This window comes from Zingiber officinale, chromosome 5B, assembly GCF_018446385.1.
Source record: "Zingiber officinale cultivar Zhangliang chromosome 5B, Zo_v1.1, whole genome shotgun sequence".
NCBI classification, from domain to species: Eukaryota; Viridiplantae; Streptophyta; class Magnoliopsida; order Zingiberales; family Zingiberaceae; genus Zingiber; species Zingiber officinale.
Genome location: NC_055995.1, coordinates 60,219,403 through 60,291,491, shown reverse-complemented (window position 1 = coordinate 60,291,491; position 72,089 = coordinate 60,219,403). Strand labels below are relative to the sequence as shown.

At 40.2% G+C, this 72,089-nt stretch overlaps 1 protein-coding gene, 1 long non-coding RNA gene and 1 other non-coding gene across 3 annotated transcripts; all 3 read right to left on the bottom strand.

Moving 5' to 3' along the window:
• Window positions 1–23,654: 23,654 nt before the first annotated feature.
• LOC121986661 lies at window positions 23,655–28,039 on the bottom strand. The gene is made up of 9 exons (XM_042540614.1): window positions 27,963–28,039; window positions 27,782–27,854; window positions 26,618–27,694; window positions 26,331–26,561; window positions 26,030–26,279; window positions 25,883–25,966; window positions 25,587–25,693; window positions 24,949–25,469; window positions 23,655–24,396 (listed from the first exon to the last, which is right to left on the bottom strand). Exons 1-9 carry the CDS (start codon window positions 28,037–28,039, stop codon window positions 23,655–23,657), a joined length of 3,162 nt encoding a protein of 1,053 aa, XP_042396548.1.
• A 6,118-nt stretch (window positions 28,040–34,157) lies between these two features.
• Window positions 34,158–35,134, bottom strand: LOC121987436. Its single transcript, XR_006113589.1, has 4 exons — window positions 34,844–35,134; window positions 34,717–34,766; window positions 34,457–34,637; window positions 34,158–34,369 (listed from the first exon to the last, which is right to left on the bottom strand). It is a non-coding gene; the product is annotated as an uncharacterized LOC121987436 (long non-coding RNA).
• A 25,889-nt stretch (window positions 35,135–61,023) lies between these two features.
• Window positions 61,024–61,129, bottom strand: LOC121988053. Its single transcript, XR_006113815.1, has one exon. It is a non-coding gene; the product is annotated as a small nucleolar RNA R71 (small nucleolar RNA).
• Between the last annotated feature and the right edge of the window lie 10,960 nt (window positions 61,130–72,089).

Sequence of the window (72,089 nt, the reverse complement as noted above, 5' to 3'; positions counted from 1 at the left end):
CCAGAAGGGTTCATTGCAAAGGGCAAAGAGCATCTTGAGTGCAAGCTCAAACAGTCTATGGACTGAGGCAAAGCTTCAAGGTCTTGGAACATCCGGTTTATCAAAGTAATCCAGACCTATGGATTTATTTAGTAATCGGATAAGTTTTGTGTATACAAAAGGTGTGATGGAAACGTGGTGGTATTTCTTGTACTATACATAGATAACATTTTTGGTAGTTGGAAATAATATCAAAGTGTTGTCAGAAGTAAGGGTATGGTTGTCCAAACAATTCGATATGAAGGACTTGGGAGAATGTATAGTAATAAGGGATCGCAAGAAAAGCATATTTTACTTATCCGAAGCTTCATATATCAAAAAAATCCTTGCTCGTTTTAAGCATGCATAATTCCAAGAAAGGTTTCTTACCTTTTTAGCATGGAGTAACTTTATCTAAAGAGATGTCTCCGTAGACATCAAAGGAGATAGAGGAAATGAAGGCAGTTCTTTATGCTTCGGTTGTCGAAAGCCTAATGTATGCTATGCACGAGATCAGAAATCTGTTTCGCCAAGGGCATAGTTAGCAGATATCAAAGTAACCCTGGACAAGGACATTGGACTACAGTAAAGCATATATTGAAGTACCTTAGAGGCACTAGAGATTATATGCTAGCTTACAAGGCAGTTAATTTGGTCCCTGTGGGTTGCACAGATTTTGACTGCCAATCGGATAGGGACAATAGTAAGTCAACCTCGGGGTTTTGTGTTTACTTTAAGAGGTAAAGTCATAACTATGGAAGCGTGATAAGCATAGGTATTTTTCTGGACTCCACCATAGAAGCTGAGTATATGGCAAGCCTCTGAGGTAGTCATAAAAGCTGAATGACTCAATAACCTCAAGATAGACTTAGATATAATTTCTGTTTTGTCCAAAGATTATTACAATTTATTGTAATAATAGTGGTGCAGTAGCAAACTCGAAGAAACCATGAGTCTATAAGGCAAGTAAACACAATAGAGTGCAAGTACCACCCAATACGAGAAATCGTATAAACGAGGAGAAGTTGTTACTACCTAAATTGCATCAGATGATGACCTATAGATCTTTTCACTAAGGCCCTTAAGGCAAGAGCTTTTGATGGGCATATTGAAGGGTTGGGATTCAGATGTATGGCAGCAAATATGGCAGCTTAGTCTTTTAGTATAAGTGGGAGATTGTTAGGATGTATACTAAAAGTCTAGCTTTCGGTATAAACATTTATCTAGAAATAAAGAATCACATTGGTCAAATGTCTACATTTATGATAAATGTAGTTGTTCAATTAATTTATATTGTAGATAACATGGTGTGTGGTGTCACACACAGAGGATCATATTATCAATACCTTATAAATTATAAACAGTAGCTCACGACCAAGATGGAAAGGAACAAACCATTGGAAGGTCGTAGTGCAATTAGGTATTAGTTTATCTTAACTATATAATTACACTAGTACACTTATAGTGTATTGAGTAGGACCATTAGAGGTCGTTTCTTTTATACTGACTTTATAAAGGAATAAAGACCTCAGTTATTATGAAAGTGTGTGCTCTTAATCCTAATATAATAACAAGCACATATATTTTATATTTATTTCTTTAATTTATCAATGGGTGAGATTTAGTTCGATAAATCAATAAGCCCGATAAGTTGAGAAATGATATCACTTATAGTGTGTGTTATTGATTATAGAAGGAAACTGTGTCCGAGTGATCTAGGTTGAGAATGTCCCCAAGAGGAGCTAATAAGGATTATCATGTTAAACCCTGCAGGTGGACTTAGTCCGACATGATGATAAGGTTGAGTGGTATTACTCTTGGACTAAGATATTAATTAAATGAGTTGTCAGTAACTCACTTAATTAGTGGACATTCGACATCTTAAACACAAGGAGACTAACACACTCATAATAAGAAGGAGCCCAAAATGTAATTTGGGATTGGTGCGGTAGTTCAATAATAGTTCTTTAGTGGAATGAATTATTATTGATGAAATTAAGTTGTGTGTTCGGGGCAAACACGGGAATCTTAATTTCATCAGGTGACCAAAACCAATTCCTCCTCTCGGTCCCTATCGTAGCCTCTTGTATATAGAGATTTATACCCACCACATACCTACCTTCTTACCCATCCAATGGGGCCGGCCAAGCTAGCTTGGAACCCAAGCTAGGGATGGCCAAGACCAAGTGGATGAGCCAAGTTGGTGGCCGGCCAAAGCTTGGGTCCCAAAATTAGGTGGCCGGGCACTAGAATATTAAAAAGGATTTTTATTAAAATTATTTCTTATGTGGATATCATGGTTTTAAAAGAGAGTTTAAAAAATTAAAAATTTCCTTTTATAGCTTTCTACAAAAGATTAAGAGAAGAGATTAATCTCTTTCCTTATTTGTAGATTAAAAGGATGGTTTTAATTTTTGGTAAAAACTTTCCTTATTTGTAAATCATCCACATGTTTAAAAGAGAGTTTAAAATATGAAATATTTCCTTATTTGTTGATTAAAAGGTGGATTTTAAATTTTAAGAAAACTTTCCTTTTTAACCATGTTCATGATTTAAAAGAGAGTTTAAAAATTAAATATTCTCTTTTATAAGTTTCTACAAAAGATTAAGAAAAGATTTGATATCTTTCCTTATTTGTAGATTAAAAGAGATTTTAATTTTTATAGATAATTTTCTTTTTATCCACATGTTTAAAAGAAAGATTTTAATTTATAAAATTTCATTTTTACTAACCATGAAGGGATTAAAATTATTGGAGAAATTTTTATAAATTTCTGGAGACAAATTAGGAAGTTTTAATTAATTAAAACTCTCCTTGTTTATAGCTTGTGGTGGCCGCCCATATGAATTGAGAAAATAAAATTGATTTTTAATTAATTAAATTTTCCTTTTAATGGCAAAAGAATTAAGGAAGTTTTTATTAAAATTTCCTTATTTGCCAAGACCAAGGATTATAAAAGAGGGGGTAGAGGTGCCTTCATGGGTGAACGACTCTATTCTATTTTCTCCCTCTTTTCATCCTTGGTGTGGCCGGCCCTTCTCCTTTTCTCTCTTCCTCTTGTGTGGCCGAAATCCTTTATCTCTTGGAGCTTGGAGGAGGTGGCCGGATCTAGCTTGAGGAAGAAGGAGAGAAAGCTTGCATCCCTTGAAGCTTGGTTGGTGAAAAAAGTTCTTCATCCTTTAGAAGATGTGCTTGGCCGAAACTTGAAGGAAGGTAGAAGAAGGTGCCTTGGTGATTCTCATCTCGGAAGATCATTGCCCACACAATGTCCGAGGTTAGAAGAGGAATACGGTAGAAGACCTAGAGGTTTTTGCTTGCAAAAGAAAAGGTACACTAGTATTTAATTTCTGCATCATACTAGCTTTATTTCTTTGTAAAAATACCAAATACAAGAGGCGTGCGATTCTAGTATTTCGAATTAGTTTTCGATGTTGTGATCTTTTGTTTTCTTTTCGAACTTGTGCTTCGATTTTTCTTTTTGGTTAACCTAGAGTTATTTAAGGAAATTAAATATTTGCTTTCCTTAAAAGGCTTTGTCTAGGCGGTGGTGGTTGCTCCGATATCCAAGAAGGCCATGCGCCTCGCCATGCAGTCCTGGAAGTCAATTTTGGAAATTAATATTTAATGGAATTAATAACCTAGGTGATTTGGATCAAACGTGTTAAGTTCCGCAGGAGATCCAAGTCTAAACCTAAAAGAACAAATAAGTTAAACATAGGATCAAACGTGTAAAGTTCCGCAGGCGATCCAAGTTTAATTTAAAAGAACACTTGGTAGCTAGGAAAAGGTTCAGACCTTTGTACAAAATTTTTGTACAGTGGAACCGTTAAGCTTTTTGAGTAGCAACCAACACCAAGGCCGTGATAAAGACACCATATAGGATATGGACTGGGAGAGATGCCCAGGTGTCTTTTATGAGGATTTGGGGTTATGAGGCTTACGTTGGACGTCAAGTCTTAGACAAATTAGGACCCAAATCCGACAAGTGGTATTTCATTGGATATCCCCAAGGAAACGAAGGGATATTACTTCTACATTCCCGGTCAACACAAGATAGTTGTGGCTAAGACTGGGGTATTTCTAGAAAGGGTTTTTGTTTCTAGAAAGGCTAGTGGGAGTACGTTCAATCTTAAAGAAATTCAAGATGTGAACAATAGCACTGAAGCCTCGATGGAAGTTGAACTGGAACCACAAAGTGTTGTGGATGATGTTGTTCCACAAGGGGTTGAGGAACCACAACCAGTTCAAGTAGACATACCTCTTGCAGGTCTGATAGGGTACGTCGTCAGCCTGAGAGATACTCATTTCTCTTGTCTGACCATGATGACGTTGTGCTCATAGAGGATGAGCCCACCTCCTATTAGGAAGTAGTGATGAGACCAGATTTCGAGAAATGGCTAGAGGCCATGAGATCCGAAATGGAATCCATGTACACCAACCAAGTATGGACTTTGGTTGATCCACCTGAAGGTGTAAAACCCATTGGGTGTAAGTGGATCTTTAAGAGAAAGACTGACATGGATGGACTTATCTATAAGGGTCGCTTGGTAGCTAAAGGTTTCAAGAAGATTCATGGTATTGACTATGATGAAACCTTTTCTCCAATAGCGATGTTTCTCAATTGCAGCATACCATGACTATGAGATATGGCAGATGGATGTCAAAACAACGTTTCTGAATGGAAACCTGCTCGAGGATGTGTACATGACACAACCTGAGGGTTTTGTAGATCCATAGCACACTAGCAGAGTATGCAAGCTGCATAGGTCCATTTATGGACTAAAGCAAGCTTCTTGGAGCTGGAATCTTCGATTCGATGATGCAATCAAACAGTTTGGTTTCATCAAGAATGAAGATGAGCCTTGTGTCTACAAAAAGATTGTAGGGAACACAGTTATCTTCCTTATATTGTATGTGGATGACATACTACTCATTAGGGGTGACATCCCTTTGCTTCAGTCTGTCAAGACCTGGCTAGGGAGTTGTTTCTCAATGAAGGGCTTAGGTGAAGCATCTCGCATTCTAGTCATACAGATCTATAGAGATAGATTTAAGAGATTACTTGGCCTAAGTCAGAGTACATATATTGACAAGGTACTCCTACGGTTTGCCATGCAGAACTCCAAGAAAGGTTTTCTGCCAATGTCACATGGTGTTAGTCTTTCGAAGACTCAAGGCCCCTCTTCTAGAGAGGAGAGGGAACGCATGGATCAGATCCCTTATGCCTCAGCTATAGGATCTATCATGTACGCCATGCTATGTACTCGTCCTGATGTCTCGTATGCTTTGAGCATGACGAGCAGATACTAGTCAGATCCAGGTGAAAGTCATTGGATAGCGGTCAAAAATATTCTTAAGTACTTAAGAAGGACTAGACAATATTTCTTGATATATGGAGGCGATGACGAGCTAGCTGTAAAGGGTTACAGTGATGCTAGCTTCAAGACCGACCAGGATGATTATCGATCATAGTCAGGGTTCGTGTTTTGCATAAATGGTGGTGCTGTGAGCTGGAAGAGTTTGAAGCAGGACATAGTAGCTGATTCTATGACAGAGGCCGAGTACATTGCTACATCAGAGGCAGCAAAATAGGCAGTTTGGATCCGCAAGTTCATTACTAAACTTGGGGTGGTTCCCAGTATCGCTGACCCTATTGAACTCTATTGTGACAACAATGGAGCTATAGCACAGGCTAAGGAACCTCGCTCACACCAGCGGACCAAACACATACTACGGCGCTTCCATCTCATTCAAGAGATTATCGATAGAGGAGATGTGAAGATTTACAGAGTACCTACAGAGGCTAACATCGCAGATCCCTTGACCAAGGCTTTGGCACAAAGAAAGCATGATGGTCACACTAGGTCATTAGGCCTTAGAGCCTACACTGATTGGCACTAGAGCTAGTGGGAGATTGTTAGTTAGAGCCCAAGAGCCAATCATTTGATGATTATTGTATGGACTCATTGTATCATATTCTTATATATAAAGGCATTTGGTTTATTGGTTATTATGGTTACTTGTATTGGTGTCAAATAAACTAAGTATAATAGCGTCCTTGAGTAGAAGGGTCTTACCTATATCAATCGATTGGTTGAATCGATAGTGAGATGATATAGGGAACACTACTATTAATCATTCCTAGTCGAGTATTAACATTCAGGGACAATGTTAATGCAATAAGACTAGCATGTAGGTCAACTCGATGACTTGATCTCACAAGTCATGGATATAGAGATATCAGGTTGACACATGGGTATGCATTGGAGAATGTATACTGAATGACCCACCATGAGAAAGTATCATGGATCGTTATATGAGTTTCATATACTTTCTCATGTCGCTATTAGTATGACTACTAGTCCTTAGACCTGAAGTCACCATGGTTCCCTTAATAAGGAGTTATGTACTTTGGTTTCGTCAAACGTCACCCGTAACTGGGTGGACTATAAAGGCGATTACTGGGTATGTAACAAATTATGCGGAGGGATGTGAGTGATGTAGATGGGATCTATCCCTCCTATATGACGGGAGTGACATCGATATTCTTGATAGAGTGAGACCACTAAGTGCATGGTCATGCCCAAATGAGTCAATATGAGATGTTGAGCTCATTTGATTGAGTGAGACTACTTGGAGTTCAAGATTTAGATTGATTAGAGGATGACATGGTCTATGCCTCACATTAATCAATCTAGATGTCAAGGATAGAAAGACACTTGTCATATTTTTGTGAGGAGTCACAATTAGTAGTCACAAGGTGATGTTGGATCTCAACATTCTTGTAACTTGGGTAGTAATGATTGTTGCTAGATACCGCTCATTACTTATGCTTCTAAATGGGTTTAGAAGCATTGCAACGTTAAAAGAACCTATAGGGTCACACACAAAGGACAATTAGATGGAGATTAGGTTCATATGATGAACCAAGAGCATTAGATTCATGTGATGAATCAAATTGGATTAAGAGTAATCGTAATTGAACTAATTGAGTTGGACTCAATTTGATTCATGTGTTCAATGAGTCTAATTTAGATTATGACTCATTGAATCAATTTAATTAAATGAATTAGATTCATTATATTAAATTGGCTTGAATCAAATGGTTGGATTTGATCAACCATGGGAGTTATAATGTCAAGTTTGACTTGACTTGAGAGGAAGATGAAAAGTCAAGTTTGACTTGACTATTTGCCACCTCATTTGTGAGTTGGCATTAGGAGGACCAATGATGATGTGCCACATCATCAAGGCTAGCACATGTGTGTACCATCTCATGGAGGTTACAAATCTCCTCTTTAATGGCGTCCACATTAAATGAGAAGGGGGTTACAAGCCATTAAGTGTCCGGCCACATTTGAATTGCAAGTGAATGCAATTCAAGCCAATTCATTCCATCTTCTTCCTTCCTCTCTTCTTGCTCTCCCTCTTCTCCTCCTTGGCCGAACCATCTAAGGTGCTAGCACACCTTTGTTTGGTCTTCTCCACCTACTTTTTTCGTGTGGATACTTCTAGAGGATCGTACACTTGACGATCTCGAGATTTGGCGAACCGTTGGACGAGCAGGATTGCGAAGGGCATCGCATCGAGGGTAAATTCCTTCTCCTTGTAGATCTAGTTTAGAACTAGCATAAGAAACTCATACTCTTAATGTTTTTCGAAAATTTTACTTCGCACGGATCCGGTGGCATGGGAATCGGGGTTTCCGCAACGTGAAAAAAGCAGTTTTTACAGCCCGAAATTCCCAACACATGTTGTGTGCAGGCCCATGTAGCCGGCCGACGAGCTCAACAATAAAGGAGTCGTCAATCGCCCAGCATGAAATCTTGTGAGATGGTGCATGATGCTACAATATGTTATACCTGAACATTTCCTCCATATATATGTGGTAGAAGATAAACGCATATATAACAATGACATAAGCAACATAAATCCAAGATCACTTATCCAATATGTCTAGCAATTAATCCAATATACAGAAGCACAACATATCATCACCTCTAAGAGAATCGGTACACATAACAATAACTAAGAGCATATAAGTCTAATGTATAATAGCTAACAGTAGAAGCATGTAGCAGGTATCAAATAAACTATAACCAGGGAAGTGATAAATCTACCGATCACTAGTAATTATATATATACTACACATATCATAAGACACTATCAAGGGATAAGTCAAAGGGTACCCGCCTCAAATATAAGGTCCAATCAAGCAATCCAAAGTCGAGACACCCGTCTCAAATCAGAGTCATGCGCCAAACAATATATAAATATTTTATTTAGCTAAATCCATATGAATAGCTAAATAAAATCTCCAAAACTAAATTAGGGTAAAACCCTAATCAAACACAATCACAACCTACCTAATTAAATCTAATGGTCAATTAGGATTAGTTACCTAATCCCTAATCACCCGTTAGATTAGAAATCCAACGGTTGACTAGAGTTAATTACCTTAACCCTAATCATTCCATTAGATTAATTCTAAACTAAATAATTTTATACATAAACAACTAAACATAAGCCTAATTCAAAACTACACATGATCATGTAATCAAATCATACGTAAATTCAACTAACCATCCAGTAATACAATTATCCCTAATTCCTACACCTTACCTCAAATCACAGTTATTGTGGATGCTTGATGGGTTTGCTCCCAGAACTAGAAAGTCCACAGAATAGCAAGGTGCTGGATTCCACTCCACAATTCAGATCAAGAATGAATCAATCAGTGGAGATCACGTATCACACAACAATCCTTCTAGGATCTGCTCGACAGCTCAAGAACACCTCACTGATCCCAACTTCTTCAACCGAATCTCCCAATCAGCCATAAGAAAAGGAGGACCAAATCTGATCAGGAGAAAAATCCAGCACAAGAAGAGTCAATGTCGAAAGAAGAACCCTAATCTAGCTAAAACCCTTGAATCAACACAGATCCGACGATGCCTTACCTCCATGATCGCTGCTAGGTGGCATCGCTCGGTCCAATACGACTAGCGAAGAGGGGAATCGCACTGTGAATTGAGCGAGGAGAGGAAATGTGGAGGTAGATTGGCGGGGAGACGACGCAATCTTGCTCCTCACCATGCCCTAGCCACAACACCTTTGGCGATCAGCCGCAAAACCTGCCGAACAGCAACTCCTCTGCCGACGACAGTCTAGAGAGGAGAAACACCGGCCGGATCTAAGCTTAGGATGTCGATGCTGGCAGAGGAAGATCGCCGGAGGTCGAAGCTCTGTTCCCGTCGCCGTCATCCGCTAGAGAGAACAGAGAAGGAAGAAAGTTCGCGATCGGGAAAGAGGAGGAGGAGAAAAGGGTTCGGTGATAGGTTTGGGTAAAGAAAAGGAAAGAATTTATAATTAAAATTTTTCCTCACTTAAACGGGTATCCCAAATAGGCTTTATCCGGACCCATAAATCCGTTCCCTCAAAACCCGTCATACTATCTCCGAAAATTCTCAGAAAATTTCTAAAATTCTGAAAAAATTCTATAAGGCTATTTCCAAAATAACCTTATTAATTAAATTTTTTGATATCTTACAACTTTTGTCCCTTTTTAATCTAATCCTAATGACTCTGCCTGGTAACTTATTATTTTAGAGGTGCCAATTAATTTGGAGTCTCTCCTTGAATTATTGAATTTTTAGATTTATATCGATTACTTTTTTAGTTATAATAGTGTCACGCCCCAGGTAGTCCCTGTCCGAAGAAATTTCGGCAGCATCTCCCCTGTACGGCGGACAATATGAATCTCAGTATACATATATCTATACCTCGGCCACACTCGGCCGGGACAATACAATACAAATAAGAAGCAAACCACGCAGTTTATATCAATATTCCACACAGCTCAACATATAATCAATCCACGCAGTTTAATAAGGAAGAACGATATAAAACCAACAAAGATATACGTACACATCCTACTCCACTACAACGAAGAAAACAAATCCACGAAGTAGTGTGAAAATCTGCAGCGGAAAACAAAAGCAGCAAACCCAAAGGTTCGACATAAAGTCCACAATACAAACCCACATCACAAGTATACATATAAAAGCGAATACAGAAAATGATATCTAGAAATCCTCGCGACCAAGGGGCTAGTGACGGGAATCTCTCCTGACGGCCTCAACCTAAAAAATAGTAACAACGGGGTTAGTTCAAGAACTCAGCAGGTAAACCAATAGACATGTACAGCAATATATATCCACCAGTAAAAACCTAAGGTACAGTCTCCTAAACCATAGGATCAATAGTACAGTTCTCTAACCATACAACATATAGTACAGTTTCCTAACAGTACAACCTACGGTACAGTCTCCTAACAATATAACAGATATGCATAGCTGAAATAAACTGTAATAACCAGCAATAGGCATAAAGTACAGTCTATAGCAAGAAAAATAAGAAAATGCATAACTGAAATAAACTGTACTCACCTGCGAGGCTTGTGCAACTGACTGTAAACATACACAGATAAAGATAGTCAGAGCAAAAGCATATAACCTGTATGCATGTCAATCATATGCAATCACCAAAATGCATCAATCATAATTAATGCAATCTGTGCACATGATGCAAATGGCATGGTCACCCCTGACGCCAGTCAGAATCTCACACACAATGGTGAGACCGCGTGGGTAGGGCTGTGACACCGTGCACTCTGTCGTCACTACCCCTGAAGAGTGACCGAGTGGACGGGATGCACCGGAGTACACCTATCCTCCAACCTCACTATAGGAGGGAGCGCCATGCTCTCATCTCCCGGTACGCAATAAATTGTCACGCCCCAGGTAGTTCCTGTCCGAAGAAATTTCGGCAGCATCTCCCCTGTACGGCAGACAATATGAATCCAGAATACATATATCTCCATACCTCGGCCACACACGGCCGGAATAATACAATATCAATAAGAACAAACCACGCAGTTTATATCAATATTCCACATAATTCAACATATAGTCAATCCACGCAGTTTAATAAGGAAAGACGATATAGAATCTCGAAGATATATGTAAACATCCTACTCCACTACATCGAAGAAAATCAAATCCACGAAGTAATGAAAATATCTGCAGCGGAAAACAATAGTAGTAAACCCGAATGTTCAATGTCCACAATACAACCCACAATACAAGTATATAAGATGCAAAAGAAGAATAAATCCGACAAAGAAAATCCTCGCGCTAATGGGGCTAGCGACTGGAATATCTCCCGACGGCCTCAACCTGAAAAATAGTAACAACGGGGTGAGTCCAAAGAACTCAGCAGGTAATCCAATAGATATGTACAGCAACATATATCTACCAGCAACCATCCTACGGTACAGCATCCTAACAGTATACCTATATAGTACAGTCTCCTAAGTATAACAGGTATGCATAACTAAATAAACTGCAATAAACCACAATAAGCATGAAATACAATCTACTGCAAGAATATAAGAAGTGCATAACTGAAATAAACTGTACTCACCTGCGAGGCTCGGGCGAATGACTGTGGACATACACAGATAAAGATAGTCAGAGCAAATACGCATGTATCCTGTATGCATGTCAATCATATGCAGTCACCCAAGTGCACCATCCAATATGCAACAATCACAATAAATGCAATCTGTGCATATGATGCAATATGACATGGTCACCCCTGATGCCAGTCAGCATCTCACACACAATGGTGAGACCGCGTGGGTAGGGCTGTGACACCGTGCACTCTGTCGTCACTACCCCTGAAGAGTGACCGAGTGGACGGGATGCACCGGAGTACACCTATCCTCCAACCTCACTATAGGAGGGAGCGCCATGCTCTCATCTCCCGGTACACAATGACGGGGAGGGACCCCGGTGTGCTACCACGCTGCCTATCACACTACCCATGAGTGGAGCCTCCAGCGGAGCACCACCGGGCAACCTACACACCCTGTGTGCTGTGCCACTACCCATGCAGTGGTCACGTGGTGCGCAGGTCAATGTAGCCGGCCGACGAGCTCAACAATAATGGAGTCGTCAATCGCCCAGCATGCAATCATGCGATATGGTGCATGCGGCTACAATATGTCATACCTGAACATATCCTCCATATGTGTAGATGCCAAACAGACAAACACATATATAACGATGATAATAAACAGCATAAATCCAAAGACATCGCATATAACAATGATGTAAGTATCATGAATCCAAGAGCATGTATCACACATGTAAAGCAACTAATCCAGTAGAGTAGAGCACTATAGATATGCATCTCTATGAACATATATACACATGGCAAGAGATATAATATCCAATCCTGAAGTAAAGCAACTAGCAGATGAAGCATGTGATAGGTATCAACTAGCTAAAACCAGGGAAGAAATAATCTACTATCTACCACTAGTAAATATATATAAGCTACACATATCATAAGACATTATCAAAAGATAAGTCAAAGGGTACCCGCCTCAAATAGGAGGTACTATCACGCCAAATCCAACGTCGAGACGCCCGTCTCGAATCAGAGTCCTGTGTCAAACAAATAGTTTTATTTAGCTAAATCAAATGAATAGCTAAATAAAATCCCTAAAACTAAATTAGGGTAAAACCCTAATCAAGTCAATCGCATCCTACCTAAATAAAATCTAACGGTCAATTAGGATTAGTTACCTAATCCCTAATCACCAGTTAGATTTGAAACATAAACTTAAATTAAATCTAATAATTGACTAGGGTTAATTGTCTTAACCCTAATCATTCCATTAGATTAATTTAAGTAATTAAATCTAATCACACTAATCATGTAATCAAAATTCACTATGATCTACAACTAAGATCATTTATCCTAACTAATCATAATCCAAAACATACCTAATTCTACACACTGCTCTTGATAGCTGGAACCAGAAGAGCTACTGGATGAGGTGGCTGTTGTAACCAATGGAAACCCCACAGAAACAGGACCTCAATTCACTGCCCTGATTGTAGATCTACAGCAGGGATTGTTGCTGCCAGTAACAGGATGAATTGCTGGATCAAGAACTCACAGCATTCAAATTGAAATCCACAAAACAGATCCTCCCTGGAATCAATCGATCAGGCAATGAATCAAACCGGAATTCATTAATCAATTAGGATTGAAGATCATAGATCAAAGAGGAGATCAAACCATGGAACCATAGATCAAACAACACCGAAATCTTACCTCAACCGAGTGTCTCCAGAAGGTATCACCCCATCCGACCCAACTTGAGGATACACGGTTCACTCTGTGAACAACTCAAGAATGAGGAAACGAAGGTCAATCGGCCGGAGATAACCAAAATCAAGCCCTAATCTAGTGAAATCCGGCGATGTAGAAAGAAAGGAATTGGAATCACCGACTGCTAGGGCACGAGTTGAAGGAAATCTAGAGAAAAAGGAGGGAAGAAGGACCAAGAATGTCGCTTACCCTCGAAGCCCTAAGGCATCATCCACGCCAGCGATCGATGAATCTGGATCGATCCAGCGGCATCGACAGTTGGCTCAAGGAGACGAGATCCTACCGCTTGCTAATCGATGGGGAGAAAGAAACCAGCTAGCTCCTATCCTCCAAGCTCCGAGACCCGATCTGCGCCGGCGACACCGAGAAGATGAGGGAAGAGTCGCCGATCACCCGGAACAGACCGCTCGAGGAATAGAGAAGAAGAGTCGGGAAGAAGAGGAGCTCGGGTTCGGCGATAGGTTTAGGGAAAAGAAATAAGAAAAGAAAAGTATTTATATTAAAACTTTTCCTCACTTAAACGGGTATTCCAAACAGGCTTTATCCGTGTCCGAAATTGATCCCCTCATAACCCGTCGTACGAACTCCGAAAAATTCCCAGAAAATTTCTAAAAATTCCGGAAAAATTTTATAAGGCTATTTCCAAATAACCCTATTTATTTAAATTTTCCGAGATCTCACATCCTCACCTACTAATAAAAATTTGGTCCCCAAATTTCGCTATAACCAACAGCCAACACTATGACATAACCAAACAGTATAAATGCTGAAAGAAACTCTAACCCACATACCTCAAGTAAAAAGATGGGGGTATCGAGCTCGGATCGTATCCTCCAGCTCCCACGTAGCCTCCTCGTCAGAATGATGCTGTCATCCGACTTTAACTAGTCGGACCGTCTTGTTCCGTAGCTGACGCTCTCTGTGGTCCAGAATCCGGACCGAAACCTCCTCGTAAGTAACATCAGGCTGAATAGGAACAGATATATCTGATAGAACATGTGCCGGATCAGATACGTATCTCCTCAGCATAGATACATGGAATACATCGTGAATGCCAGCTAGAGATGGTGGTAGCGCTAGACGGTAAGCTACTGCTCCAATCCTCTCCAAGATCTGGAATGGTCCAATATATCGGGGAGCTAGCTTACCTCGGAGACCAAATCTCTTCACCCCTTTCGTGGGTGAAACTCTAAGAAATACATGATCACCAATGGAGAACTCTAGGGGTCTCCATCTCTGATCAGCATAACTCTTCTGACGGTCCTGGGCCTCTGACATCCTCCGTTTGATAGTACGAACTAACTCAGCATCCTGCTGAACTCTCTGAGGTCCTACCAACTGGGCCTCCCCAACCTCTTCCCAGAGGATGGGTGTCCGACAAGGCCTACCATACAACGCCTCAAACGGTGCCATCTGGATAGCAGAATGATAGCTGTTGTTGTAGGCGAACTCCACTAATGGCAGGTGGTCCTCCCAACTGCCTCCGAAATCCATAACGCAAGACCTCAGTAAGTCCTCCAATGTCTGAATAGTCCGCTCTGACTGCCCATCTGTCTGCGGATGGAATGCCGTACTGAAACGAAGCTGTGTACCCAAGGCCTGCTGCAGACTCTGCCAGAATCGGGACGTGAACCGTGGGTCTCTATCTGATATGATGCTCAAAGGAACACCATGTAATCTAATAATCTCACGATAGTATAACTCTGCTAATCGATCCAGAGAATCAGTCTTCCGGATCGCTAAAAAGTGTGCGGATTTGGTTAATCGATCAACGATTACCCAAATCGCATCATGGCCTCGTCGAGTCCTAGGCAGTCCTACCACAAAATCCATAGTAATATGCTCCCACTTCCACTCTGGAATAGGGATCCTCTGAAGTAAACCAGCAGGTCTCTGGTGCTCAGCCTTCACCTGCTGACGGTGTGTGTCAGCATAACTCTTCTGTCTACTCTAGGCAGTCGCAATCCTCTGTCTGATCTTCTGGATAGCCTGAGTGGTCTCATCTATCATCTCTGTTTGGATGCCCAGCTCTACTTTCATTTCTTTTCTTTCTCCTGCTTCTTGCCAGCAAATGGGTGATCTGCACTTCCTGCCATATAACGCTTCATATGGTGCCATCTTTATGGTGGCCTGATAACTATTGTTGTAGGCAAACTCAGCTAAGCATAGATACTTGCACCAACTTCCCTTGAAATCTAGTGCACAAATTTTGAGCATATCTTCTAGAATCTGATTTACTCGCTCTGTCTATCCATCAGTCTGAGGATGGAAAGCTGTGTTGAACTTGAGTTTGGTGCCCAGTGCATTCTGAACACACTCCCAAAAGTGTGAGGTGAAGCGTCCATCTCTATAAGAAACAATAGATTTAGGAACTCCGTGAAGTCTGATCACCTCCTTAACATATAACTGTGCCAACTGCTCTATAAAGTGGGACACCTTCATGGCTAGAAAATGAGCAGACTTGGTCAATCGGTCCACTATTACCCATATTGCATTATATCCATTTGTAGTTCTTGGAAGACCTGTTATGAAGTCCATGGATATGTCTTCCCACTTCCATTCTGGTATTGGGAGAGGCTGTAGAACTCCTCCTGGTCTCTGGTGTTCTGCTTTGACTCTCTGCCATGTCAGGCAGGTACTGACATATTTAGCAACATATCTTTTGAGTCCAGACCACCAGAACCTCTGTTTCACGTCTTGGTACATCTTGGTAGAACCAGGATGCATGGAGTATGGTGTTCTATGAGCTTCTTCTAGGATTTTCTTTCTCAGTTCTTCATCATTGGGGACACAAAGGTTGTTCCCCTGATAGAGGATTCCACTATCTGATACTCGAAACTCTGAATTTCCTTCTTCTTGTATCCCTTGCTTGATCTTTTGGATATCTGGATCTTCACTTTGCTTTCTCTGTATATCCTCAAGCAGGGTTGACTCTAAGGTCAATGCAGAAATTTGCCCATAAATAATTTCAACTCCAAAGTCTGACAACTCTTTCTGCAGTGGCAGGGCTAATGATGACAAGGACATCAGGAATGCACTGGACTTTCTGCTTAGTGCATCTGCCACTTTGTTAGCTTTACCTGGGTGGTAGAGGATTTCACAGTCAAAGTCTTTGACCAACTCCAGCCACCTACGTTGTCTCATGTTTAAATCTTTCTAGGTGAAGAAATACTTTAAACTCTGATGGTCTGTGAAGATTATGCACTGGACTCCATACAAGTAATGTCGCCAGAGTTTCAGTGCAAAGACCACAACTACCAGCTCAAGATCATGAGTGGGGTAATTCTTCTCATAATCTTTGAGTTGTCTGGAAGCATAAGCTATAACTTTTCCATCTTGCATGAGGACAACTCCTAGACCCATCTTGGAGGCATCACTGTATATGTCAAAACTCTTGTCACTAGATGGAACAGTCAGAATGGGAGCACTGGTCAGTCTCTTCTTCAGCTCTTGGAAACTCTGCTCACATTTGTCTGACCATTCAAACTTTTTGTTCTTTCTGGTCAGGGATGTAAGTGGAGAGGCTATTCTGGAAAAGTCCTCTATGAATTTTCTGTAATATCCCGCTAAACCAAGAAAACTTCTGATCTCCCTGACGTTCTTAGGTCTATGACAATCGTTGACTTCTTCTATCTTAGCAGAATCCACTTGGATACCTTCCTTAGAAATGATGTGGCCCAAAAACGCCACCTGATTTAACCAGAATTCACACTTTGAGAATTTAGCATAAAGTTGTTTTTGTTGTAGGGTCTGCAGTACTATTCTCAAGTACGTGTCATGCTCCTCTGAGGTTCTGGAATAGACTAGAATGTCGTCGATGAATACGATAACAAATTTGTCAAGGTATTCTATGAACACTCTGTTCATCAAGTCTATAAAAACTACAGGTGCATTAGTTGGCATGACTACGAACTCATAGTGTCCGTATCTGGCCCTGAAAGCTGTTCTGGGTATATCCCTTTCTTTCACTTTCAACTGATGGTACCCAGAGCGTAGGTCTATCTTTGAGAATACTGTTGCCCCTCTCAACTGATCAAATAAGTCGTCGATCCTGGGAAGGGGTACTTGTTCTTGATTGTCACATGATTCAGAGCTCTATAATCTATGCACATCCGCATAGATCCACCCTTCTTCTTGACAAACAACACAGGAGCTCCCCATGGTGAATGACTAGGGCAGATGAAGCCTTTGTCAAGCAGCTCATGAAGTTTCTCTTGCAACTCTTTCAACTCTGCTGGAGACATGCGATATGGAGCTTTTGAAATTGGACCAGTACCAGGAACCAATTCAATCTCAAACTCCACTTCTCTGTTGGGAGGCAGTCCAGGTAGCTCTTCTGGAAATACTTCTGGATACTCACATACTACCCAAACATCCTCCTGCTTGAGTCATTTTTGTTCTTCTGCATTTACTATGTATGCAAGAAAACCAGCACACCCTTTAGCTAACATCTGGTGAGCTGCTAGAGAAGAGAGAAGTTTCTGGGTCTTCTTCCTTGGCACTCCCGTGAATTCAAAAGGTGGTTTACCCTCTGGACTGAAGATTACTTTCCTTCTGCGGCAGTCTACTAAAGCACTATACTTGCTGAGGAAATCCATACCCAAAATGATATCGAAATCTTGCATGGCGAGGACTACCAGGCTAACATATAGTTCTCGATCCGTAATTCTGACCGGTACAGCTCGAAGCCACTGATTGGACTCCATGACTTCCCCAGAAGGTAGGAGCGTCAAAATCTTGGAGTTCATACTCTCTGTAGGCACCTGTAATTTACTGGCAAAGGGTACTGATACGAAAGAATGGGTCACCCCAGTATCAAATAGTATAGTAGCTAAATACTGAAAAATAACTACTTGACCTGTTACAACCGTGGAGGCACTAGCAGCTTCCTTTTTGGTGAGGGAGAATACTCTAGCACAATCAAAGGCTAGAACTGGTGGAGCTTCCAACCTTCCCTGACTGATATAGGGTCCCTCTAGTGCTTCTTCCATGTGATATAACTATGCAGTCTTGCCTCCATATTGCACTGGCTGTGGCTGAGGTGCTTTGAGCTTGTTAGGACATTCTTTAGCCATGTGTCCTTCCTGACCACAGGAATAACATCCAGTCTTATCCAAAAGACAGGCTCCTGAATGTGTTCTCCCACATTTGGGGCAGGGAGGGAACTTGGTCTGCTTGTTTGCTGGTCCTCCCTTCTAGTTACCTCCTGAGTTCCACTGCTTTCTTTTACTACCCTTGCCTTTCCAGTTCTGTTTACTTGACTGGGATTTCTGGCTCCCCACTGTCTTGTCCTCTATCTTCACAGGCTTGTGATGCGCTCGTTGTGCTTTGATGTCGTTCAGGTAGTGCTCAGCAATTAATGCCCTACTGATCAACTCTTCACCAGTCTGGGGCCGGTGAGCTCCACTTCTATCATTCAGTGTTATCTGTGGTCTGAGCATTCTGAGCATCAGTCTGACTCGCTCCTTCTCTATACTTACCAGCTCTGGGCAAAGACGAGCTAGTCTGTTGAATTTCTTGGCTGCTTTTTCCACTGACAGGTCACCTTGTTTGAACTCTATAAATTCCTCATAGTGCTTGTTGGTGATCTGTAGGTGGAAGAACTCTTCATAAAACTCTGACTGAAAATCAGCCCAGCTCATCTGAAAATCAGCCCAGCTCACAAATAAACTCCCAAATTAATATTATGATCGAAAACCCACAACTACACAAAGAAATGTTTTAGTATAAGGCCCGAGTCGAATTTCCGAGGATTATGCTAGAACGTGCTTGTTTCAGATTAAGAACACACTTTTTGGGTTTTCTAGATATAAAAATGGGGGTTTGGTATTGAAAATGAAATATTAGACCAAGAAATAAACTGCAAGCTCTACAACTATCCTACTGCAGAATTAATTCTAAGAACCAAAAGAAACAAAACTTCAACCTTTGCTGCACTGATCTATAAAACTGCAAAAATGCAAAACTGCAGAAATAAATTTGAACTAAATGACACTCGACCCATTGCAATTATTGAACTATAAATTCTGGATTCATCTTAATCACTAATAACTAATCTTAAGCCACCAACAATCAACTAGAAACTAAATATGCTTAGCCACAAACATAGAAAATAGAATCGCAGCAAATATTTCTGCACAAACAGGACAAAACAGCACACAAAAATAGAACTAAGCATCTCAAATTCATGTAGAAAATGAAACTACAACTAAATCCAAACAATAAACTATCAGATTTAGAAACAAATATGCAGGAATAAGAAAACCTAAGCTAGAAACAAACTGCAACGAAAATCTAACATCCCTACACCCAAATCTCGGACCAAATTCGTCTTCTCCTTGCCGTCACACAAGCATCAGCAGAGAACACTCCAACAGAGATCGGTCTGGAGTCCTCAAGCTTCAAGTCAACCTCAGATTCCTTGTACTAGCTCACAAATACTCAACGAAGTCAGTTTCTGAAATTGTTCTCTGCTGCGCTTTCTGGAAATGGCGTCGCGAGCTGACAAAGAAAGCTGGGAACGTTGAAATGCTGTCGGAAATGGTTCAGAATCACTGGAGGACCACCGCCAATGATCCCGTGAAGGAATGGAAACCCAGACCAGAAGAACACCGCTGGTCTGAGCTGGAAATCGCGCCCCACAGCTACAGTACTTCGCCTGCAAAAACGCTCGCTGGAGAGGTGCTGAAGGTCGGAAACCGGTTGCTGGAAGCTGAGGAACTCCACGCCGATGAGGACAAGGTTGCTCGAAGATTTGGAAGAAGGAAGGGAGCTACGACCGCGCCGTCAAGAAACTGGCACGATGAACAGTAGCTCGAGCTCACTGTTCACCGTGCCAAACTCTGATTTTATACCTAGGGTTTTTTTCAATTGAGACCTAAGTTCATGTCCAGCTCATGTGTAACTCGAGTCTGAGTTCACTTGGTCAATTAAGGTTTTGGGCTCCATTTGGTTGAATGAATCATGCCTCCACTTGAATCATGAACCCATTAGTACCCTACAAGACCAAATTCACATAATGTGAAATAAATCATGCATAAGATGGAAAAACATCATAAATCTCATAAAAATCTTGTTTGGGGAAATATGATCAAAATTGGAATTAAACATATACAAATATATAAAGAACACCAAATATTAACCCAAAAGTAATGTATCAATTCATAACCTATCAAATCCCCCACACTTATTCTTGCACATCTCGTGCAAGTGAGCCAACTAAAATAACATCTAAGATGGTACTTCCTACTCCCAACTATTCTTGATCATGTCCAAAAGAAAGTAAAAGGAAGTTACAAGTAAGTATCAAATTTCATAGACTCACACATTCATGACCTCTATTTTCACCTTGGTTCGATACTTAGTAAATTTCATCCATCATGAATAAAGTGAAAATGATAACACTCTAATTCTCCCAAGGTAATTGAGGTGGCTCTCTATTAATCTCAAATCTTGCAAAGGTGGAGGGCACTCAAGCTACTCATATCAAATCCACTACCATAAGCTTGCTTTTCATCTAATTTAACCTCCATCACAGATATTAAGATGCATAATCATGAAACTTTACCACCACTGGGAAAGAGATCAAAATCAGATGTAAATGAAAGAATTACTGCTAATGGAGCAAATAAAAAGATAAAGTTCAACTCAAGGTGGAAAACATGGAACTAGAATGCTATGTGATGTTCAATTTTGACCAAAACATGAATTTCTGCATTTCTTCTTTCCACTGTTTTTTTTTTATACTGATTTGGCTTTGTAGCACACCAACCTGCACTCTACCTTTAACTCCACTCATTTCTAGTGTAGATTATATAGTTTCACAGTTTTCATTCATATCCTCGATTAACAGAATTTGATTTCTGCTATTGTTCTGTTTCTTCAATTCTCAGCTGCAGCTCCTTCAAAATTCCCAAGCAAATCTGACATTCTTTGACTTGGTTCGTCTCATGGTCTGAATTACATCCCTTCCTCATCAACACATTGAAATTCTGAAATTTTTAGATTGGCACAGTGGTAACATGAATCTGTTAACTTAATTTTTCTGGTTCTTGTTCAACAACTTCCATCCAAACCTGCCTCACTGATAAGCCTTGGAAGTTATCTCATTTGAAAATGGATCAAAATAATTTCAACTCCCCTATTTCAGATTCGAATATCCAGAGAGTTTAGCACAAAATAGCACATTGTCTTTGGCACAAAACTGATCTGCCTTTACTCAGCAGATCCGTATGCAGTTTCTGTTGCAATTGTTCACTTTTTTTCTCTCAACACTCTCTTCTGCATTTGACAGGCAGTAAAACTTACTTTCTTTCCCTGCAATAGCACAAAAATTTCAGCTTGGATTTACTTTTTCTCACTGCAGTAACAGTCCAAATTTCAGGTTGCACTTATGATTCAGTTTCCAGCTCCAGCTTTGTTCTCTGTTAGGTATTAGATTTCTTGTCCAAAGTCTTGTAAACCCTGGAGAAGAAAGTTATCCATTCATCACCACTAAGTAACAGCTGGATTCTAGATTTTTCCATATTCTGGTAACCCTTGAACTCATTTCTGCACAGCCAATACTGATTTCAGTTTGTCTTCAATGCTGATTTTGTACCAACTTGCCCCTGTTAAGCCTTAAGAATTTCCAACACTTCTTCATCTTGCCTCTTCAAAACCTTTACAATGCATATCCAAAGAACTTCCATTTTTCAGCAGCTTTGGTTCATCACAACTTTCATCCCAATTTGGCACAAAAACTGCCATATTCTGCACAATCTGTACTTGCTGAAAATTCTGCACTATACTCATCCCTTTCATTCCAGCACCTTTTCCTTTTGATTTTTTTTTCTTCTTTGAATTAAGCTTCACTTCCCAATTTGAGAGTTGTCATTGTCTTCTTTTACTCCTCTCATTCACCACAATTCAGCTTTGCAAATACCATCAAGTGTCTTACTATTTCCAGATTTCAGTAATTGACTTGCAATATTTGTAGAAGTTGTTCATGCTAACATTCCATTTGTTTCTTCACATTACAAAGCTTCATGTAAGCTTTTCTTCTCCTTGATATCATTCCTGAAATCTTGATACTCCATTCATTCCAAACTGCACACTTTCAATTCTGCCAATTTTCCATGTTTTGCATTTCAGATTGGTTACTTGTTATAACTTCTATTATTACTGCTTCTCAGTTGTTTCAAGCTTCAACAATTATTTCCTTAAAGCTTCACAATCACTTAATCAAACAATAGCTTGATTTCCATCTTGTTTTAGCCAATGCATCACTAAGAAAGTTGCTGAAATTGATAATTTCAGCAAGTTACTGCTACCAGAATTTTTCCAGCCGGTTGAGAGTGCTGCCACAATTGCTGCTGGAATCTGATAATTCAGAGTTCCTGGCATTTTTCTCAATATTTAATACACCAAATTCTTGCATACCATTTGTTACCACATCTTCTCAAATTCCAACTAAACTTTCTTCACTATAAATCTTGCATTCTGATTTTGATACAAAACTTGATACATCATTTCAGCACTAACTTGAATTCTGCAGTCTTCCTCAATTCCAATCCGATTTAATACTTCATCAAACACTCAAATGTATCAAAAATTGGCACAATAACACACAACAATTTTCATCCACTGAACTTATTAATTCTGCCGAATTCATTTTCTCAATCAAAACATTCTCCACCAAAACAAAAGAACCCAGTTTTCAATTACACACCTCCCCCACACTTACTCTTTTGTCCGTCCCAGCCAAAATAAAATCATCACATATCATCCAAGATAACCACATCCAAAGAAATAAAACATGAGAAAAGAATAAAGATATGATGATTATTGACAAGAGAAATAGCAACAATAGGTGAGGCAATGTGACAGTGGAGTAATCTCCATAAAAATGACTTAATATTGCTCTAGTGGTATTAAATAGATTTAAAGCAAGTTCTAGAGTGAAATAAGCTACAAGTACATCACTCAAATTGGCTCAAACCTCACTAGGTAAATAAAAGTTATCATACCATTTCATCAATCAAGAATCCATCACTAGTATCAACCTCTTGCAATCCTAGAGTTCATTCATGCAATAAAGTCTTTAAACAAGATAATCAAATTCAACATCCCTTTTCAAATCCCTTAAAATGATACAAGGAAATGTCAAAAGAAGGAAGTACCATTTATTCCTAAAACAAAGACTAACAAACTCAAAGAAATGGTAACTATCACGCGCCTAAAGTGCAAAACTATAACTATGCAAAAATAAAAAACTACTAATGTAACTCAAAATTTATTGATGCAAGAAAATTCTAATGAAACCGAAACTTGTCCTAACATATAAGAAAAACTACTAAAATCTAAAATTTATTCATTTGCAAGGAAACAAAAGATAAAGTAAAACTCCCCTCTAGCTCGAGTAGATAGCATCAACATGTTCCATTTCCTCCACCACCAAGCCCTTCACTTCTTCATGAAACCTTTTAAGCCTTTGTCCATTCACTTTAAAAACCCGGCCAGTAGACATATCCTGGATCTCAACCACTCCATAAAAGAATACATTAGTAACACAATAAGGTCCTTCCCATCTAGATCTCAACTTACCTTTGATCAATTTGAGACGAGATCGATATAGAAGTACTTTGTCACCAATTTGGAAATCTTTCACCTCAATTTGTTTGTCATGAAATCTCTTGGTCTTTTCTTTATAAATCCGTGAGTTCTCAAAGGCTTCCAATCTAATCTCTTCAAGTTCTTGCAGTTGCAACTTTCTTTCTTCTCCAACCGTGTCACTATCAAGGTTGCATGCTTTAACCGCCCAATACGCCCTATGTTCAATCTCCACAGGCAAATGACATGCTTTTCCATACACAATCCTGTAAGGGGACATTCCAATAGGGGTTTTGAAAGCTGTCCTATATGCCCAAAGTGCATCTTCAAGTCTTTTGCTCCAATCTTTCCTATCCGGTCTCACAGTCTTTTCAAGAATTGATTTCACCTCCTTGTTAGACACTTCTGCTTGCCCATTTGTTTGAGGATGATAGGATGTAGAAACTTTGTGTGTAACCCCATACTTATGTAGCAAAGCCTTCATGTGTCTGTTACAAAAATGAGACCCTTGATCACTTATGATCGCCCTGGGTATTCCAAACCTGCAAAATATGTGAGACCTGACAAAACTAACAACAACAGAAGAGTCATCAGTCCGAGTGGGAATGGCCTCCACCCATTTGGAAACATAATCAACTGCCAATAAAATGTAAACAAAACCAAAAGAGGCAGGAAATGGACCCATAAAGTCAATACCCCAAACATCAAAAATCTCACAAAATAAAATGAATTGTTGAGACATTTCATTTCTAAGTCCTATGTTCCCAGTTCGTTGACACCTATCACATGATCTATAAAAAGCATAGGCATCACGAAAAAGAGTAGGCCAATACAAACCACATTCTAATACTTTCCTAGCAGTTCTTTGTGGTCCAAAATGTCCTCCACACTCAAAAGAATGACAAAAAGTAAGTACAGACCGAAACTCAGAGTCAGGTATGCATCTCCTAATGATCTGATCACTACAAAACTTCCACAAATAAGGATCATCCCAAACATAAAATTTTGAATCACTTTTTAATTTATCTTTTTGAGCTTTTGAAAATTGTTTGGGATAAACATGTGCAACTAAGAAATTCACTAGATCAGCATACCATGGAGACTCACCCTGCAGCTGTAGAAGCTGCTCATCCCTGAAATCATCATCAATGGCCGAATGGTCTAAGTCTCCTTCAATCCTGCTCAAATGATCTGCAACCAAGTTCTCCTTCCCGCTCCTATCACGTATCTCTACGTCGAATTCTTGAAGCAGAAGCATCCATCTGATTAATCTAGGCTTTGCATCAGGCTTCTTGAGGAGATACTTCAAAGCTGCATGATCAGAAAAAATAATCACATGAGAACAAAGAAGATATGATCTGAACTTATCTAAAGTAAAAACAATAGAAAGAAGCTCTTTTTCTGTTGTTGTGTAGTTTGCTTGAGCTGAGTCCAAAGTCTTGGAAGCATAGCAAATAACATGGGGTGCTCCATCCACTCTCTGTGCTAGTACAGCTCCCACTGCATAATCTGAAGCATCACACATCAACTCAAAAGGTAAGGACCAGTCTGGGGGTCTGATAATAGGTGCTGAAGTAAGAGCCTCCTTCAATCTGTCAAAACCCTCTCTGCACCTCTAATCGAAATCAAACAAAACATCCTTCTGAAGTAGCTGAGACAATGGTAGAGCAATCTTACTGAAGTCTCTAATAAATCTCCTGTAGAATCCTGCATGACCAAGAAAAGCTCGAACCTCCCGCACGCATGCAGGGTAAGATAAAGAAGATATAGCGCTAACTTTAGCAGGATCTACTTCAATGCCTTTCCTAGAGACTATATGACCTAAAACAATGCCATGCTCTACCATAAAGTGACACTTTTCAAAATTTAAAACCAAATCCGTATCAATACATCTACTCAAAACTCGAGACAAGTTTTCCAAACATGCATCAAAAGAAGAGCCATAAACAGAAAAATCATCCATGAATACTTCCATGCAATGCTCTAATAAATCACCAAAAATACTCACCATGCATCGCTGAAAAGTACCTGGAGCGTTGCACAATCCAAATGGCATCCTACGATATGCGAATGTCCCAAAAGGACAAGTGAAGGTCGTCTTCTCCTGGTCCTCTGGGTCGATACAAATCTGAAAATAACCAGTGTACCCATCAAGAAAATAATAATGTGACTTACCTGCCAGCCTCTCCAACATCTGATCAATAAAAGGTAGTGGATAATGATTCTTCCTGCTTGCTTGGTTCAGTTTCCTGTAGTCCACACATACTCTCCAGGAATTCTTCACTCTCGTGGGCACCAGTTCATTCTCTTCATTAGCTACCACTGTCACCCCTGACTTCTTCGGAACCACATGGATAGGACTGACCCATTTGCTGTCATAAATCGGATAAATAATGCCTGCCTGTAAGAGTCTAGTCACCTCCTTCTTTACCACATCCAAGATCAAAGGGTTCAGTCATCTTTGTGGCTGTCTCACTGGCTTCACATCCTCCTCCAAATAGATCCTATGCATACAAATGGAAGGACTGATCCCAGGAATGCCCGCCAAAGTCCATCCAATGGCCTTCCTATGCTGTCTCAGAATCTCTAATAATCTCTCCTCCTGATCTGGTTCCAAATTCTGAGCTATGATGACAGGTAGCTGCTGATTTTCTCCCAAATATGCATATTTCAGATGTTGGGGCAATGGTTTCAACTCCTCTTGTGTCTGCTCCATAATAGGTGATCCTAGGGGTAATGCTGCTGAGCAATCCCTACACATACCTCTTCCTCTCTGAGCGATCCTAGGGGTAATGCTTCTCCTAAGCAATCCCCTACGCATTCACTTGAACTACCACTTTCTTCCACCTCTAAAATCTCCTCCAACAAAGAAACAATCTCATTCTCTTGACCAAAATCAGAAACCTCCAAATCTGAATCAATATCTGACAAGAAATCCATGCCATCCAACTCTTCCGATATATCCATGCTAAGTATAGAATGATCCTCTCTAGGATGCTTCATAGCCTCAAAAATGCTGAAACGAACCACTGTGTCTCCTATCTCCATAGAAAGAGTTCCTGCATGTACATCTATCTTTGTTCTAGCAGTCTTCAAGAATGGACGTCCCAGAATAAGCGGAGCCCTGTTTGCAAGCACATCACCCTCCATATCTAAGATGTAAAAATCTGCAAGAAAAATTAACTCCCTCACTTTTACCAATACATCCTCAATCACTCCTGCTGGGTGTGCTTGACTACGGTTGGCCAACTGAATCACTACACCTGTAGGCTGCAAAGGTCCAATTCTTAATGACTGAAAAACTGATTTAGGCATCACATTAATAGAAGCTCCAAGATCTAACATCGCATCCTCAAAGATACAATCTCCTATCACACAAGGCACGGTGAAAACTCCTGGATCTTCACACTTCTGAGGAACTGACTGAAGTAATGCTGAAACATTCTTTCCCATACTTATCAATTCATTTCCCTTCAATTTCTTTTTGTGCACACAAAGATCCTTGAGGAATTTGGCATATTTTGGAATTTGCTTAATCATGGTAAGCAAAGGAACGTTCACTTCAACCTTGCTGAACAATTTCACCAATTCTTGATATTCTTTAGCCTTTTCTTCCTCCAACTCTTTCCTTGGTTGTACACTTCTTTGAGGGAAAGGTAATGGAATAGAATGCTCAACTCCTTGCTGGTTTAGATTTCTGTCCAGATTCTGTCCAGAATTTTCCAGATTCTGTGCTGAATTTGGAGATGAATTTGAAGCTGCTGGTGGAGTAAATTCTAAGCCAAAATCTACTCCATCAGTTTGATCAGAATCTGAAACTTCTGGTTGATTGAAATGTTGCTGATCAAATCCAGTAATCCAATTCTATCCAGAATTTGGCTGCTCTGAATTTGCTGGAAAATTCTGGAAATTTTTTGAATTCGAAACTGCAAATGGCCTGGAAATATTCTGCTGTGCTCCTGCTGGAAAATTAGGATTTGGGTCTGAAATTGTTTTACCACTTCGCAGAGTTAATGCACTCACATTTCCCTTAGGATTTGGAGTGGGTTGTGAAGGTAATTATCCAGATCCTTGATTTTGCATTTGATTGATGTTGCTAGCAAGTTGCCCAATCTGTCTTTCAATGTTTTGCAGCGTTGTATCAGTTCTTTGCTGGTGTTGCTGCTGTTGCATCATTTGCTGCATCAAATCTTCAATTTTCGAGTTGCTAAAGTTGTGCTGAGTTGCATTGATCTAGGACTTGTAGAAGATGGAAGTGCAAGCTGAAATTGATGCTGATTCGCACTGCTTGGCTGCTGGAAATTCTGCACAGGTTGCTGAATTTGCTGGAAATGGTTTTGCTAATTCTGTGCATTCTGAAATTGTGGCTGAAATGCAACATTCGAATGCTGAAAATTCTGGAATGGTTGAAATTGCTGATTTTGGTTAGAATGAACTGCTGGATGGTTCTGGAAATAATGTTGATTCTGCTGATGCTGAAATGATGGCTGGCCAATCTGATTTTGTGTTGGCTGCTGATAAAATGTGTTCCCATACCTCAAATTAGGATGATCCCTCCATCCCGGATTATAAGTTGAAGAGTTGGGATCATACTTGTGTTGCTGAAATTGAGGTCTTGAAATGGCTACAACAGATTCATCTTGATATAAATTAGGACAATGATCGGAAGAATGATCTTGGCTTGAACAAATTCCACACAACTTCATCATTGATAAAGGAAAATTTGAAACATGACTCGAATTTTGCAACGCCATTTGCTTCACTAGAGAGGTCAATTATTGCAAATTGTTTCTGATTTCTTGTTGCTCATTCGAAACCAAATGAGTTTCATTAACCACTCTAGTCCCAAGAGCTCTACTCCCAAATTGCTGTGAATTTTCTGCCATATTTGAAATTAACTCTCTTGCTTGATTTGGAGTCTTATTCACCAAGGCTCCTCCAGCTGCTGCATCTATCATGCTCCTATCCATAGGAAGTAGACCCTCATAGAAATATTGAACAAGAAGCTGATCACTAATCTGATGTTGTGGACAACTCGAACACAGCTTCTTGAATCTCTCCCAATAATCATAAAGAGTATCTCCCACTACTTGCTGAATACCACAAATGCTCTTCCTGATAGTTGCAGTCCTAGAAGATGGGAAAAATTTCTCCAAAAATGCTTTCTTCATATCAATCCAACTAGTAATGTATCCAGCTGGAAGGCAATATAACCAGTCCTTTGCTGCTCCTGTCCAAGAGAATGGAAAGGCCCTCAACTTAATGTCTTCTTCTGAAATCCCCTGTGGCTTCATAGTGGAACAAACCACATGGAATTCATGTAGATGGCGGTTGGGATCCTCTCCTGATAACCCTTGAAATTTGGGAAGCAGATGAATAAGTCCTGATCTAAGTTCAAAATCTCCTGCCAAGTCTGGATAAGTGATGCATGAGTACTTATAAGCCACATCTGGTGCTGCAAGCTCTTCCATAGTTCGATCCCCTTCTGTTATCTGATTATCCATCTCTGAAATTCTACTCTCACAAGTTGCTGCTGACCTAGCTTGTCTCCTTAAAGCCCAAAAGGTTCTCTCAATCTCCGGGTCAAGTTCAAGCAATGTTGCAAAGGAAGACCTAGTCATGCAAGCCAATAAACAATCAAAATTCAGTAGATATTCAATAAAATCAGAAAAATCAGCAAACTAAAGCTGAGAAAATTATTCACAATCCAAAACAAACAAACAATTCTAGCAAAGTTTAAAGTCCCCGGCAACGACGCCAAAATTTGGTAAGCTCTCTAAATAGATGTCACAAATAAACTCCCAAATTAATATTATGATCGAAAACCCACAACTACACAAAGAAATGTTTTAGTATAAGGCCCGAGTCGAATTTCCGAGGATTATGCTAGAACGTGCTTGTTTCGGATTAAGAACACACTTTTTGGGTTTTCTAGATATAAAAATGGGGGTTTGGTATTGAAACTGAAATATTAGACCAAGAAATAAATTGCAAGCTCTACAACTATCCTACTGCAGAATTAATTCTAAGAACCAAAAGAAACAAAACTTCAACCTTTGCTGCACTGATCTATAAAACTGCAAAAATGCAAAACTGCAGAAATAAATTTGAACTAAATGACACTCGACCCATTGCAATTATTGAACTATAAATTCTGAATTCATCTTAATCACTAATAACTAATCTTAAGCCAACAACAATCAACTAGAAACTAAATATGCTTAGCCACAAACATAGAAAACAGAATCGCAGCAAATATTTCTGCACAAACAGGATAAAACAGCACACAAAAACAGAACTAAGCATCTCAAATTCATGTAGAAAATGAAACTACAACTAAATCCAAACTATAAACTATCAGATTTAGAAACAAATCTGCAGGAATAAGAAAACCTAAGCTAGAAACAAACTGCAACGAAAATCTAACATCCCTACACCCAAATCTCGGACCAAATTCGTCTTCTCCTTGCCGTCACACAAGGATATGCAGAGAACACTCCAACAGAGATCAGTCTGGAGTCCTCAAGCTTCAAGTCAACCTCAGATTCCTTGTACCAGCTCACAAATACTCAACGAAGTCAGTTTCTGAAATTGTTCTCTGCTGCGTTTTCTGGAAATGGCGTCGCGAGCTGACGAAGAAAGCTGGGAACGTTGAAATGCTGTCGGAAATGGTTCAGAATCACTGAAGGACCACCACCAATGATCCCGTGAAGGAATGGAAACCCAGACCAGAAGAACACCACTGGTCTGAGCTGGAAATCACGCCCCACAGCTACAGTACTTCGCCTGCAAAAACGCTCGCTGGAGAGGTGCTGAAGGTCGAAAACTAGTTGCTGGAAGCTGAGGAACTCCACGCCGATGAGGACAAGGTTGCTCGAAGATTTGGAAGAAGGAAGGGAGCTGCGACCGCGCCATCAAGAAACTGGCACGATGAACAGTAGCGCGAGCTCACTGTTCACCGTGCCAAACTCTGATTTTATACCTAGGGTTTTTTTCAATTGAGACCTAAGTTCATGTCCAGCTCATGTGTAACTCGAGTCTGAGTTCACTTGGTCAATTAGGGTTTTGGGCTCCATTTGGTTGAATGAACCATGCCTCCACTTGAATCATGAACCCATTAGTACCCTACAAGACCAAATTCACATAATGAGAAATAAATCATGCATAAGATGGAAAATCATCATAAAGCTCATAAAAATCTTGTTTGGGGAAATATGATCAAAATTGGAATTAAACATATGCAAATATATAAAGAACACCAAATATTAACCCAAAAGTAATGTATCAATTCATAACCTATCACTGCCCTCTTGGTCTTTATCCTCTCCCACCACATACAAGCATCTCCTGACAGGCAGAAAGAGGCGCACTTGACCTTCTCGACTTCTGGCCAATCATGAAGCTCCATTGTGCTCTCTAGTGTTTTAAACCAAGCCTGGGCATCCTAGGGCTCAGTCGTGCCTGAGAAGCTCTCTGGTTTAAATTTCATCCACTGTATGAGGTAAGCTTCTTGTCTCTGAGGTACTGTGACGACTCTCTAGGCAGCTGGTGGAACCTCAGTTACCACTGGAGTCTCCGCAGTGACAGCTGGGGGAGGGGGAGGAACTGATTGCTGATTTGCCATCAGATTGGCAATTACTTGCTGCTGCTCTGCTACTTGTTTCTAGAGTTGAGCAACAACTTCAGAGAGATTGGGCTCAGTTGCTCTGGGCACTTCGTTCTCCTGAGTGTAGGACCGTTTAGATTCGATACACTACAACAAAAACTGCAAATGACAACGGATATTATCCGTTGTCGTAGGGTGAAAAAACCGTTGTAACTGAGGGTGTTGTAGAATGTATGGCCCTACGACAACGGTTTTGAATCCGTTGTCTTTGTAGACATTTGACAACGATTTTTATCCGTTGTTGTATATATGCTCAAAATTTGGCTATGAAGGATACGACAACGTTTTAAAACCGTTGTGGTAGATAATTTCAACAACAAAAATAAACCGTTGTGGTAGACTTTTTTTACAACAGATATAAACTGTTATGGTAGATAATATTTGACACGTTTTGTTTTTTTTACAATAGTTTTAATATATTTTACAACGGATAAAACCGTTGTCTTTTATCACTTTTTACAAAAAAAAAAATTGTTGTGGTTTACCTTGTTTTTACAACATTTTTAACTGTTGTCTTTACAACATTTTTAACTGTTGTCTTTAATATTCATTAATACCAAACAACCAATCTTATTTTACTATAAGCAAACCACCAATACAAAACTAAATATTTACTACATTAAATCCAAAATAAACATCCATATATAATTCATCTTGTAGCCACATATACAAAAATATACAAAATGAGTTGTTACTCATCAAAATACACATGTTTTTCATGACTGTTCTCCATATACATTAAATCACATGTTTTCCATTTGCTGTTCTCCATATGACTTTTAATTTACAAATTAGCAAGGCAAGCTACATCCTAACAAAGCTCACTTCTTGCATCAAAAAAACTCAAGCCTCACGTATTGCCCGACCTACAAGAGAATAATTTAACAAAATTTATCAAATTCCAGAATTCCAAAAGGAGAATGTAATTAACCAGTCTGTAGTGCATAGAAGGTAAAAACAAACCAAATGAAGGAAACAAAAAGAGGTGTTTATTAGAGAATAACAGTACATGGAATCTACTAGGAGCAGTGATACCTAGCTTAGCATAGTTTACTAAATAATTAGCACTACATGCAGCTAACATTATTTAAGTGAACTATGATCCAAGATCAATAGAATCCATGCAAAGTGCATTACATCCATTAACATCTTGAAACAAAATATTCATGTAATTTTCTGTGCCATTTTCCAGACTGCATTACCTTTGAGAATTTGGTATGCACAATATGCTTTTCCATTTTGCAAGTAACAAGTTGCTAGGAGCTGCAAATTGATCTGCAATAAATAGACCCATGACAAAAGCCGCATAAGTGAAAGTAAAAAAACATGGGTTCAAAATCTTCCAATTAAAACTTGAACAAAAAGAATTGGATCATCATGATGAGTTATGGTAGGGTGAATTGTTTGTAGAGCTAAAACAATTCCACAAATTCCTCAAAATAGAAATCACATACGCACAGCTTTAATTATTACATAGGACACTTAAAAGAACCAAAGTGTCAATCAAATAAGTGTAGATTAAGAGCTATAACATTCACTACATTCTAGCTGGAAAAATAGATTTTTCATTCCATTTCATCAATACAAAAAGAAAATCTAACAAATTTAGCTGCAATGCACAAGCAATTCATGGGTAATTTGCACTGCTCATCCAAGCAAAAGTATATAGAGCAAACTATTAAGAAATCAAACTGCAATATATAGATGTTTTGTATATCAATATACTATGGATCATACACAAAATGCCTTTACAAGCTCTTCATTTCATTATTCTCAAGCAATCACTAACAGGCATATAGATTAAATGAGTGATGAGAAAACTTACCACATATACTGGAAGTGTTTGTGGATCCACAAATCTGAACTTATCAACCTTGTTTTCTTTTTTCATCTTTTTGAAGATAAACCTTCCATTTAAGCAAAAAAATGTTAGTATGTTAATACAAATAAAATGAAAAAAATGAGAGATACGAAAACTTACCACATGTAAGCAACCAGACAATTAGCAGATATTGACTCCAACTCATAAAAAGGTGTGATATCTTCAATGTTCACTAGCAGTTCGTACTCATGGTCAAAGAAATCATGATAAAAAATAATTGATATAGTTTTTTCAGGGCTGTCCAAAACACGCATAGAGTAACAGTACAATAAATGTAATGACCGTGGCACATTTGATGGCAAGACAGAATTACTTCTTTTTGCAATACTTTTCTTCCTTTGAGGCTTCTACAAATTGCAAATATAAAAATGTTAGTGGAAAGTTCTATCACTTATGTTCAGCATCTTTCTGAACAACCCTTTAATTGGGTTTCAATTACCATCAATGTTCTTGTTCACGCATGTAACCTCAATGTACAGATTACATGGGTGTGCTAGATCTTATATATCTTGTATTACTAAATTTTATCCAACAAATACGTACAACCTTCAATCAAAATCTAAGAAGGTTTGGTTGGAAAAATCCAGCTAAACAACTATGCCAAGCAAATGAGAAAAAAAACCAGAAAACATACACTGACCAAATCAGAAGCTGAAAATTTGTGGTTGCTGAAACAAGTCCTCAAAAATTCCCAATGAAGAATTAAATTTGTACTCACGGTGTGGTGGCCGAATGAGTCAGAAATTTACCTCATTTTTCATCACTACCCAACGTGTAGGCCAAGCAACATGCGTCCCTATAGCAAAAATCCTAGAACAATCACGACCAACATCAAGGTCGAGCTGCATCATCAAGCGCCACAAGACCTCGCCTTTACTGAGTGGCTTGTTTACCTTGCTGATCACATCATTGATCATTTCTTTCATGATTCTCGTGTTCTTCTTGAATTCGTCAGAAGATGCCAGACCTGCAGATAATCATTTTTGTCAGGATAATCATGGGATATGAAGGCTAGATCTAATTGCTGCTCTAATTAAGATTGAATATAAAGTACCCAATAACATCTCCTGAAGCTCTAACTCGGATTCCGGACTCCAATCAGCACCCGGCGAATCCATCAACTCGTATGGGGTTTCAAGATTGTACGTAATCTCTAATTGTAATGGGAGAAGTCAGGACCTTCCTGTTGCTGCTGTTCTTCTAATTTCCTGGATTCAGAGGCATAAAAATAGCAACTGTAACAGTGATTTAATATGAACAAGCAGCATAGATAGCCATAAGATTCGAAAAGAACTGGTAAGAAGAGTATCATACCTTCGCTTTCGGTGTCAAAGATTGTATATTAACTTCTCCATTAAAGAAATCTGATTAAAGATTGACAAAATGTGAAAAAGAAAACATGAAAATTGTAAAAGAGAACAGAGGATGAAATGGTGCTAACAAAGGTTACATGGTCTGGCAACAATCCGACATTCTTCATGAGGATGAAATGGTGGAAGGCCCCTTCAGGGTCCCCATTTTGTGCTCTTCCTTCAATCACAGTATGGCAAGAGACCACATTGAGGAAAGGCAATCCTCTCAGAACCCTTTCTCCTTCTTCAAGATGACCACTTCTCATGTACATGTGAGCTAGAGAGCTCCCAACACACATGTCCTGCTCAAACCCATTGATAACCACGAAGGCATGGATTTGGCGACCAGAACCTGCATCCTTCAATCCAGCGCAGCATCACAAGGTGCTCCCCAAACCAAACTCATCGGGACGCAGGCCCTCCCTCCTCGACCTCAAGAAGCACTCGAGTCCCTCCTCGTCGAGCTCGAAGTGAGCCAGCCCGGCAATCATGGCGTTCCAGGTGGCGAGGTTCCTCTCTGGCATTTCATCGAACAGCTTACGAGCAGCATTGATGTCCCCGTTGTGGATGAGGCCGCCGATGAGGATGTTGAAGGACATCACGTTTCGACATGCCATTACGTCAAACACGGCGCGGGCGGCGGGGACCCGGCCAAGTTTGAGGTACATGTGGAAAAGGTGGTTTCCAGTGAAGCGGTGGAAAGAGGCAGCGCCGACGATGGCTATGATTGTGTGGAGCTGACGGCCTAAGCGGAGGGAGCGCGGCGAAGGGAGTAGGCAGTAGGCGTTCAGGAGGTGAGAGAAGAGGTTGGGGTCGGACCATAGCTGGGGTCAGATCGGCCATCTTTCGGAGCACGATGAGAGGAAAACGATGGAGGCTGGGAGAGGGGGAGATGGTCGTGGCTGTGGGAATGGGAATGCGACAAAAAATGCGGAGGCGGAAGGGATTTGAGAGATATCGAGAAGTTTCTATTACAAAAAGACGATTGGAGCTATGGACAGTGTTGAGGTCATGGAGGAAGAAGGGAGGGAGGGAGCGGAGGCCGGAGCCGCCTCCCACCAGTTTGTTGATTCCATCGCGACGAAGGAGAAAGTAAAGTGGCTAGGTTCGTGAGCGCGAAGGGAAAAACACGGCGCCGAAAACAAAACAGCGAGGGAAAGGAAAACAACGAGCGGGAAAATGACCAAATTTACTAAAAACGCGGATAAAGACAACGGTTTATAAAACCGTTGTAAAAAGTGTTGTCGTTTTAAAAAAAAACGCTCAATGATAACATTTTTGCCAAAATCGTTGTCTTTTATATTTAATAGGGAGTTCAAAGACAACGGTTTTGGCAAAAACCGTTGTCTTTGAGCAAATATGCAACGCTTTCTCTTAAAACCGTTGTCGTAGGGGTGTTGTTGTTTGCAGTTTTTGTTGTAGTGATAGAGGGGGGGTGAATATCGATTCGAAAAATAAGAGTTTAAACGCAGCGGAAAAGTAAAATAGACACAATGGTTTTACTTCGTTCGGAGCCTGTGACGACCCCTACTCGAAGGCCCATGGTCCTTGACCACTTTTGTTGGGCAATCACTAGCAATTCGGAATAATGATTACAAAAGAACTGTACAGGGAATGCTAATGAAAACTGAAAAACAAATACCGACACAAAGGGAAAAGAGCGGAGCATAGTGTCGGAGCTTTGTTGGCGTCGCACTGAACGTCGAGCAGCAAGACCAGCAGTAGAAGAGTTCTCAGCTTGATTGATTTGATTGATCTGAAACTCCTGTCTGGGACTTCTTTTATATGCTGTTCAGGGCGCCTGGATCCCTTCCGGGCGCCTGGAATGTGACGAAACTGCTCAAATCGAGATGCTCCACGTGGCGACGACTTTGCTGGATATAATTCGCCTTCCGGGCGCCCGGACCTCCGGGCGCCCGGACCACCTTGTTTCAGAAAACTCCCTTTTCCTGCAAAACAAAGTTAGTCTGAGGCAAATATACATCCTGTAAAACAGATTGTTAGCACAGTTAAGGTTCAACAGATGGATAAAAAGAGTATGACTTAGATTCCGTCTTTCCGAGACCGGAATCTAGTCACGATCTCGACTTAGACATCCGAAATGGATCTAAGCCGGATCGACGCCTAATGTCCCCTTCCCGGGAACGCGTCCTCACAGTCACTCCCCCCAATGACTTACCTCACTTACCTGCCAGACGTCCGGTCAGCCCGTCGACCCGTCTGGACTTCTCGCCAAGCGTCCGGTCAGCCCGTCGACCCGCTTGGACTTCTCGCCAGCTATCCGGTCAGCCCTTCGACCTAGCTGGACTTCTCGCCAAGCGTCCGGTCAGCCCGTCGACCCGCTTGGACTTCTCGCCAGCTATCCGGTCAGCCCGTCGACCTAGCTGGACTTCTCCTGCACACTCGATCAAAGTGTCAGACAATAACAAAACTAACTTAACCTATTTGCCATTCATCAAAACCTGGGTTAAATCGTTAGTGCTAACCGCACCAACAATCTCCCCCTTTTTGATGGAATGATAACCTGGTTAAGTTAGTGAAAACATATGCAAGAAACAACATGCATTTATGTGGTTTTTAAGTTAGTTTGTATTTTCAATTCTGGTTTATCCAACTTAACCACCTAACCCTCCCCCTTTGGCATTCATCAAAAATAAGCAAGGGTACACAATCATAGTGAAGAGTTTGTAAAAGTACAATTTTTAACACCAAGAAAAATAGTCGAGTTGACTTGGGGGAGACAAATTGATTTTTGAAAAGTATAAATTTAAAGGTAATCAAGTGTAACTTTTCAATCGTAAAAAAAATTTTCAAAACAGGTTTTTCAAATTTACTTTTCATTTTCTTTTAAAAAAAATGAATTTTTCAACTACGATTTTTCAAAACACAGCAAAAATTAAGCAAGTAAGAATTTTTCAAGAAGTAAAATTTTGCTAAAATAAATTTTTAAGGCTAATTTGATAAAAGCTAAGTTTGGAAAGTTGATTTTTCAAGCATATGTTACAAAACTGAATAAGTTTAAATTTGCAATATTCATCTTTTAAAATCAGGTTTTGAGATTAGGGTGGATTAAACTTAGTTAAATTTTACTTCTTGAAAAACTGGTGTTTTAAAAATAAGTTAGTTTTAACATAGATGTAAAAAAAACATTTTTCAAACACACATTAATTTCTCCCCCTGAACTTGACACTTATCTTTAACCAGCTGTCTAACCAATTAGGTACTAACTAACTATCAGAAGATAGTAGCTTTCACTTGGTTAGTCAGATTAAGTTAATTATAACCAGTCAGTGTTTGGCTTGACTGATGAACTTTAATCTGATTAATATCTGAATTGTATTTAACGTCCAGACTTATGCTGATGCACTGAAATAAGCATCTTAAGTCCAGACAGTTGGCCTATGCATCTCACCCCTTTCTATGTTTGTCAAACACAAGCAAGGTAAACCTAAGGTGTTGGTGAGATGCTCAAAAACTAGTCCTATGGGTACATGCTTTCTAAGGATGTAAAACAAGTCTAAGGCCAAAAACTATTTTTGAAAGTCTAAAAATGGAAAGTTTGAAAACATACAGTTTTAACTTATAAGTTGGTAAAATCATATTTGAAAGTATTTTTGAAAGATCCTAGCCTATCAAGATAGAACATTTTCAATGTAAGTCTGAAATACCACTAGATAGATCCAAAATAATTTACAGGTAGTGTAGTTACAGAAGTGAGTCATAACTAGATCTACTGAGAAGATGAAGGGGGTGGTCCAGACCCCAAGGATCGGAGAAGCGCCATCAGCTCAGTGTGTCGGGTATCCCCGGCAGCTCGTAACTCGACTACCTCTCGCCGAATGTCCCGATGAAAGTCAGAGTTCTTCTGCTGGAGACTCGCCATAGCTCTCTCTAGTCCGGTCATACGGTCGGCTAGAGAGCGATGAGCGTGACGTGGTGCTCGAGCTGGGGGCGGTGGTGGAGCCGGAGCGGCTTCCTCTGGAAATAGTGCGAGCATGAACTCGTCCACCTGTGCGTCTGGATCGGGCTGGTGCTGTGCCCCCCTCCGCCAAGACATAGTCCCGTCATCTCTATCTATCTGGATACCGGCTAGGGAAAAGTTCCGAGCGGCTATAACATCGAACTCGGTCATATGGGCAACGTCTCCTCTAGTGACATCAATGTGCAACGAGGACATATAGGATGTCAGAATGTGACCAAATGGCATATGGACTCGACTATCAGTCACGAATCCAGCAGAGTAGATAATGGTGGAGAAGATATGTAGGCTGATGTCAATGTCTAACCTATGAATTAGGGTGTAAAATACCGAAAAAAATAGATAATAATAAGGGGAGTTTTTTGGAATTTTTAGAAATTTTCTGAGAATTTTTCGGAGTTGTATGGCTTGGGTTACGGGGATGAAAACAGGACCCGGGAAAGCTTGTTTAGGTTACCCATTTAAGTGAGGAAAAATTTATTTTCTTTTTCTAATTCTTTTTTTCTTTTTTCTTCTTTTCCATTTTTCTCCGTTCCCTCCTCCTGTCAAGCCGCCCGATCCTTTCCCTTGCCCTAACCGCCCTCTCCCAATCGGCGTGCTACCAAAACCGCTGCTTTCCCCCGACGCATTCCATCTTCTCCTCTCCCCTTCTTCTGGTCTCCACCCCTCTTTGCGCAAATCTCAGGTGCCCTAGCCGTCTCCACCACTGCCGACGCCGAAGACTCCCTTCTCCTCTTTTCTGTTGACGCTAGCTTCGTCGGCCGACGAGAGCCAATCGAGGGTCTCCGTTCCTCTACACTAGTTCTCCAGTCGACGTCTCCTTCGCGCCGGCAGCCTGAGTCCCTCCCACCAGCCGACCTCAGCATACCCTAGTTTCCCTGCGCTGCGGCCGTCTCTCGACCCGAGCAGCACTATCGTCCCTGTGAGCTAACGCCGGTTCACTAGCATCTAGTGGCGAGTCTTTCTTCCCTCTCGATACTGCCTCTACATCTTCTTCCCCAAGGTGGTCACGCCTCCCGTGCCTTAGCATTTTTTTTGTGTGTGATTTTTTGATCTTCTGGATGACGGCGAGAAGAGGTCACCCTAGCAGTGATCTGGGAGGTAAGTGTTCTACCCTAATTGGTAAATTGGGTAGTTGATTTCTGGGTAGTATTGTTGGGTGCTGATAAGTGAATTTCTCTTCTTATTTTCGAGCAGTGAAGTTTCCAGCGGGTATAGTTTGCTGTGGGTTACTCTTGGATCCGGCAGTTACTGATTCCAGCAAGTTCCAGTAGTTTCTTGTTCTAGAAACAAAGCTGTGATTTGAGGTAAGACATAAGGACTTAATATATGTGTAGAATTAGGGCTAAAGTGAGTAAGATGCTATGATTGATTATGCTTAATTGTAAGTCCTAATTTGAATGGATTTCTTTGAATCGATTTAGGAGTTAAATGATCCAATTAAGGTTTATAATTGGATATGGATTTAGGTTAGTTTCACGGGGATTTGATTTAGCTAATTAATTTATATGTAATTAGCTAAATCTGTAGATCATGTATTACAGGACTCTAATTTGCGACGAGTTGCCTTATGTGGGATTTCTTTTGGCACGCGCGATATTAGAGGCGGGTACCTCTTGACTTATCTTTTATGATATCGTCATTTGGATATGCATAGTACTTTATAGCTTCAAGCAATGAACATGATTGTCTTTGGTATGCCACTGTTTGATATCCATAGCATGTTAGGTTTGTCGTTTGTTAAGTATCCGTGCTTATGTCTCGTGATTTGTTACCATGAGTATCTTATTTCCATGAGTACTTTATTACCATGAGTATCTTAGTTTCTAGAGTGACATACCATGCTTTACTGAGTTTAGGACTAGGTTCTGAATTTTTGTTTCTGGCATGTGTACCTAAATTATCTGATACTTAGGTTTTTATGCCATACCTGGCTTGTGTACCTCTATTTGTATATCATATATGATTCGTGTACCTAGACTCTGATTCTTCGATCTATGTATATTGTTGGTACATTTGTTATGGAAGGAAGATATGTTTAGGATCTAGGTTGTTATACCATAGAGGATCTGTATACCCTAGATTCGTGGATTTGACTCACTGATACTGTGGTACCCATATTATACATATATAGATATGGTTATGCTGATCAGTTTATGACTATGCTTAGTGTCATGCATCATGCTTGCATGCTGCGCGATTGTCGGCTCCACTATAGTTGAGCACATCGCCAGTTACATGTACTGCACACACCACCACTCATGGATTAGTGGTATATCAGACAGGTGTGTGGCGGTTCTGTTGTTTGGCTCCGTTGGTCTGAGGACTCAGCGTGGTAGCCGGCAGACAGTTCCGCTCTGTTTGGCTCCGCTGGCATTTAGTGTAGCAGCGTAGTAGCCGGTGGAGTTTGCTCATTGGTCAAGTGACTCAGCGTGGTAGCCGGCAGAGATACCTCCCCGTCATCGTGTACCTGGAGTTGAGAGCATTGAGCTCCCCCATTTATGATTTGGGGTCACATGACAGGAGTACTCCGACAGCATCCCGTCCACTCGGTCACTCATCAGGAGCAGTGACGACAGAGTGCACGGTTGTCATAGCTCTACCCACTCGGTCTCACCATTTGTGTGTGAGAGGACTGACTGGCATCAGGGGTGACCAGGACGCATCATTAGCATCATATGCATTGATGTATTTATATTATTGTGATTGTGTTTGCTGCATTTGGTTGCTGCATTTTGGTTGGATGCATACCTTTGACCTGCATACAGGATTATTGACACTTTCGGTTTGACGACCCTTTTGTCTGGATAGGAGTTCCTGGTGAGTACAGCTTCCTCAGTTACCTTTCAGTTTTGCATATTCCCTATATATGATTAGGAAGCTATATTCCATGTTTGTTGTTGTTAGATATATCTTACTACTCATGTCCATTGGTATTCGCTGAGTTGTTGAACTCACCCCCGTTGACACTATCTTTTTCAGGTACCAGGTTATTTATGGTGTCGCTTGGAGCATCCTGTCTGCTGGTCCCCACGTCACATCAGAAGACATATCTTCGCCTTTTTGTTATTTTTTTCTTGGTATATGAGATGTGTGTATTTGGCTTTGTGTGTTCCGATTTTGTGTTCGGAGTGTTACTTTGGTTGTCTGGTGTAAGCCTAGCCGGCTAGCAGTGTTTTATTTGGTTTTGTATGAGCTTGTATTTTATGTTTATCCGTTGTGTTGGTTTTGTTCCAGCCGTGTGGGATGATGATATATATATAACTGCGTGGTTGTGTGTATATTCCAGCCGCCTGTGGCTGATGTATATTATGTCTGTAGAAATGCTTCAGATTGTCACCGGTACGAGGGAGGTGCTGCCGAAATTTCTTCGGACAGGGACTCATCTGGGGCGTGACAATTTAGTGGTATCAGAGCAGGTATACGATACTTGCTATGTGTTCTGGATTTTTGAGATTTATCTGATATCAATTTATTTGGTATCAGAGATCGACTTACGAGTCTTATTTTTCCTGTGTTTCGGATTTCGTGTTTTGGTCTTCTCGATGTGACTTTTCGGGTTTTGGGACCTGGCAGCAGCAGGACATCTCCAAGCTATAGGAGGTATGTTGGTATATACTGTTGTCCTACCTCTCTGTTAGTATATGCCCTATATTACAGTTTATCATCTGTATTAGCATTCTTTATTAGTATCTGTCTGGTTGATGTAGCACGTATTATATGTGATGGGATAGTCACTGATCTTTACCGACCTTAATAGAGATTAAGGAATATAGTCTCTGCAAATCTTTCATATCATACCATTAGTAGTATTAACTTCTGTTACTACTAATTGGTTAGGAGATGGAGGCACATACCAGCCTCTGTTATTATTAGTGTGTAGTAGATAGTACCTTCATATTCATGTTGACTAGTCAGTAGAATACCGATATACTTTAGTTAGTTTTCGTCGGTAGATGATTATTGTACTCTGGTTAGATCGGTCAATAGAAAACTGATTTATACATATTGACTTGGGGTAGTCGTGGGTTGATTTACCTTAGACGCTTGTAGAGGCTTTATTTGTTCTTGATTAGTTAGTAGATGACTTATTTAGTTTTGTTGGTTTTATCAGTAGAGGACAGTCATACTCTATTTTAGAGGTTCGAATCGTTGGGTTATTTGTGCTTAGTATGGTATTTAGAGCACATTTGAGTACATGTTTTGTACTGACGTGGAAAAGATTGAATTGACAGTATACCATTGTCGATTTGGGTCAGTCTATAGAGGATCGATGTATCCTATTTCATGTGGACTTTAATTTTTGACTGTATGTACCTAGTGGGATAACTTAGAAGGTGACCCTACCGTTTCAGAATGTCAGGTTGATTGGGTCAAATATGTTGATTATCCCTAGCTTTGTTTCGTGTACATATGATTGTAATGAGTTATAGGAGTTCTCTGATGGTTAGTTCATTTGCAGGAAGTGTGAGTATTCACATCTAGATATGGTTATTGTATGTTCCTTGTGGATTATAGCTTCTTAGTTAGCTGTACGTGTCTGATTGACATATTGGAGGTATCTTGTTGATTATGTGTGATTTGTGAATGCACCTGAGTTTTAGTATGCCTTATTGGAAGTATATGTTGATTATACTCTTGGCATATGTGTATATTTGTCAGGTGAGTGTTGTTTGAGGGGTATTGTTGATTTTACCTACGATGATATATGCACACGGGTTCGGTATACATTGTTGGAGGTATCACGGTGATTTGTACCTATGATGTGAGTATTTTTGGTGTGTACCAATTGGAGGATTATGTCGATCATACATATGTTGTGTGTGCATGTGTGTCAGAAGTATGGTTGGTAGCATCATGATGATTCTACCTATGTTAAATGTAGAATATTAAATGTCTACATTATGATATTGGTTGTTTTACCCTGTCAACTAATTCTCCCATTAGTGGGTGACCGACCCACTAGGAGGATGATAAAGTTGACTATGGCTTTGATTTGCTTACTGGGTGGTTATACCCTAGGCTAACCACATTGATCTGTGGTAGAGATATCTTGTGCAGTCTCTAGTTAGATAGTTAGGTGCTTTGGGCACTTATGTATTGTTGTGGTAGAGCGTAGCTCCCACATGTTATGGATCGTTTGTGGTAGAGCGTAACTTCCACATATTCTGGATTCCCACATATTTAGGGATTGTTTTGTAGTGGAGCGTTGCTCTTACATATTGCGGATTGTTTGTAGCGGAGCATTGCTCCCATATTTATTGTGGATACATATTTTGGATTATTTGTGGTGGAGCGTTGCTCCCACATATGGAGGATTTCTTGTGGTAGAGCGTTGCTCCCACATATGTGGTATTTCGTGTGATAGAGCATTGCTCTCACACTGGAGGTTCTATTCTTTGGTGATTATATATTGTTGGTGATCAGATTCCTGATTTGTTGTTGAGGATCTTATGGTTAGGAATGTCTGTGATACGGACATTATGTGTCTTGGTTTTACCATTAGTGCTTGCGGTGCCCTAGATGTTATCATGGACTCGATGATTTGGGTATCCCTAGAATGTTTGGATCGGTTTCCATTGTCTTTGTTGACGATGTTGTGATCTATTTCGGATCCGCGGTGAGTCACGTACACCACCTTTGCTTAGATCTAGAGATGTTTCGACGAGAACATCTATATGTGATGATCAGTAGTGCTTATTTGGATTGTCTTATGTGATGATGATTGGGACACGCGGTCACCAGTAGGAGTATACCGTGGTTCCACAGGAGATCGAGGTTGTTACCGTTGGGAGTAGACGGAGTCGATATAAGAGGCTCGCAACTTCCTTTGTTTGACTCGATATTTCCGGAGATACGTTGAGGGTTTCTCACGGATTGCTATGCTACTTACACGCCTGATCAGGAAAGGCGTGAAGTTCACTTGGACTGAGGTTTGCAAGACCAGCTTATAGGAGCTGAAGTGGAGTTTAGTGTCGGCTCTGATTTTTGGTTGTACCTTCTGGAGAGGACGAATTCGTGCTCTATACCGACGCATCTCTACTGGGTTTGTACGCTGTTTTGATGCAGCACGATAGAGTAGTCTCCTATGCTTCTCGTCGGTTGAAGAAGCATGAGAAGAACTACCCTGTACATGATCTGAAGCTTGTCGCCATTATTTTTGCCATGAAGATTTGGCGACATTATTTATATGACGTTACATTTGAGATTCTCACTGACCATAAGAGTTTCAAATATTTGTTTTACTTAGAAGGAACCTAATCTCAGACAAAGGAGGTGGATGAAGTTCCTGAAGGATTTTGATTGTACCATTAGCTATCACACATGGGGAAAAGCTAATGTGGTTGCCGATGCACTTAGCCGGAAGTCTAGAGGGACTTTAGCTGTAAAATACGGTATCCAAATAATAATTAAATAATAAGGTTATTGGAAAAATAATCTTATTGGATTTTTCAGGAATTTTTAGGAATTTTCTGGGATTTAATCGGAGCCCATATGACGTATTTTAAGGGGATCAATTATTGGGTTTAGTGAAAGCCTATTTGGAATACCCTTTAAGTGGAGTGATTGAGGAGTTAACTTAGGTTTTAATGAATTTAAAACCTAAGTACAAATTTCCCGATTCTTTTCTTTCCTTCTCCCTCACTACCGCACGCCTTCTCACCCGATCCCCATTCTCATCTTCTTCACTCGTGCCCTAGCCTCCATCTCTTCTCACCGGCGCCGACTGCCCGAACCTCAATCCGGCTATTGTTCTTTCATCCCTAGCCACGAATACTCGCCGGAAACCAAGCACACGAGCTACCTCTTCACCGTTCCTCTCCCGATTCGCCCTCATCGCGGCACCTGATTGCCGACGTCGATTTCCCCTCTTCTCTGTGGCCTAGCTGTCTCCCTCCCTCTCTCAGTCCGATGCTGCGCCACACGTCTCCACCCGATGCCGCTGCCGCCGTTGCTATTGTATCGTCGCAGCCGTCGGCCTGGTGAGAGTCGTCGTCGCCCATGTGGCAGAGCCACAGTCGCTTGCTCCTCTCCTCAAGCAAGCTCCACAGCGCTGTCGCTGGTTGCCATCGTCAACAACGCCGCTCCTCTTCGCTTCTTGACGCACGCCCGAACCCATGCCGGCCATCACCGACGCCGCCCTTATCATTCAGGGCTAGCCGTGGCCAGTCTTCTATACGCCTTCGGCTCCTCTCCGGCCACGAGCAGGGGGTGGTGGGGTTGTGCCCATGAGCCGATTTCCCCTCTCCCATTCCACGTGATGCCACACCGTCGCTATGCCTTGGTTTGGATTCACCACCTTTCTCCGGATCGCATTGCCCTCTTCACACGAGTGTTTTCTACTGCGCCAGCTACCACTGGTTCGTTCTTCACCTATCTCGACAGCCACATTCTGTTGGTCTTTGCCAGATAGGTATCTGCTGATGGAAGATTGTGTTAATTAGGTTGGTTGACCCTTTTTCAGCTCCGGCCGGCTTTGTTGAGGACGATCCACAGATTCGGGCCACCTATTTCTGGTCATGGATCCTTTCAATCATGAGCGACCAGCCATTTACTTGAGTTCGGGTAAGTGTTGGAGTAGTTTCATTATGATTATTTGGCGTTTGATTGACGTAATGGTTTCATGATCGATATTAGGATTATTAGATTTCTGTTGTAAATTATTAGGGTTGGAGTTATGATCCATTGGATGAATTAAGGGTGTATTGATCCTAGAAATTTTGCCATGATATAGTTGATTAACTCACAAGGAGTTTGGGTTAAAAAGATTAAACATAATCTATGGAGAATGATGGATTAATTAGGGTTAAGTAGACATAACTCTAATTTTGTGGTTAATCAATAATCGTATTTGATGGTGGCTATCTTAAATAGGTATGTAGAATTGATTTAGCTATTTACTTCATGTGTAAGTAACTGAATCTGTTAGTCATGGAATTGCAGGACTTGGTTTTGAGACGAGCGTCTCGACGTGTGATAGGTTTATCACGATCGACGTATAAAGGCGGGTACCTCTTGACTTATCTTTTATGATATTGTCTTTGGATATGCATAGTATTTTATAACTACAAGCAATGAATATGTTTGTATTTGGTATGTCACTGTTTGATATCCATAGCATGTTAGGTTTATCGCATGTGACGTATCCGTTCTTATATCATGTGATTTATTGCCATGAGTACTGTATTACCATGAGTATCTTAGTTTTTAGAATGAGTGACATACCATGTTTTACTGAGGTTAGGACTAGGTTCTAGACTTTTGGTTTCAGTCAAGTGTATCGAGATTATCTGATACTTAGGTTTTATGCCATGACTGGCTTGTGTACCTCTATTTGTATATCATATATGATTCGTGTACCTAGACCTAGATTCTTGATATGTGCATATTGTTGGTACATATGTTACGGAAGGAGATATATTTAGGATCTAGGTTGCTATACCATAGAGGACTTGTATGCCCTAGATCCGTGGATTGACCTACTGATACTGTGGTACCCATATTTTGTATATATGGATTTTTCTATGCTGATCAGGATATTCCATACTTATTATGTTCAGGACATAGGTTTTTGATATTCTGTCTGACCTGTGTATTCTAGATTTTGGTATGTGACCATCGCTTTTACAGTACCCATTTTGTATATATGGATATGGTTATGTTGATCAGTTTTTGTTATGCATAGTGACATGCATCATGATTGCATGTTGTGCGATTGTCGGCTCCACTATAGTTGAGCACATCGCCAGTTACATGTACTGCACACACCACCACTCATGTATTTGTGGTATATCAGACAGGTGTGTGGCGGTTCTGCTGTTTGGCTCCGTTGGTCTGAGGACTCAGCGTGGTAGTCGTGACAGATTCCTCTGTTTGGCTCACGGCATTTAGTGTAGCGATGTAGTAGCCGTGACGGTGGACTGTTGCTCCGTTGGTCGGTGACTCGGCGTGGTAGCCAGCAGATGTCCTCCCCCGTCATCTTGTACGGGAGTTGAGAGCATTGAGCTCCCCATTTATGATTTGGGGTCACGGGCGGTACACGGACATCCCGTCCTCGGTCACTCATCGGGAGCGATGGGCGAGTGCAGTTGTCACAGCCCTACCCTCGGTCTCGCCATTTGTGTGAGAGGACTGACTGGCGTCAAGCGCATCATTAGCATCATATGCATTGATGTATTTATATTATTGTGATTGTGTTTGTTGCATTTGGTTGTTGCATTTTGGTTGGATGCATACCTTTGACTTGCATATGATTATTGACACTTCGGTTTGGCGACCCTTTTATGCGGATAGGAGTTCTGGTGAGTCTGACTTCCTCGATTACCTTTCGGTTTTCGTATTCCCTATATGATTAGGAAGGTGTATTCCATGTTTGTTCTTTTAGATATATTTTACTTCTCATGTCCAATGGTATTTGAGTTGTTGAACTCACTCTGATACTATCTTTTCAGTACCGAGTTATTTATGGTGTCGCTTGGAGCATCTTGTCTGCTGGTCCCCACGTCACATCAGAAGACTTATCGGTTTTACGTATGTTTTGTTTGTTTTATGTATCGGTTTGTTTAGCTCTATACTCTGGTTTTATTTTTTTAGTGTTGACGTTGTTATGTGGTATTTTGTATTTATGTTATTGGTTGTGTAAGTCTAGCCGGCTAGCAGTTTTGTGTTTTGATTTTATGCGGTAGGGTGGTGCTTATTTTTGCGTGGTTGTGTCGAGGTGAATTTGATATTAACTACGTGGTGTTTGTTTTCTTTTATTGTTATTATTCGGCGCATGTGGCTGAGGTATATTATACGTAGTAAAGTTTGATTGTCCGTGAGGGAGATCTTTGAAATTTCTTGGACGGAGACTCCTCGGGCGTGACATTAGCTTGCCACAGGTTGTGGTCAGGTGGTTACCATGGTTGCTCAATCGTCGATCGGGCGAGGATCAAGAGCCCTAAGTGTATTTGCGGGTTATTTGCGGCCGGATAGCTTCGGGTAGGCAGAGTTCACACGACGAGGAGGGTATTATATACTTCGAGGTAGATAATCTCATCCGGTCTTATAAGAGTTACTTCCGGAGGCTCATCGCTCATGATTTGCTGTCCACCCAGGCGGTACCCGTGTGTACCAAGATTTGAGGTGTTTCTATTAGTGGAACGACATGAAGGAAGACATCGCGGATTTTATAGCTAGATGTCTTGTCTATCAGCAAGTGAAGGCCGAGCATTAGAGATCTGCCGGCTTACTTCAGCAGATTTCTATTCCTGAGTGGAAATGAGAACATATTACTAAGGACTTTGTGGTGAGTTTGTCGAGGACATGACGAGACCAAGACGCGATTTGGGTAATCGTTGATCAATTAACCAAATCTGCGCACTTTTTAGCTAATCAGAGGACAAATTTCCTGGATCGATTGGTAGATCTGTTTTGCCGGGAGATCATCAGATCACGTGGTGTCCCGTTGATTATTATTTCGGATAGAGATCCCGATTCATGTCTCATTTTTGACAGAGTCTGCAGCAGACCTTGGGCACGCAGCTCTGTTTCAGTACAGTTTTCCATCCTCAGACAGATGGATAGTCACAGCGGACCATTCAGACTCTAGAGGACTTGCTGAAGTCTTGTGTACTAGATTTTGGAGGCAGTTGGGAGGACCATTTGCCGTTGGTAGAGTTCGTCTACAACAACGGTTTGCATTCGGCTATCCAAATGCCACCGTTGAAGCGTTGTAAGGTAGGCCTTGTCGGACACCCATTCTCTGGGATGAGGTTGGGGAGGCCCAGTTATTAGGACCTCATAGAGCTCAGTTTGAGACAGGGTTGGCCCATACTATCAGACGGAGGATGTTAGAGGCATAAGACTGCCAGAAGAGTTATGCTGACCGGAGTCAGAGACTTTTTAAGTTCTCCATTTGCGACCAGGTATTTCTGTGAATTTCACCAGGTATTTCTGTGAATTTCACCCACGAAAGGGGTGAAGAAATTGGCCTCAGAGGTAGGCTAGCCTGCGATACATTGGACCTTTCCTGATCTTGGAAAGGGTTGGAGCGGTAGCTTATCGTTTAGTGCTACCACCAGCGTTGGCGGGCGATCACGACGTATTCCAGGTGTCTATGCTGATGAGGTATATATCCGATTTGACACATGTGCTGACAGATATCTCAGTTCCTTTTCAGCCTGGTGTTACCTACGAGGAGGTTCCGGTACAGATTTTAGATCGGAAAGAGCGTTAGTTGTGGAACAAGACTGTTTGGCTGGTTAAAGTCGGATGGCAGCATCATACGAACGAGGAGGTTACCTGGGAGCTCGAGGATACTATCCGAGCTCGATACCTTCATCTTTTCACTTGAGGTATGTGATTTTATGGTTCCATTCAGCATTTATACTGTTTAGCATTTGCTATTACTTGTTGATGGTATATAACAAAATTTGGGGATCAAATTTTTATTAGTGGGGGAGAATGTAAAATACCGAAAAAAAAGATAGATAATAATAAGGGGATTTTTTTGGAATTTTTAGAAATTTTCTAAGAATTTTTCGGAGTTGTATGACTTGGGTTACGGGGATGAAAACAAGACCCGGAAAAGCCTGTTTAGGTTACCCATTTAAGTGAGGAAAAATTTATTTTCTTTTTCTAATTCTTTTTTTCTTTTTTCTTCTTTTCCATTTTTCTCCGTTCCCTCCTCCTGTCAAGCCGCCCGATCCTTTCCCTTGCCCTAACCGCCCTCTCCCAATCGGCGTGCTACCAAAACCGCTGCTTTCCCCCGACGCATTCCATCTTCTCCTCTCCCCTTCTTCCGGTCTCCACCCCTCTTTGCGCAAATCTCCGGTGCCCTAGCCGTCTCCACCACTGCCGACGCCGAAGACTCCCTTCTCCTCTTTTCTGTTGACGCTAGCTTCGCCGGCCGACGAGAGCCAATCGAGGGTCTCCGTTCCTCTACACTAGTTCTCCAGTCGACGTCTCCTTCGCGCCGGCAGCCTGAGTCCCTCCCACCAGCCGACCTCAGCATACCCTAGTTTCCCTGCGCTGCGGCCGTCTCTCGACCCGAGCAGCACTATCGTCCCTGTGAGCTAACGCCGGTTCACTAGCATCTAGTGGCGAGTCTTTCTTCCCTCTCGATACTGCCTCTACATCTTCTTCCCCAAGGTGGTCACGCCTCCCGTGCCTTAGCATTTTTTTTGTGTGTGATTTTTTGATCTTCTGGATGACGGCGAGAAGAGGTCACCCTAGCAGTGATCTGGGAGGTAAGTGTTCTACCCTAATTGGTAAATTGGGTAGTTGATTTCTGGGTAGTATTGTTGGGTGCTGATAAGTGAATTTCTCTTCTTATTTTCGAGCAGTGAAGTTTCCAACGGGTATAGTTTGCTGTGGGTTACTCTTGGATCCGGCAGTTACTGATTCCAGCAAGTTCCAGTAGTTTCTTGTTCTAGAAACAAAGCTGTGATTTGAGGTAAGACATAAGGACTTAATATATGTGTAGAATTAGGGCTAAAGTGAGTAAGATGCTATGATTGATTATGCTTAATTGTAAGTCCTAATTCGAATGGATTTCTTTGAATCGATTTAGGAGTTAAATGATCCAATTAAGGTTTATAATTGGATATGGATTTAGGTTAGTTTCACGGGGATTTGATTTAGCTAATTAATTTATATGTAATTAGCTAAATCTGTAGATCATGTATTACAGGACTCTGATTTGCGACGAGTTGCCTTATGTGGGATTTCTTTTGGCACGCGCGATATTGGAGGCGGGTACCTCTTGACTTATCTTTTATGATATCGTCATTTGGATATGCATAGTACTTTATAGCTTCAAGCAATGAACATGATTGTCTTTGGTATGCCACTGTTTGATATCCATAGCATGTTAGGTTTGTCGTTTGTTAAGTATCCGTGCTTATGTCTCGTGATTTGTTACCATGAGTATCTTATTGCCATGAGTACTTTATTACCATGAGTATCTTAGTTTCTAGAGTGACATACCATGCTTTACTGAGTTTAGGACTAGGTTCTGGATTTTTGTTTCTGGCATGTGTACCTAAATTATCTGATACTTAGGTTTTTATGCCATACCTGGCTTGTGTACCTCTATTTGTATATCATATATGATTCATGTACCTAGACTCTGATTCTTTGATCTATGTATATTGTTGGTACATATGTTATGGAAGGAAGATATGTTTAGGATCTAGGTTGTTATACCATAGAGGATCTGTATACCCTAGATTCGTGGATTTGACTCACTGATACTGTGGTACCCATATTATACATATATGGATATGGTTATGCTGATCAGTTTATGACTATGCTTAGTGTCATGCATCATGCTTGCTTGCTGCGCGATTGTCGGCTCCACTATAGTTGAGCACATCGCCAGTTACATGTACTGCACACACCACCACTCATGGATTAGTGGTATATCAGGGCAGTGTGTGGCGGTTACATTGTTTGGCTCCGTTGGTCGAGGACTCGGCGTGGTAGCCGTGACAGTTCCCTCTGTTTGGCTCGCGGCATTTAGTGTAGCGTAGTAGCCGGCAGACGGTGGACTCTGTTTGGCTCCGTTGGTCAAGTGACTCAGCGTGGTAGCCGGAGATACCTCCCGTCATCGTGTACTGGGAGTTGAGAGCATTGAGCTCCCCATTTATGATTTGGGGTCACGGGACAGGAGTACTCCCGTCCACTCGGTCACTCATCAGGAGCGGTGACGACAGAGTGCACGGTTGTCATAGCCCACCCACTCGGTCTCGCCATTTGTGTGTGAGAGGGTAGCGTCGGGGTGACGGGCGCATCATTAGCATCATATGCATTGATGTATTTATATTATTGTGATTGTGTTTGCTGCATTTGGTTCTGCATTTTGGTTGGATGCATACCTTTGACTGCATGATTATTGACACTTCGGTTTGTGACCCTTTTATGCGGATAGGAGTTCCGGTGAGTCTGACTTCCTCGGTTACCTTCGGTTTGCATATTCCTATATATGATTAGGAAGTTTTATTTTTGTTGCTGTTAGATATATCTTACTACTCATGTCCATTGGTATTCGCTGAGTTGTTGAACTCACCCCCGTTGACACTATCTTTTTCAGGTACCAGGTTATTTATGGTGTCGCTTGGAGCATCCTGTCTGCTGGTCCCCACGTCACATCAGAAGACATATCTCCGCCTTTTTGTTATTTTTTTCTTGGTATATGAGATGTGTGTATTTGGCTTTGTGTGTTCCGATTTTGTGTTCGGAGTGTTGTTTTGGTTGTCTGGTGTAAGCCTAGTCGGCTAGCAGTGTTTTATTTGGTTTTGTATGAGCTTGTATTTTATGTTTATCCGTTGTGTTGGTTTTGTTCCAGCCGTGTGGGCTGATGATATATATATAACTGCGTGGTTGTGTGTATATTCCAGCCGCCTGTGGCTGATGTATATTATGTCTGTAGAAATGCTTCAGATTGTCACCGGTATGGGGGAGGTGCTGCCGAAATTTCTTCGGACAAGGACTCCTCTAGGGCGTGACATAGGGCATAATGTAAGAATGAATGGAATGGGCGCATCACAGCGATGTCCCGAGTTGTCAGTGGTAAAATGCAAAGAACTACAACCCTATAAAGAGCGTAGTCCTGGACCCGAAGTTCTACTGACCTAAACTGTGTCACAGTGGGATCTCTCTCTCCCCCGAAAAAATACGAATAAATCGTTTCGAGAGTAATATGTGAGTAGGGATCTTCGAATGGTAGATCCCTCGGAGGATAGCACAAAAAGGAGCAAGTAGATGGACGCAACTCTAAAAACTCTCTGATAGTCATAGGGGAAAATACGATATCAGTGCCTGCTGCCCTAGTGGTATAGGTGAGATCGTCTACTTTCACTAGGTTATTGCAAAATTCGGCACACAGACTTATGTTTATTGGACTGGTACATTCGACAAGGTTCCTTAAGTTATAGTGGCCTATAACCTCTAAAGCGGAGGGACATGACCTTAAAAAGAACGATCTATCTATGCAGGTAGTCCTAATGGCCTTATAAATGGTTGACTCAAACTTAATCCTAAGTTCGTCTGTGGGAAACCTAGGGTCTGTACTAGCATTGGAGGGTCCAGCACCACTATTTGTTCGTTTCCTACTGTATATAAATAAAAGAATATTCTAAGAAAAGATTGAGAAGACAAATTCTAATAAAATTTTCAGAGAGGGGAAGAATTTTTACCGAGGAGCCATCGAAAAATATAGATTTGACGACCTCGGTTGAATCGCAACAGCGTCTTCACCGCAAGAAAATTTAGATTTAGAGTACTTTCGCACTGAGGTTCGGAGTGAACCTTGGCAAAAGTGAAAATTTATGGTGCAAAGATTGGGGGCGCCTGCTGCCCCTTATTTATAGGGGACTTCGGGCGCCCGGATCCCCATCCGGGCGCCCCGGAGGGGAATACCAGGAGCGCCCGCCCCTGGTTTTTGACTACTTTTTTTTTTTTTTTTTTTTTTTTGAAAATTAGGTTTCAAGTTAAGTTTTAAGTTTAAAATAATTTTTTAAGTTTAGAATTTTGAAATTAATTTTTTAAGTTTAGAATTTTGAAATTAGTTTAAAATTTTGAAAATAATTTTTAAGTTTAAAATTAAAATTTTGAAATTAATTTTTAAGTTTAAAATTAACATTTTGAAATTAATTTTTAAGTTAAAATTAAAATTTTGAAATTAATTTTTAAGTTTAAAATTAAAATTTTGAAAATAATTTTTAAGTTTAAAATTAGAATTTTGAAAATAATTTTTAAGTTTTAAAATTTTGAAAATAATTTTTAAGTTTAAAATTAAAATTTTGAAATTATTTTTTAAGTTTAAAATTAAAATTTTGAAATTAATTTTTAAGTTTGAAAATTTTGAAAATAATTTTTAAGTTTAAAATTAGAATTTTGAAATTAATTTTTAAGTTTGAAAATTTTGAAAATTTTGAAAATAATTTAAAATTTAAAACTAGAATTTTGAAATTAATTTTTAAGTTTAAAATTAAAATTTTGAAATTAATTTTTAAGTTTAAAATTAGAATTTTGAAATTAATTTTTAAGTTTTAAAATTTTGAAAATAATTTTTAAGTTTAAAATTAAAATTTTGAAATTAATTTTTAAGTTTAAAATTAAAATTTGAAATTAATTTTATGTTTAAAATTAACATTTTGAAATTAATTTTTAAGTTAAAATTAAAATTTTGAAATTAATTTTTAAGTTTTAAAATTTTGAAAATAATTTTTAAGTTTAAAATTAAAATTTTGAAATTAATTTTTAAGTTTAAAATTAAAATTTGAAATTAATTTTAAGTTTAAAATTAAAATTTTGAAATTAATTTTTAAGTTTAAAATTAAAATTTTGAAAATAATTTTTAAGTTTAAAATTAAAATTTTGAAAATAATTTTTAAGTTCAAAATTAAAATTTTGAAATTAATTTTTAAGTTTAAAATTTTGAAAATAATTTTTAAGTTTAAAATTAAAATTTTGAAATTAATTTTTAAGTTTAAAATTTTGAAAATAATTTTTAAGTTTAAAATTAAAATTTTGAAATTAATTTTTAAGTTTGAAATTAGAATTTTGAAATTAATTTTTAAGTTTAAAATTAGAATTTTGAAATTAATTTTTAAGTTTAAAATTTTAAACCTTATTCATCTCACCCGATCTATATTATCAATCAGGGAATCCTATGATTTTGTGAGATGAAATTAGATAATTTTTTTTGTTCATGGAGTTTTGGTTTAACTTGAGTTAGATTCAGATTTAGCTTTGGTCTCCACAAATAGGCATTCTTCGGATAAATATCTAAGCTTGGTGAGTCACATGGACGTCATTAGAAGTAACCAACCTTTTGAGATTTTCCGAATAGTCTTATCCACGGAGCTTAGTACTAAATCTTGGTCTAACTGATTAGGATCCATTTAAGGGTAGCTTCGGTCAGTTCCACTTGGCCAAATGCACCAGATCTAAGCCATATCTTTCTAGACATGCGATGCACAAGCTTCCCTAACGTACTATCATCCAAAAACTTCTCCAGTATCATGATTCAAGTTAAACTTGGTCTCTTTTTAACTAATCCTAATTACCCTGCCGGGTTAGTTTATTTTGGGTTACCCTGTCGGGTAGGTTAGTTTTGGAGGTGCCAGCTATTCTGGAGCCTCCCCCTGAATTATTGGCCATTAATTTAGATTTTAGTTTTAGGCTTGTGTCGATTCTTTTTATAGTTATAGTTAACTTGGTGATAATTTTGTTGATTTTTAAACTGTTTAGATTTTGAATTTGATTTAGGTTTGTATTTTGGATTTTGGTTTGGTTTATACACTTTTATATAAAGTATTTTTTCTTTAGGTATATAATATTGATTAAGTCCTACTTGCGTGGTCAGACACGCTTTCGGAACCTAAGCTAGATTGGTTGACTTGTATTGGGTTATTAATGATTTGAAGGTTTTATTTGAATTCGACTTATATCCTAGTCTGGTTTTATTATAACATGCTTTTTGATTATTTAGGATTAGGTCTAAATTTTTTGATCTTGTTGTGAATTTTTCTAACATCTCCTTTAAATTGTTTATTTCATTTTTTAATGATAAATTCTCCTCCTCAAGTGTTAGATCTTGAGTTGGATTCAAATTTTTTAATTGTTCCTTGAGGTTCTGATTTTCCTCAAGAAGTAATTTGTTTTCATTTTCTACTTTGGTTAATTTACTATTTAAACAAGAAATGATTCTAAAAAACTTTTTGTTTAAATTAAAATATACCTCATTCGAGCCTTCAGAAACGAGTACGGACTCGTGGCTTGTTTCGGGTTCGGACCCGTCTTCATCTTCCGACTCATTTTCAGTTTCGGCTTCGCGGGCCATCAGTGCGAGGTGGCTCTGATGTTTCTGCTCTTCTTCCTCCGATTCGTCCGAGGAGTCATCCCACGTTGCTTTGAGTGCTTTCTTTTTGGTTGGCTTTGGTTTGTCGAACTTCAGTTTTGGACATTCGTTCTAGTAATGTCCCTTTTTGTTGCAGCCGTAGCAAGTCACGTTCTTTTGTTCTGAGGGAGAGCTGATCTTTTGAAGGTCCTTAAGCTCCTCTTTCTCCTGGTGAACATTTTTCTTACCAAGTTCACCAGGTGTTCTTCGTCTTCGGAGTCTTGGTCAGATTCTTCTTCAAATTCAGGCTTGCTTTTCTTTTCTTTGGAGGAACCTGCAAATAGAGCTATACCTTTCTCGGCTCCAGCATTAGTTTGTTCGTGTAATTCTAATTCACAGAAAAGCTCATCTAATTTTAAGTTAGAAAGATCCTTAGAAATTTTGTAGGCATCCACTATTGATGCCCACAAACTATTACGTGGAAAGGCGTTTAATGCGTACCTTATTAAGTCTCTGTTCTCCATTTGGTGGCCTATCGCATGAAGCCCGTTGAGGATGTCCTTGATCCTCGCGTGTAGTTGATTCGCTGTTTCTCCTTCCTGCATTTTTATATTAAAAATTTTATTTAGAAGCAGGTCTCGTTTTGTTACCTTAGCGTCGCTCGTTCCCTCGTGCAGTTCGATCAACTTGTCCCATAGCTCTTTAGCGTTTTTGTGTGGACCGACTCTGTTCAGTTCTTCTCTTGTCAATCCGCACTGTAGAGTGTTGATCGCTTTATTTTCTGTTGATGCTTTTTTCTTGAGATCTGCTGTCCAGTCTTCAGGATCCACTAGATTCCCGGCGTTGTCCACTGGAATTTTGTAGGGTCTCGTAATGCTCATCCACTGGTCGAAGTCTGTTTTGAGGTAGACCTCCATGCGCTTCTTCCAGTAAGGGAAGTCGTCCCCGTTGAAGAGTGGAGGTCGCACTGTGCTGAATCCTTCTTGTTGGGACATTCTGTGCACAGGTAAATAACCAAAAAATATCCCAAGACTTGGTCTTGGATTAGTAGTGCGGGAAGAGAAAAATAGAAAAAAATCTAGATTCGTGTTGCACTAATTTAAATTGATTAGATAAATATTAAGTCAACGAAACACCAGTTTTAAAATTAATTATCTAACAAAAACAAAGCAAAAAAATTCACCCCCTGTCTGATTGGTGGTTGCACCAAATCAGAGCGGTACCTGCTCTGATACCACTTGTAGGACCGTTTAGATTCGATAGAGGGGGGGGTGAATATCGATTCGAAAAACAAGAGTTTAAACGCAGCGGAAAAGTAAAATAGACACAATGGTTTTACTTCGTTCGGAGCCTGTGAGGATTCCTACTCGAAGGCCCGTGGTCCTTGACCACTTTCGTTGGGCAATCACTAGCAATTCGGAATAATGATTACAAAAGAACCGTACAGGGAATGCTAATGGCGAAAACAAATACCGACACAAAGGAAAAGAGCGGAGCGTAGTGCCGAGCTTTGTTGGCGTCGCATTGAGCGTCGGCGGCAAGACCGGTGAGAAGAGTTCGACGATTGATTTGATTGATCGAAGCTCCATGCGGGGCTTCTTTTATATCTTGTTCGGCGCTGGATCCCTTAGGCGCACGGAATGTGACAGCCTCAAATCGAGATGGTCCACGTGGCGGCGACTTTCTTGGATAAATTCGCCTTCCAGCGCCGGATCCCAGGCGCCGGACTCCGGCGCGGACCTCCGGCGCCGAATTCTCGGACGCCGGACCACCTTGTTTGAAAACTCCCTTTTCACGCAAAACAAAGTTAGTCCGAGGCAAATATACATCTGTAAAACATATTGTTAGCGATTAAGGTTCAGCAGATGGATAAAAGTGTGACTTAGATTCCGTCTTTAGGGACGGAATCTAGTCACGATCTTGACAGACATCCGAAATGGATCTAAGCCGGATTGACGCCTAATGTCCCTTCCGGAACGCGTCCTCACTCCCCTCCGGTGACTTACCTCACTTACCTGCGGCGTGATGGCGTAGATTATATACTCTTTTATGCATGTTTTATGCACATTTACATACTTTGAGCATGCTTGATCTATGCATTTTATACTTGCGACTTTCCTTTTAGCATATTTACTCTTTTGGTTCGGAGATCTGCTTGTGCATTTTCTGTACACGAGTCGATTTGGTGAAGAATCTACATCTTTGGGCATGCATTGGAGGAAGCGAAGGGAGAAAGGCCGTGTACCTCACACGGCCATGCACTGGGATGGAGCTCGGGTGGAGTTTGGCACCAACAGAAGAGGAAGATGACATGGCCGTGTGAACCTCGCGTAGTGTCATGTTGAAACCAACGGGCGAAGCCTTACATGGCGTGTGGATCTACGTAGTGTGACTCGAGACCAACCGGTGTGGCCGTGTGCACCACAGTGTAGCATTCCGAGAGGAGGGGTTACGGCCATGTGGGTCCTGCAGTAGTGCGGCTTTGGGAGAGGGAGCAGGGACATGGCGTGTGAATCTCACGGCCGTGTCACGAGGCCGTGTGGCGCGATTCCCTCCTCTATTTAAACCCTTCTTCATGAATTGAAAGTGGATCTCTCCCCTTTGGGAGAAAGCAAGATTTGGTGGTTTCCTCCCATTCTTGGGAGGATTTAAGGCGATTCTTAGGGAGATCTCGGCGATTTCGACTCCGGAGCGTGATCTGAAGACGAAGCTTCTTTGTAGATAAGTTTCTCTTTTTCCTCTTGGTTTTCTTGGATTGGGGATTCAAGGAATGCTTGTAATCTCTATTCTTTGGGTTTTCTTCCTCGATTCATGGAGTAGATCTTGTATTCTAGGATTAAGGGAGTATTTGTATGATGGATTGATGTAATCTCTTATGGATTTGCCATTTTCTTGTTTCAATGACATTATCTTGCTTGTATCAATTAGATCTTGAATGATTGATGGTGGTTTGTTCTTAATTCTCATTCTTGATTGATTGTTTGGATTTCTTATGGACTTGGTAAGGATAAACTCTCACTCGATCATCCAAGGGATCCACGTGACAGGTGCAAGCCCGTGTAAGGACGTTTGAGAGATAATCTTGAAGAGGAAATAGGAATATTCAAGAGAGTAGGATGGATTCTATGATTAGCTTCTTGTATCTTTATAGATTAATAAGGTGTGAGCTTCTATGTTGATATCCGAGGAAGGCATAGTAATAGGTGCGCTTCTGTGTAAGGACAACGTAGGTTCATGTCTAATTAATCCTATTTAGATACATTTCTCAGTCCTTAGCCGGTTGTCTATTGCAAGAGGGAACCGACAACTTTCTACATGTTTGGCAATTGAGGAATAAGAATTGGTGAACCATTTACATTCAAGAAATCTTACAAAGAAACCGAAACTCCTAGAATCTCCCTTTATCATAACCCAAAACACTAAACTCTTGTTTGTTGATCTCTAATATTAGATTTGTTTACCTTTACTTTGCTTTTGAAACGATTGGATAGTTGTTTAGCTAATTCGCATTGAGACATTTCTAGTGCTTATTCCAGTCCCTGTGGATACGATAATCTTTTATATTACTTGCGACATTTCCGTACACTTGCGGAGCGTAACAAGTTTTTGGCGCCGTTGCCGGGGACTGCGCTATAACATTAGGAATTATCAATTGAGTTAGACTAAACATAATTTTTCTTTTTTTTCTTTTGATTTGCATAGTTATAACTAATTGTTAGAATTCTGTTTTCGTAAGTTTTTCCTTTCTTGAATAACATTCTTGACAACTCTTTTTGTTGGAATTCTAATTCTAATTCTAACTTTGCATTCTTGATTTCTAGTACTCTAATCTAACTTTTCTCTGTTTTCTCTTTTGATCTTGTTTCTTTCTTCTTTTCTTTTGTAAACATATCTTGCAATTTTTAGCATATGAATTATTCTAGACATTTTTCTTTTTTCTTTTATCTTTTCTTTCTTGTTTTCATTATGCACTTTCTTTCTTGCAATTTAAATTCTGCATTTGCTTTCTTGCTTTTCATATTGCATTTTATTTCTTGTTTTTGATTCTTGATAATTTTCTTTTTCTTCTTGAATATCCATGAGCACTAACATGTCAAGCAGGACCATGAGAAATTTTTCTACACCCTTTTCTGCAAGATTTTTATCTCCCATTGTGCAACCTCAAATTGAAGTAGAAAGTTTCCAACTAGACCCAGAGATAATTTTCATGATACAAGGTCACAAATTTGGAGGAGAAGTATCAGAAAGTCCTTATCTGCATCTTGAAACATTTTTAGAGATTTGTGATTTGGTGAAATGTGAAGGAGTATCAGCAAATGCAGTTCGATTGATGACATTTCCTTTCAGTATCAAGGATAAAGCAAGGACTTGGCTATATTCTCTCTGTCCTCAAAGCATCACAAGTTGGGAACAATTGGAGAAGCAATTTCTGAATCATTTTTTCCCTCCAAGTAGAACGGTGTATATGAGGAATTGCATAACAAATTTTGCTCAGGCATATGGAGAATCATTATTTGAAGCATGGGATAGATTCAAGAGTCTTCAAAGACAGTGCCCTCATCATGGTTTTGAAAAATGGTTGATTTTGCACATATTCTATGGGGGAATTTCTTTCTCAGACAAGACTTTATTGGATTCATCAGCTGGAGGTTCTTTTATGGACAAAAGTGTAGATGAAGCTTATTCGTTAATTGATCAAGTGACATTGAACCTCCATGAATGGTCGAACAAAAGTTGGATGGAATTTCCCTCAGATATTCAAGAAGTGAAAGCTATAAATGTAAGAGAGCCTGTCAAACAAAATGAAATTCAACCACCTAAAAATGTTGAAATTCACAAGTCACAGAGTGAGGAGTTCAAACATTTGGGGGCAAAGCTTGATAGTATTGTTTCAAAATGGTTTAAAGAAGATCCCCCTCCTACACAGTCAAGATCCAATGAAAAGTGTGATGATGTTGGGTTGAGAAGTGGAAAAAATCATGAAGAACTTCTGAAGAACGACATGTTTAGAATTGAGGAGAAGAATAATAGAAGATCACAAGAACTCAATTCCATTTCTCTGGGAAGTTCCCAAAGGCCAGAAGTACCTTTCCCTCAACGGTTAATCACACCAACATTAGATAAGCAAGTTGGACCTCCTCCAAAAGCTCAAAGGGAATTTGGGAAAAAGGGAGTTCAGTCTTTCCCAGGACCTTCACTAAGGGTTCCTTTTCCACAAAGGTTAGTGGGGGTCAATGAAAATAAAGACTTCGGCAAATCCTGTGACACTAATATGGTTGAGTGTAGATTTTTGAATATATATGAAGATGAAGATTTTTCAGATGAGGATTTTATTGATAATGTAGTGGTAAATAAGTTTTCAGATCTATCTCAAAATTTTATAAGGTGTTATAGTGACATCGAATTTTCAGATGATGAATGTGATGTGGTAGATCAACTTAAAACTGCAAGTGTAGTTATTGATCCTCTTGTTATTGATTCTCCTATTGAGGACATAGATGTTGGTTTATTTTTTGATGTATGTGTTGATGATGATGATATGGAAGAATGTGTAGGGAGCTGTGTTGTGGAAGCAGCATCTCAAGGATCACCACCTTTGTCAAGACAACCCTTAGAGGTTTTAAGAATTGATCATGTTGTGGAACAATGTGTAGGGACTTATACAGAGCTAGTAGAGTCTCGAGAATCACCATCATTGATATCATCAACACCTAAGCTAGAGCCAGAACCATCATTTGATTCAGAGGAAGTCACATCTACAGGTTTAAAAATTTCAGGTATTTCTCAACAAAGTAAGGTTAGTATTTCTTGTGATCTTTTGGAAAACTTTATGGAGGTACCTATAATTGACTTTGTTGGATGTGATTCAGTTTTTATTACTTATTCATCTTATCTTGATATGGTTCTAGCTCTATACTATATAACATGCTTGTGGGAGATTTGTTTTTCTTTTGGATGTGCAGATTTCACATGGGCCAATAATTGGAAGCTCAATCTGAACCGTCTTCGACCACCTGAAAAAATTTCCAAGAAGACGAAGATGGAGAGAGTTATACTTTACTTTGTAGCTCCTTTAATGAAAGCTCCCTCTATAATAAGAGCCCTTGGTAGGAGGGTTCTAAAATATCTTACCCCTCCAAGAGCAAGATTTAGATGAATCTAATGAGGTGGTCGAGCTAATGACCTTAAACAAGCGCTTCTTGGGAGGCAACCCAATTTCATTTTCCTTATTTTCTTTTATGTCTTTAGTTCTCTCTTTATAATAAACATGTATCCTCTACTTAATTTTTCTTGTCTATCTTATTGTTGTAGAATTCAAAGTTGTGGAGGAATGTGAGTATTGGATGGAGGAGTATCTTTAAAAACATGAACGTCAACCATTTGGAGCTCATCACTTGGTAACTTCTTTTAAAATCTCCTCCACATTGTTTTTAGTTTTCATTGGGACAATGAAAAATTTAAGTCTGAGGGATGCATTAGATGCATTTGATTTGCTTTGTTTGTTTTTGTTTTTGCTTATGTCTTGCATTGTGTTTTGATTTTTTGTGGCATACATCTTGAGAACATCAAAACTTCACTTATATGCTTTCTTGGATTCAAGTGAAATGTTAGCACGATTATTGGCTTGATTCATGATGTTCGAATGATGCTAGTAGTAAACTTTGTGTAGTTCTTTTTTCTATCTTGGGAAGCATTAATAAGCTAAGAATCTTATTGTGATGAGTTTTAGTTTTGGTTCAACCTTAAGGATTTTATCTTCACTACACTTGTGCTTGATGCTTGAATAGTTGATGTCATTGAAATAGTCATGATTCATCTTGTTTGCTTAGTACTTGGTTTCCATGGTGATTTCTCAACTTTCATTTTGGTTACTGGATGAGGCTCAAATCATTAAAGCTCATTTGGAAAAATCAAAATATCCCAACATGTGTGCTAAAAGTACATTTGTGAATAAGTTTTGCACAATGCAAACACTTATTAAAAAAAAAAAAAAAAAAACAATAAGGGATATAAAAAACAGTTGTCATGAGTGGAATCTAGCAAGTCACCCCTTTGAGACCGAGTTAGGTTACTGGGGAAATGGCTGTTTAGCTTCTCTTGAGATTGAGCACACCTTTGAGACCTTGGGTTAGTTGAGAAATATGAACCAAGTGAATGGTAAGTAAGTGTCTATCACTGGTTACTTGTCTTTCACTGGAAACATTAGGAATTCAAATTTGATGACGACTTGACTAGGACATGGATTGAAACTTGAAGGGTGTTGAGTTACTTTTACACTGTGCACAAGATTCTTATGCTTGAACCATACTTTACTTGTTTCCATGATCATGCTTGTTAATGAAACTTTTTGATAGAATTAGGAAAGTGCACTGGGTTTTATGAATGTGTTGTAGAACATATGAATTTAGACTGCAGCATTTTGCTTGAGGACAAGCAAAGGTTTAAGTCTGGGGGTGTGATGTGCGTAGATTATATACTCTTTTATGCATGTTTTTACGCACATTTACATACTTTGAGCATGCTTGATCTATGCATTTTTATACTTCCAGCTTTCCTTTTAGCATATTTACTCTTTTGGTTCGGAGATCTGCTTTTTGTGCATTTTCTGTACACAGGAGTCGATTTGGTGAAGAATCTACATCTTTGGGCATGCATTGGAGGAAACGAAGGGAGAAAGCACCGGGCCGTGTACCTCACACGGCCATGCACTGGGATGGAGCTCGGGCCGTGTGGAGTTTAGCACCAACAGAAGAGGAAGATGACATGGCCGTGTGAACCTCGCACGGCCGTGTCAAGCAGGCTGCGGCCGTGTGGATCTACACGGCCGTGTGAGACTTCCAGAGACCAAGCAGGCTGTGGCCGTGTGCACCACACGGCCGTGTAGCATTTCCAGAGAGCAGAGGGGTTCTGGCCGTGTGGAGTCACACGGCCGTGCAGCTTTGGCAGAGAGGGAACTTGACATGGCCGTGTGAATCTCACACGACCGTGTCACGGGGCCGTGTGGCGCCCGATTCCCTCCTCTATTTAAACCCTTCTTCATGAATTGAAAGTGGATCTCTCCCCCTTTGGGAGAAAGCAAGATTTGGTGGTTTCCTCCCATTCTTTGGAGGATTTCTGGGCGATTCTTAGGGAGATCTCGACGATTTCGACTCCGGAGCGTGGATTGGATCCAATGACGAAGCTTCTTTGTAGATAAGTTTTCTCTTTTCCCCTCTTCTTGTTTTCTTGGATTGGGGATTCAAGAAATGCTTGTAATCTCTATTCTTTCGGGTTTTCTTCCTCGATTCATGGAGTAGATCTTGTATTCTAGGATTAAGGGAGTATTTGTATGATGGATTGATGTAATCTCTTATGGATTTGCCATTTTCTTGTTTCAATGACATTATCTTGCTTGTATCAATTAGATCTTGAATGATTGATGGTGGTTTGTGCTTAATTCTCATTCTTGATTGATTGTTTGGATTTCTTATGGACTTGGTAAGAATAAACTCTCACTCGATCATCCGAGGGATCCACGTGACAGGTGCAAGCCCGTGTAAGGACGTTTGAGAGATAATCTTGAAGAGGAAATAGGAATATTCAAGAGAGTAGGATGGATTCTATGATTAGCTTCTTGTATCTTTATAGATTAATAAGGTGTGGGCTTCTATGTTGATATCCGAGGAAGGCATAGTAATAGGTGCGCTTCTGTGTAAGGACAACGTAGGTTCATGTCTAATTAATCCTATTTAGATACATTTCTCAGTCCTTAGCCGGTTGTCTATTGCAAGAGGGAACCGGCAACTTTCTACATGTTTGGCAATTGAGGAATAAGAATTGGTGAACCATTTACATTCAAGAAATCTTACAAAGAAACCGAAACTCCTAGAATCTCCCTTTATCATAACCCAAAACACTAAACTCTTGTTTGTTGATCTCTAATATTAGATTTGTTTACCTTTACTTTGCTTTTGAAACGATTGGATAGTTGTTTAGCTAATTCGCATTGAGACATTTCTAGTGCTTATTCCAGTCTCTGTGGATACGATAATCTTTTATATTACTTACGACATTTTCGTACACTTGCGGAGCGTAACAACGTCCGGTCAGCCCGTCGACCCGTCTGGACTCTCGCCAAGCGTCCGGTCAGCCCGTCGACCCGCTTGGACTTCTCGCCAGCTATCCGGTCAGCCCGTCGACCTAGCTGGACTTCTCGCCAAGCGTCCGGTCAGCCCGTCGACCTGCTTGGACTTTTCGCCAGCTATCCGTTCAGCCCGTCGACCTAGCTGGACTTCTCCTGCACACTCGATCAAAGTGTCAGACAACAACAAAACTAACTTAACCTATTTGTCATTCATCAAAACCTGGGTTAAATCGTTAGTGCTAACCGCACCAACACTGAGCTGGTCCCTCAGTACGGGGGGCGTCCTCTTCTTGTCATCTAATTATGCAAAGAAAAGGACTTGATATCCTCTCTATCCTTTCTAAACAAACATATGTATGAATAAAGAAAACAAAACTTCTATCTTACTAACGCGTATATATATAAGCAATTACTCTCTACTGCAAATAGTAAAGAAAGCATAAAAGGAAAAACTTAAATACTTTCTTACTTGAAGACGGCAAGGATGATGCTGATGTGTGTGATGCTGGAGAATGTGAACTGCTCTTATACCAACTGTAACGACCACCCTTCTTATCTATACTACTACTCTCTAAGGACGACCATTACTTATCTATTACTCTACTTACTAGTGTTACTTATGCTATTATTAGCAACACTTAAATTTATCACGACCCCAGAGAAGTTCCTACCGAAAAATTTCGGCAGAATCTCCCCTGTATCGGTGACACTAATCATCAATACATGCAAAATAAACCATCAGCCACATGCGGCTGGTATATATACTTCACAACCACGCTGTAATAAGACACAACATCTTAAAAAACTATTCTAGCAATAGAAAATGAAGAAAGCTCCAACAGTGGGAAACAACCAAACTAACAATGCGGAATAGACTCAATTAGCAACATAAGAAAAAGGAAACAACTCTTTAACAATCTCAACTTCTCTAATAACATTAAAGAAGGACTCTAAACAACTTCTTAGCCAAGTCCCGAGGCTTCCATAGTTCAACATCACACACATCCATCACACATCCTCCTTGTCACCTTCCTCTTTATACTTTAGCTTTTCCTTTATCTACAATAGGAGAAAAATAAATCTATAAGAGAAATGCTTAGTAAGTACAAAACTATCTCACAAAAACTCGAAAGTGCATAAGATACAAAGGATGCTAAAACTGAAATGTTAAAAAGAAAAGCTACACATGCTCATCTAATAGCAAAGCACTAAAATAATCTGCATACTCATGATATACAAGAATAAATCTGCATGTTGGAAATAAAGCTAATCATGCTCAATAAACTCATAAGGAAAGCAAATGAAAACTAATACTGTATGCTTTGAATTATAAGAGCTAAACTTTGCTAGTTCTAAACATAGGTGATACTTGTTTCATTTACTTATAGTCTTATACTTGAAATTAATATTTAACTTTCTTCTTCTCTTTCTTGGGCCCAGGCTTAGTACCAAATGCGCGCTCTCTAATAGAGACTGAGGTAGCGAGCCTCCAGTCCTATGAGGTAAAGGCCTTGGTCTTACCAGGTCCAAGACCTTGGAATTGGTCACCTGGATTTGTTTAACGACAACCTTGGAAGTCGGGTACTAGCCTTTTACTTTAAATTACTTGTTATCTTTTCTAACTAGACCTTGTTCTTTTCTCTACTCATAACTTCTCATAATCCCCTAATAGAGCTTACTAGAACACTGTAAGTATATCTAATAAGTAGAGAATTGCCACTAACTGAGCATGCTATAAAAATAAAGCAAAGCCAATCAAACTACAAGATAAGCTTAATAGTTGTTCATGTTCAAGAAAACCAAGAAACTAACACTACATACTTTAAATAATGGTTGTTCTTGCCTTTTTGAGTAGCAAGGAAAATGCTAAACCCATTCTAACTAAATAAAGGGTTGTTCTTGCCCTTTGAGTAGCAAGGAAAATGCTATGAAAATTTGAACCAAGGAAACAGTGAAACACTTGCTGCCCTTTAAACTTCAAGCTATCCTAATATTGTAAGAAAACAATGATACACTAGCTGTACAGAAAATATGAAGCATGGAAACAAAGCCATTAAAATCCGGACTATAACAAGCTCCATGGGGGGTTGTTCTAAGCCCTAATACAGCTATTCGTGGTTACAGAAATGCAAATAAAACTGGGAAATACACCTAACTTTACCAGTCATAAGAATCCAGAACTATACAAGATATAGAAGAACATGATAGCATAGCAAGAACAAATATAAACCTTACCAGCTACATTAATCCGAACAATACAAGATCCAGAACTATACAAGATATAGAAGAACATGATAGCATAGCAAGAACAAATATGAACCTTACCAGCTACATTAATCCGAACAATAGAAGGCTACATAGACTAAACTAAGGCACTTCCATAATTGCAAACATGCACCATTCATATTAATTGAAGCAAGGAAACAAACCAACCTTAGCAATTCGGCTAGATAAACAGAGCAAGGAAGGAAAAGCTCTAGCATATAATTCTACTCGGCACAGCAAAATCCGAAAGCAAGGAAACGAAAACCCTAAGTTTGGAGCCACTCCTACCACAGGTAAGTAGTACTTACGCTTGTTCTTGCACTTACAACAGACGGAATGGTTCTAGAGTTCGGAGAAGGTGAAGATCTCGGCGGCTTCTTTGTGTTTCCGAGCTCCCCTCATCGAGGTGGTCATGCACGGGTGAAGACCGGCCGGAAAAAGCCTTTCGCCGCCGCCGGAGAAACCTTTGCTTGCTGCTGCGATTTCGTCCGAGACGAGAAGGCGCCATCGGGAGATAAAGGTGAGGTAAGGAAGTTAGGGTTCGGGAATCATTAAGCTCTCTTTTGTAACTAGGGTTTTTATTATCAACTATTACTTAAGAATATTTTGTTCCCTACTTGATTAACAAAACTCCCGTGGATCACTTGGTTGGCTGCGTTCTGCTTAAGGCTCGGCTCGTTGGTTCAAATCTCGCCTGCAACCCTTTTCTTCCTATTATTTCCTGTTATTAACTTCTACTACTTATATAAATTCTGTTCTCTATATGTTCACGAAAAGGTAGCCGAACAGTTGGCTGGCTGGATTCGGTTAAGGCTTGGTTCAGGTCTGAGGTCCACGGTTCGAATCTCGGCTTCAACATTATTTTTGTCTGACCTTCTTTCGTTTAGTAAAAATACCAAACGACCTACAAAAATTACATAGAAATACTCTAAAAATTTCTAAAAATCTCTAGAATATTTCTATAGCATTCTTAAATATTAATAAGGACTTTTAGAACTCGAAATAGGGAAAATTGTGTCGTTACACCTAGAGTTCTATTTCGGGACCTCAGTATCTAGCACATGGGCAGTATCAGTTGCAGCCTCACCCACTGGTACAGTATCAGTTGCAGCCTTAGCCATTGGTATAGTATTAGTTGCAACCCCAGCCACTGGTTCAGTACTTACTACATCCCATCTCTGGCTTAGTATCCAGTACCGACTCAGTGGAAGGCTCAAGCTCAAACTCAGCTGCCTTTGGCAGTGTTACCACCTCTACCTCCGTCAGATACTGGATGAGTTAAGCTCCTTATTGTATGACACCGAAAGAGTTGGATGAACTAAAGGTTCAGCTCCATGAGTTATTAGATAGGGGATTTATTCGCCCTAGTGTATCTCCATGGGGATTCTCCGGTATTATTCGTCAAGAAAAAGGATGATACTCTGAGGTTGTGCATCGATTATAGGCAGCTAAATACAGTTACTGTCATAAATAAGTACCCCTTGCCACAAATTGAGGATTTATTTGATCAGTTCAGAGATAAATCAGTGTATTCTAAGATTGATCTGGGGTCCGGATATCATCTGCTGTGAGTCAAAGATTCTGATATTCAGAAGACACTATTCTGTACCAGATACGGACATTACGAGTTTTTGGTAATGTCATTTGGGCTTACCAATGCTCCCGCAGTATTTATGGATCTGATGAACCGTATCTTTCTGGAGTATCTAGATCAGTTTGTTATTGTGTTTATTGATGACATATTGATGTATTCGCATTTCGAGGAGGAACATATGCAGCATCTTCGCATAATCTTGGAGACTCTATGACGGCATCATCTGTATGCGAAGTTTAGCAAGTGTGCTTTTTGGATATCCTCAGTTGGTTTTCTAGGACACGTGGTGTCAAGCCTAGGTATTTCAGTAGATCCTCAGAAGATCCAGGCTATCACTAGCTGGGAGCAGCCGAATTCGGTCCAGGAGATCCATAGTTTCTTAGGATTGGCTAGATATTACAGACGATTTGTTGAGGGTTTCTCCAGCATTGCTATGTCGTTGACACGTCTGACCGGGAAAGGCGTGAAGTTCACTTGGTCATATGCCCGTGAGGCCAGCTTTCAGGAGCTGAAGCGGAGATTAGTATCGACACCAGTTTTAGTATTACCTTCCGGAGAGGATGGATTCGTACTTTACACAGACGCATCTCTATAGGGTTTGGGCGCTGTCCTGATGCATCACAGTAGGGTAGTCACCTATGCTTCTCGTTAGTTGAAGGAGCATGAGAAGAATTACCCAGTATATGATTTAGAGCTAGCTGCTATTATCTTTGCTTTGATGATTTGATGACATCATCTTTATGGTATTAATTTTAAGATTCTTACTGATCATAAGAGTCTCAAATATATTTTCACTCGGAAGGAACTCAATCTCCGACAGAGAAGATGGATGGAGTTCCTGAAGGATTATGATTGTACTATTTGCTACTACCTGGGGAAAGCTAATATGGTTGTCGATGCACTTAGCAGGAAGTCCAGAGGGACTTTAGCTTGCCACCGAGTTATAGTCACGGACTTGATTTAGGATTTCTCTGAGTTGGGCCTTGAGGAGCAGGGACGGACAGAGCAGGGTATTCTTGTTACCATGGTTGCTCAATCATTAATTAGGATGAGGATTCGAGAGGCCCAGGTCGGAGATCAGCATTTATAGTTCATTAGTAGCCAGATAGCTTCCAAACAGCAGACCGAGTTTACATGAGATGACAAGGATATTGTCTATTTCCGAGGTAGATTATGTGTGCCTCATTCTCACCCGGTCATGGAGGAGTTACTTCAGGAGGCTCATCGCTCTAGATTTGCTATCCACTCAGGTGAAACCCGTATGTATCGTGATTTGAGACGTTCCTATTGGTGGAACGGTATGAAGAAAGACATCGCAGAGTTTGTAGCTAGATGTCTTGTGTGTCAGCAGGTGAAGGCTGAGCACCAAAGACCTGCTAGACTACTTCAGAGGATCCCTATTCCAGAGTGGAAATGGGAGCACATTACTATGGATTTTGTGGTAGGTTTACTTAGGACTCGACGAGGCCATGATGCAATTTGGGTAATCGTTGACCGATTAACCAAATCTGTACATTTTGTAGGAATCCGGAAGACTGATTCTCTAGATCGATTAGCAGAGTTATACTGTCGAGAGATTATCAGATTGCATGGAGTTCCATTGAGCATTATATCTGATAGAGACCCACGATTCACATCCCGATTCTGGCAGAGTCTGCAGCAGGCTTTAGGCACGCAGTTCCGTTTCAGTACGACATTCCATCCACAGACAGATGGACAATTAGAGCAGGTCAGTCATACTTTGGAGGACTTGCTGAGGTCTTACATTATGGATTTCGGAGGCAGTTGGGAGGATCACCTGCCATTGGTGGAATTCTCCTACAACAACAACTATCATTCGGCTATCCAAATGGCTCCGTTTGAGGCGTTGTATGGTAGACCTTGTCGGACACCCATCCTCTGGGAGGAGGATGGTGAGGCCCAACTACTAGGATGTCAGAGGCGCAGGACCGTCATAAGAGTTATGCTGACCGGAGAAAGAGACCCCTGGAATTCTCTATTGGTGATCATGTATTTTTGAGAGTTTCACCCACGAAAGGGGTGAAGAGATTTGGTCTTCGAGGTAAGCTATCTCCATGTTATATTGGGTCGTTCAAGATCTTAGACAGGAATGGAGCTTACCGTCTGGTGCTACCACCATCTTTAGTTGGCATTCACGATGTATTTCATGTATCTATGCTAAGGAGATACGTATCCGACCTAGCACATATTTTGTCAGATATATCAGTTCCCATTCAACCTAACGTTACTTACGAGGAGGTTCCGGTATGGATTCTGGACCATATAGAGCGTCAGCTGCGGAACAAGACTGCCCGACTGGTCAAAGTCGGGTGGCAATATCATTCTGACGAGTAGGCTACTTGGGTGCTGGAGGATACGATTCGAGCTCGATATCCCCATCTTTTTACTTGAGGTATGTGGGTTGGAGTTCCTTTCAGCATTTATACTGTTTGGTTATATTCTAGTGTTTGCTGTTGGTTATAGTGAAATTTGGGGACCAAATTTTTATTAGTGGGGGAGAATGTAGGATATCGGAAAATGTAATT

What these genes read in the sequence shown, in the direction of transcription:
- LOC121986661 (XM_042540614.1), bottom strand. Translation starts at nt 28,039, where the DNA reads ATGCAGCAAATGATGCAACAGCAGCAACACCAGCAAAGAACTGATACA. An exon ending in GATCGCTCAGAGAGGAAGAG is followed by an intron (nt 26,562 to 26,617) that starts GTATGTGTAGGG and finishes ATTATGGAGCAG; the next exon opens with ACACAAGAGGAGTTGAAACC. An exon ending in CTGCAGGGTGAGTCTCCATG is followed by an intron (nt 24,397 to 24,948) that starts GTATGCTGATCT and finishes CATATTTTGCAG; the next exon opens with GTTTGGAATACCCAGGGCGA.